General features: G+C 35.1%; 1 protein-coding gene, 1 long non-coding RNA gene and 1 other non-coding gene across 3 annotated transcripts; 2 read left to right on the top strand and 1 right to left on the bottom strand.

Moving 5' to 3' along the window:
- Positions 1-30177: 30177 nt before the first annotated feature.
- LOC121210317 (small nucleolar RNA R71) lies at positions 30178-30284 on the bottom strand. Its single transcript, XR_005905431.1, has one exon. It is a non-coding gene; the product is annotated as a small nucleolar RNA R71 (small nucleolar RNA).
- A 15858-nt stretch (positions 30285-46142) lies between these two features.
- On the top strand, positions 46143-47285 carry LOC121209951 (uncharacterized). Its single transcript, XR_005905210.1, has 2 exons — positions 46143-46668; positions 46998-47285. It is a non-coding gene; the product is annotated as an uncharacterized lncRNA (long non-coding RNA).
- A 4867-nt stretch (positions 47286-52152) lies between these two features.
- On the top strand, positions 52153-61945 carry LOC121209950 (probable mannitol dehydrogenase). Its single transcript, XM_041081989.1, has 5 exons — positions 52153-52463; positions 52674-52787; positions 60762-61275; positions 61351-61504; positions 61601-61945. Exons 1-5 carry the CDS (start codon positions 52366-52368, stop codon positions 61813-61815), a joined length of 1095 nt encoding a protein of 364 aa, XP_040937923.1. The 5' UTR covers positions 52153-52365; the 3' UTR covers positions 61816-61945.
- The last annotated feature ends 10144 nt before the right edge of the window (positions 61946-72089 follow it).

Below are 72089 nucleotides of genomic sequence, written 5' to 3'. Positions count from 1 at the left end.
CATAATCATGGTTTTACTTAATCAAACAATTTACCAAGACCTATAACAACAAAAACATGATTTTAAATATTCAAGTAGACAGAATGCAGTCAATCTGACATGAATTAATTTAAGCCATTTTAATTAGAACAAGAACAACAAAAAAACAATTATTCATATACATGATCACAACATAAACAAGAAAATTAAAGAGAAGAGAACCAGGAAGCAAATCCAGTATTTCTCTGAAGCTAAACTACTGTGCTCCTCTTCTTTTTTGCTCGTACTATTGAATCGAGGCCTCCATGAAAAATTGAATGACGCTATTCCAAGGTGGAAGATGACTCTTTTTTAAGAGGGAAATCGACAAGGGAAATGGACAAGAAAAATGGGAAAACAAATGAAAGAAAGAGAGTGAAAGAGAGAGAAATGTATGGGAATGAAAGTGTCTTGAGTTAATTGGTGAAGGGGATACTTATAGGTGGGAGTGCCTGCTAAAAATAGCAAATAATTAGCAGCCACACTTCCCTTGGCTAGCCACACATAGAGCAAAGTTGGAATGTTTCAAACTTTGCTAAATTTAGCTTGGGGCAAATCTTCAAAGGAACAAAAAGTGGAGGGGTTTGATAGGATTTTAAGGAAACTTAAAGGCTATTTTGCAATTAATTTAATCATCTAAATAAGCTGATTAGGTCAGCTTATTGGGTCATTTTTTGAGCTGTAAATTTTCTTTTTGAATCAGTATTCAATGCTTAACACACTGGGTCACTTTCTCCTTTAGGCATTATATTAATTTTTAACCCAATTTAACTTATATAAAAATTAAATATAAAGTATATAAAATGATCATCATTTGGACCGAACTTGGCTGGAAAAATATTTTATCTTGCCCTTTGTAACACCTTATATCCGTAAACCACGCCAGAGCGGAATACGAGGCATTACCTAACTTTATCTCATGCACCCAAACGTTCGTAAGTCACCCAAACTAGGTCTAATAAAAAAAATTTTTGATTTCTACTTTAAACTACTTTTTATAAGCCTATGAGCCCCAAATCAACATTGAAAATTGTTCGGGATCAGCCCGGGTCCTTAAACCATCTATAGAAAATTTGACTTTGAAACAAGGCACACACATGTGTGGAAGGGTAACACACTTGTATGGCCATTTCGACATGGTCGTGTGATGGCCCGTGTGGCTCACATGCCTAAGCAATATAGGGACACGCTCTTGTCCTCCACTCGTGTGGAAATAATTTTAAATGCACACCTACTGGGGTTTTCACACGGCTTGGCACATGCCCGTGTGCCTGGCCCGTGTCCTTCACATGGCCATGACACACCCGTGTCCTAGCCCGTGTGCAAAAACATGGACATTCTGTTTCTAACGTCAGCATCCCCAAAATATCACATGGCCAATGGACACACCCGTGTGCTGGGCCGTGTCCATCACAAGGCCGAGACACATGACCGTGTCTCTGTCGGTGTGTTTACTATCATACATACTGACTTGAAATTTTTATGTGCAGGGGACACACAGCCGGACCACACGCCCATGGGGCAGACCGTGTAGACACACGCTCGTGTGGACAATATAAGGCTATTTACCAAGCTTATTGGCTACCCTTACTTACACAACCTGCATGGTAGCAACCACAGTATGAAAATAACATCTTTGTATTTAAATCAAAATAAATATTAGCTATCATTCAAGGCTTAATAAAAAATGAAGGGTTCGCAACCCAAGCCAACACATTTGGCCAGTTTTCAATGACACAAAAATAGCAAAGTCTAAGCCCTATACATTCCATATTCAAAAATATAAATCAAACTATACCAAAAGCTTCAATTGATAGTGTGATCGATATCTCTGACTTCCGTTGATCCTTGTGCTAAATAAGCGGCACTATAAGAAAATGGAAAAGGAGAAGGAGTAAGCATAAAGCTTAGTAACTTGCACATAAATAAATATACAACATATCTTTACCATTCATCAACAAGTATCACAATACACAAGTGGCATAAGCAAAACTTACTCATCAATATTCATTTCACCTCATATAGCATATATTGAGCTCAAATTTCATACATACCATATAGGTACCTGTACCACTCACATCACGGTTATAATCTCTTAGTTAACTTTAAATCATACTTTCACCGTTGAACCATATGGAACATTATCGGATACTCATTTAGCCTCAAATATGGGGTCAGACATCGACGCCATATCCCATACATGGTCTTACACTAGTCTAGTATATCTGTGTCGATGCCATGTCCCAGACATGGTCTTACACTGACACATCTCGTAGCCTATGCATGTCCCAGACATGTCCTACACTAGCTTACGTCCCAAGGCCGATGCATGTCCTAGTCATGTCTTACACTAACGCTCGTCTCAATACCGATGCCATGTCCCAGACATGGTCTTACACTGGCTCTCATAATGTGGCCGATGCATGTCCCAAATATGTCTTACACTAGCTCACACGAGTGACCCAAATCTCATGGCATGAATATCCGATTTATTTCCTAGGTTCAAACGGGAACTCTACTATCTCTATTACCATCATGCTTTCTCAATTCCACAAGCAAGCAATTCGTGCTATATTAAATTCAAGTACAACTCAACATATACATTAACATTGTAGTTGTATTATTTACATACAACTTACCTCGGATTACAAAATGTGGCGACTAGTCGATTTAATCGATTTGCTTGGCTTTCCCCCGGCTTAAGTTCGAATTTGGTGATTCTTGATCTATAATCACAAAATGCACTTATTTAGTCACTAAATAAAATTAAGAAATCAAAAATTCATATCTTTGGTAAAATGACCATTTTGCCCCTAAATTTTGACAAAATGACCATTTTACCCCTAGGCCTGAAAATCAATTTTTATCGAATTTCTTCATATCTTAAGCCTAGCCGAACCCTTTTTACTCTTATAGCAACTCCAAATTCCCACTATTTCACATTCTTAACATCTATTTTACAACTTATACAATATAGTCCTTTTAGGTGTTTTCATGCTAACATCTTTCACAAAAGTTATTCATAACACACCCAAGACTTAATTTCTTCCACAAAAACACAGTAAACATTACAAACCCTTTCATGCCAAAGCCCTGAAATCTTGATCATTTTGCAAAATAGTACCCTCATTTGAAAGCTCATGCTTCAAGGGTATCAAAAGTACAAAAATATTCAAGAAAAGCTATTAAAATCACTTACTTGTGAAGACTTAAAGTTGCTGAAATTTTTGAAACTCAACACCCACAAAATGGCTGAAAAATTGGTGGAGAAGAAATGGGAGATAGGATGATATCATCTTTCTTTTATTTATTTCCATTTTAGTCAAATTAGCCTCTAAGCCCACCAAACTTGGACTTTTTGACCAAATTACCTCCTATGGCTGGCCATGCACAATATTAGGGTCTAATTGCCATTTAAAGACTCCCAATTTAGATTCTTTAGCTATTTTTCACTTTTAGCTATCAAAATAGGACTTTTGCATTTTATGCGATTTAGTCCTTTTTCTCAATTGAGCTCACGAACGTAAAAATTAACTCACCAAATTTTCCATGCATTCATATAATCATGCTATGACATCAAAATAATTATAAAATAATTTACTCGACTCCGAATTTGTGGTCTTTGTACCACTATTCCAACTAGGCCCTAAATCGGGCTGTTACACCCTTGGTTCACTTGATGCAAAAATTCCCCAACAATTCAAGCCTTTTAAGGTGTCTGCCGAGCCAATTTTCACCTTTTGTGTAAAACTGTCGAAAATAAACCAAATTTGTGAAAATTTATTATAAAAATAATTAAAATTCAATATGTTAATAATTTAAGTGTAAATTAATTATTTTACAATTAAAGTGTGAATTTTGACAAAATTCACTACAAAATTGTATGAATTTGAGCTCAAAAGGTGCTGAAAAAGTCTATATATTTTTGTGTTTCCAGGTATCTCCTCAATTAGACTTGATAGATATATTTTTGTCTACTAATAAAAGTTGTATTCCTGTACTACGATCCAACCACGTAATCTGATTAGTATTAGTTAAACATTTAAACAATCAATGAGCAACACGTTCTTCCATTTTGCTTTGCATGCATAAATCATATGAGGATAATTATACAAAGTATATTAATGTAATCAATGAATTTTTTTTATTAACCAAGCTGTTCGACAAAATTACAAGTGTATATTAACGAAAATACTACACTTAGCGCACCAGATCTAACAATAAGAGAAATGACTTTTACACTAAGTAAAATATTCATAATGGTTTTTCTAAAATTTTTAAGTTAAGCCGAAGGGTTTGAATCTGTTAGTAATGCCCCAGTCCTTTGAGTGGTCTGTTTGGCTCAATAATACATGCCATGTCTACCTAACAAGCTAAGGAGTGTTACATTCAAGTAGATAGCCTTCTCCACGGGTACCACAAGTCAAGCCAGATCAAGTAGGTCAAATGAACCACATTTAATAAGTTGACCTTCATGGGACGTTCTGTGCACAATGGTCACGGGATTTGATTTGTTGCCCATGACACTAGCACATCATACTTTGATCATGAATATTTGTTAAAATGATAACATTTCCAATTTTGAAATCTTGAAGAGAAAATCATAGATTGATGGAAAAATTCGAGAGAAAAGCTAGATAGAACTTTTGCAGTTTTTGGAAAAAAATCCATGCAAAATGGGGATGGCTAACCATTCCCTCCAACAAATTTTACAAAAATGAAAATTTTCCATTAAAGGCTTGTGATATTTACAACTTAGGGACCTTTAGCTTGTTTTAGTATTTACACATTAACCCTTCAAATTTTTCTAATTTTCCAATTTGGTTCATAAGTCTTAATTACTAAAAAACTCTAAATAAACCCCTTAATAATTCTAATTAATATCTAATTACCCAATAGTAACACTCTAATCCCCTACTGTACAAATTCCCCGAAACCTATCAGTCTGACTTTCTAAAATGACTCTGTTTAAGAAATCTAATCCAAAATTGAATTTTTTAGCATCAACAAAAATAAAATCGTTACACTCTTGTACCTATAAATTTTTATGCCCAGAAATGCCTCTAAATGATGCCAAACATTCTCATTTTGTAATAGGACTATGAAAATGATTGTCTAAAGATTTGAAATGCAAAAAAGATTTGGTTTTTTACAAAACCTTTACTCTTTTAAATAAAAAAATTCACGTTTTAAGCCTTATGAGCAATCGAAAACCAATTTTATGTTTTCACCATATCCAAACACCTAAATAATGTTTGTCAAAACCATTTTTTATTTTGAAAAACGAGGATCGACTTTAAAACGAACTATAGAGTTGCCACCAGTCCTTTTAGGTGTGATCGGATCACCTTGTAAAATATTTTGTTTTATTAAAATATCAATTTTGGCTTACAAAATTCAAGAAAATGGGTTTGGGAGTTGGTTACATACGAGGAAAGATTAGCACCCTCGTAACGCCCAAAATTGGCACCTAATTGATTAATTTATGCCCTAATATCTAAAATTTGAAAAGATTCTAGATTACGATCCCTTTAAAACATGTTTGGATAATCCGAATTGAATATTAAGATTTTCTTGTCCCGAAGGAATAAAATATCATATCCAGCTCGTTAGGATGCAACATTTCAAACCCTCGATACCAAGACCATCTCATGATTTTCAAAATTCATGCATTGAAATTTTAAAAGGATATTTGGCCGTTCGGTCAAACGAAAAATCAAAACCTAGCACGTTAGGGCACAATTTCTCGAATTCTCAAACAAAAAATATTGCCTTGTTTTTTAATAAATTCTTTGTTTAATAACAATGATTTCAGAATAGGAACAATATTGAAACACAACCTTTTAAGCGAACGAAGTGCGGTGGAATGCTAATATACAACGCAAAGTAATAATTTACAAGCAAAATGCTACAATATTGAATCACAAATAACTAATAAATACAATGCAAGAATTATAATGCCTGTGATGACAACAAATACATAACATACAATCTTAACATTAACAATTGATGGAATGCCACAACATGATATACTCCAAAAAATAAAGACTGAAAAATAAATGATATAAAAAAGATTAGAATAAGTAATAAAAAGAGTAAAAAATAACAAAAGGTTTGAAACAACGAAATAAAAAATAAAAGTTTAAAAAACAACTATTGTAAGCAAGATGAAAATAAATAATATATAACAAAACAAGTTTGAAATAATTACTATAAATGGAAATAATATAAAATAATTAATATGCAAAACAATTTTTAAAAAAAAGTAATATATAAAATGATTTAAAACAATTAATTTAAAGACTATTTAAACTAACATATAAAAATTTAACTTTAATAACATATAAAAAAGAAGTTTGAAATGGATAATATATAAGAAATGTGGAACAATTTAATAAAAAATAGAATACAAGATCTTAAAATAAATAATCATAAAACTATTTTTTAAAAATAAATAATGCATAAAAAATTATAATAAATAATAAATGAAAATAACTTAAACTAACTAATATATATACAAATATTTAAAGTCAATAATATATAAGCTTAATATAAATAATATACATGTAAGAAATTTAATAAGAAAATAGTTGAAATAAATAGTATATAGAAAAATTTAAAAATAAATAGCAATAATAAAACAAAAAGTGATAAATAAATAAATCGAAACAAGTTAAGGATAAATTTGAAATTAAAACGAAATTTGCAGTCTAGAAACTAAACATTAAATCAACAAGAGGATCTAGATGGAATACGTGAGCAAAGAACAGGGGCTAATTGGGTAATTATCCCAAACCTTTAAAACGTGTCGTTTAGCACAAACCTAAATGAATCAAAAACTGAAATTATGGGGTAAAATTAAAATAAATAGAAAAAAGCAGGATCACATTGCATTTAACCACAAAAATAGAAGGGTCTATTGCGCAAATATCCCTTCACCGCAAAAACACGCGGATCCTGAGGGCGGGTCGGGTCAATGCGCGAATCTGGCCTTTAAACGACGTCATTTTGGTCACTAATGGTCCATACCAAAATGACGTTGTACCACTGGCTTATAAATGCTAAAAGAAAGTTTAAAAAAACATTCCTATGAATTCTTTAAAAAAAACTCTCTAAAAAGCCCCTTGGAGCTCTGGCCAAAACACGGCCTTGCTCCGTCACCGAACCACCGTCCCCACCACCTTTCGCCACCATACACGGTGGCCGAAGGCCCCAAAAAGGACTATTTTGGTCCTTTAAACCTGAACTTAAATCTAAGCACAGAATAGCCAAAACCCTCACCCAAAATCCAAATAAAACAAATGACTCTTCAGATTCGGCTTCTTCGATCACCAAAAGAGGGTAAAAAATCCTTTTTCTTACCAGTATTTATGCTATATATATAATATTCGAATAAGTACATAAAAAACAGGTGAATACCTTAAAAAACACTTGTATTCTTTGATTTTTATTCGAAAAAAACAAAAAAAAGCTCCCCATACATATTCTATTCAGCCCTTTTTATAGCGATTCAAAGATAAATAAAAAATAAAAGAAAATACAATAGTCTTAGATTTTCTGTTATCCATTTGTTGTCAATTGCTGGATATTTTCTATGTTGTTTGTTTCCTGTTTGTTGTTATTTGTTTCTTCTTTATAAGTAAAACCACCGTAGGAGGGCTACAGACGTGGCAACTGCAGCGCCTAACAGAAAGGGAAACCTTAGGGTTTCCAGAAGATTCAATTTGCCTGGGCCATTTGGGCCAAAGGTTTATTTTACACTTGGGCTATTATTTTTTGGCTTTTTTATTTAGGCTAATCAGGTTTTGCTGTTCTTGAATTAACCTGGGCCTATTTAGGTTTTAAATTAGCTCGGGCTTTGTGTAGGGTTTGGGGTTTATTGGAGTATAAATGTAAATGGACTGGACTGTTTTATTTTGGACTTTATTTAATTTGGTTTTTTAATTTAGTTTATAATGGGCCAGGCACAATTTGCCTATTACAGCTGCCCCTCTTTGCTCATTGTCGTGTAATGGGAATGGAGCAAAGACTTTAAAAGGACCGATTTTGCCCAGTCTTGCTGAATCTTGACTTCTTGGCACTTCTTTTCTTCAAAGCCCAATTTTATTCCACTGCATCTTAAGGGGTATAAGAATTGTCACTTCAATCTACTACACTATAACTTTAGAGACTAGCTTTATAAATCTTAATCCACTCTATTGCTTCACTACAACTTCAGGGGAATAAGGTTTGTATATTTTTATCCTGCTCTACTGCAACTTCAGAGAGATAAGGATTGTGGCTTTGATCTGCTCCACTGCAACTTCAGGGAGATAAGATCTACCATCTTCAGTCTGCTTCCTTGCTAACTCGGAAAGATAAGACTACAATCATTAGCCTGCTCCCTTGCTACCTCGGGAAGATAAGGCTGGTGGCTAGGATTTGCTTCCCTGCTACCTCGGGAAGATAAGATTCGCCGTCTTCGATCTGCCCCATTACTGCTTAGGGAGATAAGATCTACAATCTTCAGTCTGCTCCCTTGCTACCTCAGGAAGTAAGACTATAATCATTAGCCTGCTTTCCCTTGCTACCTCAGGAAGATAAGGCTGGTGGCTGAAATTTGCTCCCCTGCTACCTCGGGAAGATAAGATTTGTCGTCTTCAATCTACTCCACTACTACTTAGGGAGATAAGATCTACAACCTTCAGTCTGCTCCCTTGCTACCTTAGGAAGATAAGACTATAATCATTAGCCTGCTCCCTTGCTACCTCAGGAAGATAAGGCTGGTGACTGAAATCTGCTCCCCTGCTACCTCGAAAAGATAAGATTCGCCATCTTCGATCTGCTCCACTACTACTTAGGGAGATAAGATCTACAGTCTTCAGTCTGATCCCTTGCTACCTCAGGAAGATAAGACTATAATCATTAGTCTGCTCCCTTGCTACCTCAGGAAGATAAGGCTGGTGGCTGAAATCTGCTCCCCTACTACCTTGGGAAGATAAGATTTGCCGACTTCGATCTGCTCCACTGCTATCTCAAGGAGATAAGACCTACAATCTTTAGTCTGTTTCCTTGCTACCTCAAGAAGATAAGACTATAATTATTAGTCTGCTCCCTTGCTACCTCAGGAAGATAAGGCTGGTGGTTGAAATCTGCTCCCCTACTACCTTGGGAAGATAAGATTCGCCGTCTTCGATCTGCTCCACTGCTATCTCAAGGAGATAAGACCTACAATCTTTAGTCTATTTCCTTGCTACCTCAAGAAGATAACACTACAATCTTCAACTTGCTCTCTTGCTACCTCAGAGAGTTAAGGCTGGTGGCCAAAAATTTGCTCCCCTGCTACCTCGGGGAGACAAGATTCGCCGTCTTTGATCTGCTCCAATACTATCTCAGGGAAATAAGATCTATGAATTCACTGATGTTGCTACACATCCTCTAAAGACATGATCTGTAGAATCGGTTTCATGTACCTATGCTTATGCCAAATGATTAGGATGCTATGATCGAAACGAATCAAATGCTTCTAACTAGATGTGTTATGAATGATATATAAATGCAGAAATGAGAATGATCCTTTTTTAAATGTCTGAGGTATCATCGCTCGTTGACCATTAGGGCATTATCACTGTCCTATTAAGCTACCATCTTTTTCGGCTGGTATTCATGACAGAAAACCCAAAGAAACAATCACATTCTACTCAACAAGCTTGTCGTACTGTAATTTTAGAGTCCCCTCCACTGTACCTTATGGGGCATAAAGTTTGTACCTCCCACTGCAACTTCAGGGGAATAACATTTGGTTTCCTCTATCCATCTTACTATAACTCAGAGGTATAGGATTTGTGTCATCTTCAACCAATTTGATCTGTTACACCATTCCCTGGGTGTAATGACCAGATGTATATGTCTGATATTTGCATAAATACAAAGTATCTGTAACGCCCCAATTTTCGGGAATTTTAAAAATGTTGGAAAAATTTAAAAATTCTGTGTCCTGTTTTTTTGTCGTAGGATTAAGTACGTTAGTGGGCCTCTAGAAGGCCCAAGATTAAGGTAAAACCCGGTAGTTTAATTAATTTTAATTCCATAAGAAAAAGGGGTTCTAGTTAATTGGGCTTTTAGGTATTAATTGTGTAAAATAAATCACAAGGAAGCATGTGGTAAAGTGGCTAAGTGACACCACTGGGAATGCTATAAGTGGCGTGTGGATGATTGGGAGGACCCAGGTTCAAGTCACAATGACAGCAAATAAGGGATTAATTTTTATGAATGGAAAACGTAAGTAGTGGAACTGAAGTGAAAGACTGTTAGGAAGAGTTGGAGTTGCTTAGGAGATTGAGTAGGGAGGGGATAAGGGAGAGAATTTAGGGGCTGATTGGGGAGAGCTGTGTTGGCCGAATAATGGACTCTTGAGGAGCAAGAGTTGGCCGGCCAAGGGGAGCTTTAGGGAGGCAAAATTTGGCTAGGGTTAAGGTCAGTATAAATTCGGCATTAAGGGGAAGTTGGGCCGTTTGCTGACCATTTCCCTCTTTATTTTTCTCCCCTCTCTTCATCAACCTTTTTCTTATTCTCCTTTCTCCTTCATAGTCGAACCCTTCTAACCTCTTGTTCATCTCCATCCTTCCCTTCAGACGTTTCAAAACCGTCATAGCCTTTGGCCATAAAAAGCCGAAATCCCGAAAGCTACACTTTCTTCTGTGCCGATTTTTCCTAGCAAAATTCTCTTATTTTGCTTATCATCTTTGGCCGATTCTTGCCTCCTTTAAACCTCAAGTTTTTGTCGACAAGACCACAGTAAAACCCTATTAATTCATCTTTTTCTACACAGTTGCAAAAAATCCGAAAACCCCACTTTCATAGGGACTTAGCCGAATATTGAAAACACTGAAGGCTTGACTTTGGTGATCGTTTGAGGGTAGAGCTGTAATAGCCCAAAATTTAGTCTAGTTGGAATAGAGGTTTCGAGACCACAAAATTCGAGATATAAATAATTATTTTATGATTATTTTGAGGTCTATGATATGATTGCATGATTATGTGAAAATTTCGTGAAGAAATTCTATGCATAAAGTGCTTAATTTGAAGTTAGGGACTAAATTGAATAAGTTGCAAAACTTGTATTCTAGAAGTTTCTAGTATGAAATTGCTTTGAAATATTAATTAGGAGGTCTTAAATAGAAATTTGACCAATTTCTAAGTTATGGACAAAAATTGGACATGGATGGAATTTTTGGAAAGTTTAGCAGTAAGGGCATTTTGGTCATTTAGGGGTAAAATGAATTAAAATACAAAATTAAAAGCCAATTTTGCCCATCTTCTTCACCATGGACGTGTATACCAAGGGAGACTCCATGTCTAGGGTTTTCAAGCTTTCCAAGCTCAATAGTAAGTCCGTTCTAACCCTGTTTTTCAAGTTCTTTACGTTTTTGGAGTCCCGATAACTTGATTTAGCTTATGCTAGCAATAATTCAACCTAGGGTTCATATTTGAAAAATACCCATAGGTGAAATTTGTTTATTCTGGTGTTTTATGATACAATATGAGGTTTTAAATTATGTTATACAACTTGTGCTACTCGGTTTTAAGTGAAAACGAGCGAAAGGGCTTAATCGGTAAAAATACCTAATAGTCATAAGTATATGTTAGAGTGAGAATTTGATGTTGCCATAGAAGGGAAAAATGATCAGCATGTCATAAAACATAAGAATAAGGGATCAAGTTTAATTCCCGAGCCTAGGGGAAAAAGTGTAAATATGCAAAACTTTAGGGGCAAAATTGTAATTTTTCCAAAGTTTGAGTTAAGGACTGTTTTGAATATTACATTAATTAAATAAGTAAAATATGATGTTTTAGATCCCGAAAAATGAGATTTGAACCTAGAATGAGAGAAAAATCGAAAATTGGGAAAGTTGGTAAAATGGCTGTTTTAGTATCGAGGTAAGTTCATATGTATAATAAGCATTAATTTATGCATTTTTCAATGTAAAATTGATATATTTACTCTGATTTCTGAGGTGTTGAAAGTATGTAAGTTGGTATGATAATAATACAACAATAATGCTGTAATTTATATTTGAAAGTTAAATTTAGTGAATTAATTGAATTATGTTAAATTAAATGTTTATGGTGCCTAGTTTATGAATTGATTTAAAAATATTTCTATGGTACATGAAGTGCATTGAATTATCATACATAAATGTGATTTCTATGATTATGGATATTATGAGAAATTGTAAGTTCATATGATTTTTAATAAGGCAATGTGTAATTTAATGTTATTGCCTTGATATTAAATGAGATGTAAGTTTATATGTAAGTAATACATCACTATTACTTGTATTATGATATTTTATAATAATATTGGAAATATGTTTGTGGATAATTACTTGATTGGTGAAATTGTTGGAAAAGAGAGAGAAATCCCGGTTGAACCTTCGAAAATATTGGATGATACAGATGGTTTGTAGCTAGGTCACATGTATGGTGCTGAGTGCACATCATGTGTACAAGAGAGCTACGAGACATTATGATGTAGCTAGGTCGCATGGGTTATACTATGTGTACACCATGTAGACAAGAGAGCTATGGGATATATGTAGCTAGGTCGTATGCGTGGTTCCAGGTGAAGGACACCATGTAGACAAGAGAGCTACGAGATAAACTGGCTAGGTCACATGGGTGGTACTAAGTGTTCACCATGTGTACAAGAGAGCCGAACTATATGATGGGTGGAGCTATGCGCTGAAACCACCAAGTATCGAGGATTGATCCGAAGTGTTTAACGGGAGACTCTCTATGTATTGCTTTGTGAGTTTTGTGATGAATAAGTGCAGGAACTTGGTTATGTGAATGATGTGTTCATTAAGTGACCAGGATATGGTAAGGTTATAAACAAGTAAGTTATACATGAGAATGATTTTATGGTGACCTTGTGATCATGGGCCTATACTTGTGATGTATGAAACGCGGTGAAAATGATTTGTGATATGTATGTTAAAATGAGGTTAATACAAAGAAAGTGTGAAAGAGTGAATTAGTAATAAAACTGTTTTGGACAGTAGTAGTGATGTGATTTTGAAAAATCACCAAAAATATTATAAATTGAATCCGAGACTTAATGAGATATCAAATTAAAGCTTAATGAGTCTATTTTCATATAAAAGAAACAGAGCAAGCAAAGGAGTCCTATATTTTGAGTTATTTATGTTTTTGTGAGACTGGTTCAGAATGATTACGTGATCCCCTGTTCTGACTTTGGAAAATCCAAAAAATTTGGATAAAAATAATTACAAGCTAAAACTTATATTTTATAATCCCTAATGAGTCTATTTTCAAGATAAATCAACAAGAACATTATCCGAGTTCTGTACTGTGATATAATTAATTTTTAGTGAAGAGAGGTCAGAACTGTCAGAAAGTGAAACAAGGGAAATTTTAATGAATAAACTGTAATAATTGGCTAAACCAAAAATTATGAAAATTTTATGGTGGAAACATATATGAGTCTAGTTTCAGAAAAAATTTACGGATCTTAATTTGGAGCTTTGTAGCTCGAATTATAAATAATTAAGTGATTATGACTCATGTGGACAATTTGATGTGAGAATTTATTAGTAAATTGTGAAATCGTACTTACAAGAATGCTATATACATTAAGGATGTGGAATGGAGAGGAGGAGGAGGAAAAATAAATATATTTGTAATACATGGAAACTATGGTATATGAAATATTGATATAATGAAATAAATGATATGTGTTTATAAGAAAACAGAAAGAGAATGTTATGTATCATGACATGTATATATATATATGACTAGTCTCAATGTAATGCTTGTTGGGTATGGAATTGAATTGAAATGTTTCAGGCAAACATGTTATTCTGCGCATCTGAATTGTGGTATTTGATAAAGATATGATCTAGCTTTAAATATGAATGCTTGATGATTAAGCTGAAGATATTTGATAAGATGATAATCTTGGTGTAAATGTATAAGTGGTACTATAATAAACAAGGTAAAATGAGTATGAGAGACACATGTATGATGACATACAAATGCTATGTTTGTGGTTTAATTGAGGATGTTTAATCATTAAATGAATACCATGTTATATGCTTTTGATTTTGTATAAGTGTGTAAGAGATCAAGGTTGACCAAAGCTTGGAAAATAGCCTAGGTATATTCCACACAGGCAGAGACACGACCATGTGTCTCAGCCGTGTATGGAACACGACTTTGGGACACAGGCATGTGGAGCCTTAAAGCATGAAATTTCCAAGATTTTCGTAAGTTCTCGATTTAGTCCCAAACCCTTTCTAAAGTGTGTTTTGGGCTCCGTAAACTCAAATAAGGGATTATGTGTAAGTGAATGAACGATTTGAAATATGAATGAAATTTTATGGCTCGTATTTTAGTTTAATGTTTGTATGTTTGTCTGGTAACGCCTCGTACCTTATCCCAGCGTCTGGTATGGGTAAGGGGTGTTACCACCGATTCTTTCCTCCTTTAAACCTCAGGTTTTTGTCGACAAGACCACAGTAAAACCCTATTAATTCATCTTTTTCTACACAGTTGCAAAAAAGCCGAAAACCCCACTTTCATAGGGACTTAGCCGAATATTAAAAACACTGAAGGCTTGAATTTAGTGATCGTTTGAGGGTAGAGCGGCATTGGATTTAAGTAGGCATCAATTGGAAACATTGGTCGAAGGAATCGGTGGTAAGTAGTTTCAAAACATAGTCTTTCTTTCGTATTTTAGGAAAGGCCGAAATCCCTAAATGTTAGGGAGGCTGTCAATTTGGACTTGTAGCCCTAAGGGGTTGTAATAACTGTTCTGCTTTGGTAAATGGTGTGATTTACAGGCTGTTGATCAAGGGCTTGGACAAATGGAACGATCAGATCTTTGGATTTAAGACATAGTTCGGCAACAAGGTAAGAGCAAGAAGGTTCTAAGCATGTTTGGCCGAATATGGTAAGGGGCTATTTACTCAGTATTAATTCAATATCTAGAGTAACATGTTAGTGATTTAATTGTAGGCAGTTCGTGCGTGGATCTCGACAACGAATCGTCGCAAAATAGGTGTGTAACTGACACCCTCTCATGGACTAGATCGGCAAAAGCCGAAAAGCTGAAATGCCGGAAAGTTGGTATTTTGGGAATTTGCGAGTGTGCGAATGCTCGTAAGATAGTTGGATTTGTATGTGTGGTATTCTGAAGGTAATAAACTGCAGTACGTGCGATTTCGTACATTTTGATAATGTGGGCTTAATGGGCCAAAAATCAGGTTCATGGGCCAACGGGCTCAATTTGGTAAGTATGCCGGAAGTATTCTGATAGTACGTAATGGATAGGATATGCATGAAAACCCTAGAAGTAGCTAAATCACTACAATACCCTTATGTATGGAAAATTACCATGATGCCCCTAGGTGTAAATAACGAATATGCCCCTAGGGTTAATTTTGTCAGAAAAGCATGTTGATTTAAATCTGTATGATGTATGCCATGAATGAATATTTGTTGCATGGGGACATGGGTTATATTTTGGAGGAAGCGTCCTGGTGGCTATGCCACAATTATCTGATCTGGTGGCTCTGCCACATATTTTTGTTCTGGTGGCTCTGCCACGATTATCTATATCTGGTGACTCTGTCACATTATCTGTTCTGGCAGCCATGCTGCATAATTCTGTGGCGTGTAGCGATTGGGTGGGTCGAGTAGTCTCCCCACATGGTGAAAGGTTGGTAAGGGGGTGTATGTGGTTGGTTATGTGTTGGGTTTTGCATATACATGAAATATCTGATCTGATCTGTTATGGGCCTATGGGCTTAATTTTGTATTCTGTTCTGGGCTAAGGCCAATTTATTCTGTTTCTGTGGTCTAAGATGATATGGGCTATGGTTGGGTTAATTTTACACACTGAGTTTCCCCAAACTCATCCCCTATTTTCATCCATGCAGGTAATCCCTAGCCATAGTGGGCTTGGAGTTGCGAGGGATTCGGAGTGGCCACTCGTTCTGCAATATGGATTTCTTCTTGTGATTTGGACTTCAATTTTCTTTACTTTGATGATTTGGGTTTTGTTATGTAATAAGGTCGCTTATGATTATTTTTAATTGGGTTTCGATTTATAACTTATCATGATGACCTTAAATTATATTAACTATCAAAATGGGCTAGATCTAGGGTTCGTTTTCCAAAAACATAAACTGATTTCGAAGTAACAGGATTACAAACAAGGCCTCTGCTATGATAACGTTTTACAAACTTAAATACGTTTTATTCTAAAATAGACATAATTTCAATGGTAACCTAAAAATATACGCGATATTAGAGTGTGGCAATGGCGGTGTGCATGTCTAGGATTGGATCCGAAAGAGCTTGGTATTTAAGCAGTCCGATGGACTCACCTCCTCTTTTCCGGTTTCTTACCTGGTGCACAGCTTCCATTCACTTTAACCATTGATGAATTAATCCTTTGAACATCAAGTACGATTTTCTGAACTTAGAATGGAAAAATGTTTTTAACGTTTTTGATGTGACACTCAGATCCGATCATAACGTCTAGGCCAGATTTGGGGTGTTACATTTAGTGGTATCAGAGCCAAGTTGCAACAACTCGGCTGTGGAATGGGTTTACAAAAATGAAGATTTTCAATATATATATATTCGGTTTTTAAAATCTGGACTTCTGAAGGTGGCATTCCGAATCTCCGGCCCAAGCCTGTAAGTATTCTGAATATATTCTGAATTATCTGTCTGTACTGAAACTTTACTAGAATACTCTAGATAGGATGCTACTGAAATCCTAGAAAAGCTTGCTAAAAGACTAAAACTGTAGCTAGACATCGATTATGCGAAAACCAACTCTGAATTACTGTCTGAATCATAAAAAATCTGTAATAAACATTGGAATGATATTAATGCATAAAATTCATAATCAGATAATACGATATGAGTACAAGAGCCACTCGTGGAAGAGGCCGTGGACGTGGCCGAGGAAGGGCTCGAGCGGTATCTTCATCTTCGGGACATATGCCGGCGACAGACGCACCGGTACCATCGGCAACAGAAGTAGAGTCTCATGATCGTGATGCCGGGGATGACGCCCTGTCGCAGGCTATGCTTCGATTTCTGGAAAGGGTTGCTGGGGCAAGTTCGAGCAACGGAATTCGAGGATCGATTTCTGAACGACTCCGAGCTAACGGACTGGAGATCTTTAGGGGCATATCTGGTGTAGCCCCGAATGTGGCAGAATATTGGTTGGAGGCCAGAGAACGAATTATGGATGACTTGGACTGCTCGGTGGAGCAGAAGCTGAAGGGGGTCGTATCGCTGCTGCGAGATGAGGCTTATCAGTGGTGGCTCACCGTGAGGGATGGAACCCCAACTGATAGGGTTACTTGGGAGTTGTTTAAGACAGCCTTTAAAGGAAAGTACGTCGGGGCAAGTTATGTAGATGCCCGCAGGAAGAAATTCCTGAATCTGGTCCAAGGATGTAAAACTGTTGCTGAGTATGAGGCTGAGTTTCTGAGGCTGAGCCGGTATGCTGTGGGGATAGTCGCTACGGAGTATGAGCGTAGCTTTCACTTTGAGGATGGACTCAGAGATGACCTTAAGGTGCTGATTGCTCCGCAGAGGAAGCGGGATTTCGCGGTTCTGGTGGAAAAAGCTAAGATAGCTGAGGAGGTAAAGCGTATTGAGATGCAGAACCGTGAGAAAGATCGAAACTGTTTTCGGAGGGATTCTGGACCTTCGGGTGGAGCAAATAAGAATGTCAAAAGGGCGAGAGTGGAGGAGCCAGTTCGAGCAGCTCCGGTGAATGTGGTTAGACCGCCAATTTGTGGAGACTGTGGAAAGGTACATTTGGGTGAGTGTAGGAAACGTTTCGGTGCTTGTTTTCGATGCGGATCTATGGAGCATAGAGTTAAGGACTACCCACAGAGAGCTGATCAGGCTCAGGTTGCTGTACAGAGGGTTGTTCAAACCGCGAGAGGTGGACCACAACCACCGAGAGGACGTGGACAAGGTAGGGGCGGAAATGGAAATGGAAATGGTCGAGGTCGAGGGGCACTTGGCAGGGGTACCGGAAATGCTGAAGCTCGACAGCCAGCGTTGGTGTATGCGGCTCGTCGTCGAGAGGAGGGCGACGCACCTGACGTCATAACTGGTACGTTTTTGGTTTCTAGCATGCCGTATACTGCTTTAGTGGATATTATCTACTCATTCCTATGTTGCATGTGCCATATCTGGGTCATTGGGAGTGCATTCTGAAAAGATAGTGAGTGGGGTCTCTGTGTTAAGTCCTTTGGGCCACTCGGTTAGGGTAGACAAACTGTATAGGAATGTACCCCTAGAAACTCAAGGTAGGATTTTTCCTGGAGATCTAATGAAATTGCCGTTCAAAGAGTTTGACCTCATTCTGGGAATGGACTGGCTTGTTAAGCATAGGGCGACTTTGGATTGTGCTGCAAAATGAATAGTGTTAAGGACCACGGAGGGTGAGGAGGTTATGATGATAGGTGAGCGAAGGGATTATTTGTCTAATGTGGTGTCGGCATTGAGGGCCGAAAAGTGGATTCGAAAAGGTTGTAAGGCCTATTTGGCATTCGTAAGCCAGTCGGAAGAGAAGGGATTAACAGTGGATAAGGTCAGAACCGTAAAGGAGTTTCAAGATGTTTTTTCGGAGGAGCTTCCGGGATTACCTCCAAACCGAGAAGTGGAGTTTGGAATCAACTTGTTGCCTGGAACGGCGCCAGTGTCTATCGTACCGTATAGGATGGTACCGAAGGAGTTGGTGGAGCTAAAGGCACAAATTTAAGAGTTGTTGGATAGGGGCTTTATTAGGCCAAGCATGCCTCCATGGGGAGCACCGGTGTTATTCGTAAAGAAGAAGGATGGTACAATGCAGATGTGCATTGATTATCTCCAGTTGAACAAACTGACAATTAAGAATAAGTATCCACTGCCAAGGATTGACGATCTGTTTGACCAGCTTAAGGGGGCTTCTATATTTTCTAAGATCGACCTTAGATCTGGATATCATCAGTTAAGGGTCAAGGAGACGGATATCCATAAGACAGCATTCAGGACTCGGTATGGTCATTACGAATTTCTGGTTATGCCATTTGGGCTGACGAACGCTCCTGCGACATTTATGGATCTGATGAATCAGGTGTTTCAACCATTTCTGGATCAATTCGTAGTCATCTTTATTGACGATATTCTGGTATATTCTGAAATGGAAGCAAAGCATGATGAGCATCTCCGTATAGTGCTACAAGTGTTAAGGGAGAAGGAACTTTATGCAAAGTTCAGCAAGTGTGAATTCTGGTTGAGGGAGGTAACTTTCTTAGGACATGTGGTCTATGCTGAGGGGATTAAGGTGGATCCTCGAAAAATTGAAGCAGTTTTAGAGTGGAAGCCACCTAGGTCAGTATCGGAGATATGGAGTTTCCTGGGATTGGCAGGATACTACAGAAGGTTTGTGAAAGGTTTTTCGGTGTTGGCTGCACCTCTGATTAAACTCATAAGGAAAGGGGTACCATTTGTATGGACTAAGACCCAGTAGGAAGCTTTTGAAAAGTTGAAGAAAGTTTTGACTGAAGCACCTGTGTTAATTCAGCCGGAGTCTGGGAAGGATTTTACTGTGTACAGCGACGCATCACATGTAGGTTTGGGCTGCGTGTTAATGCAGGAGGGTAAGGTGGTTGCATATGCGTCACGGCAGCTTAAGCCTCACGAGGGGAACTATCCTACTCATGATTTGGAATTAGCAGCAGTGGTTTTTTCACTTAAGATTTGGAGACATTACCTGTACGGAGAGAGATGCATTATATACACAGACCATAAGAGTCTTAAGTATTTGTTGATTCAGAAGGAGCTGAACCTTAGGCAAAGGAGATGGATTGAGTTGCTTAAGGATTATGACTGTTCAATCGAGTATCACCTAGGAAAGGCTAATGTGGTAGCCGATGCTTTGAGTCGTAGAACCGTATCTGATCTGAGAGCAATGTTTGCTCGTTTGAGTTTGTATGATGATGGTAGTTTGTTGGCTGAATTGCAAGTAAGGCCAACCTGGGTGGACCAGATTAAGGAAAAGTAGTTGGAAAATGAGTCTTTGGTCGCTCGTTTTCAACAAGTTAAGGAAGGGAAAACTTCTGAGTTCGGTTTAAATGGTGATGGAGTTCTGTGTTTCCGAGGAAGAATTTGTGTTCTGAAGGACTCTGACTTGAGGCAGACAATACTGAAAGAAGCTCATGGGGGACTATGTGCCATGCATCTTGGAGGGAATAAGTTGTATCATGACTTGCGGGAATTGTACTGGTGGCCGGGACTTAAGCGAGAAGTGACAGAGTTTGTAGGAAAATGTTTGACGTGCCAACAAATAAAAGCTGAGCATCAATTACCTTCTGGACTGTTGCAGTCGGTAAAGATACCACTTTGGAAGTGGGAGAGGGTAACCATGGACTTTGTGAGTGGGTTGCCGTTGACACCATCGAAGAAAGACTCAGTATGGGTGATTGTGGATAGGTTGACCAAATCGGCCCATTTCATACCAGTACGTACTGACTTTTCGCTTCAAAACTTAGCCAAACTATATGTGGCGGAGATTGTGCGACTTCATGGAGTCCCAGTTTCGATTATCTCTGACCGGGATCCCAGATTCACATCTCGATTTTGGCAAAAGTTGCATGAGGCATTGGGGACGCGGTTGAACTTCAGTACAGCTTTCCATCCCCAAACTAATGGTCAGTCGAAAAGGGTCATTCAGATTCTGGAGGACATGTTCAGGGGATGCGTGATTGACTTTCGAGGTAGTTGGGAGGACTACTTACCGTTGGCAGAATTTGCGTACAATAAAAGTTATCAGGTGAGTATTTGAATGGCACCGTATGAAGCACTATATGGTCGAAGGTGTCGTACACCTAGTTGTTGGACGGAGCTAGGGGAGCGACAAGTTCTTGGACCGGAATTGGTGGCTGATACTGAGGCTAAGGTCAGAATAATTAGGGACCGTTTGAAAGAAGCATCTGATAGGTAAAAATCGTATGCAGATCTGAAGTGTAAGGAGATTGAGTACTCAGTAGGGGATATGGTCTTTTTAAAGGTTTCTCCTTGGAAGAAGATATTGAGGTTTGGTAAGAAGGCAAGTTGAGTCCGCGGTTCATTGGGCCTTATCGGGTTTTGAAGAGAGTAGGCCCAGTAGCTTATCAGTTGGAATAACCTCCAGAGTTGGATAGGATTCACGATGTTTTCCACGTCTCCATGTTAAGACGTTATCGTTCTGAACCTACTTGAGGTGCAAACTGATTTGACTTTTGAGGAGGAGCCTGTGCAAATTTTGGATCAAGATGTTAAGATTCTGAGAAGGAAATCTGTCCCATTAGTAAAGGTGCTTTAGCGTAATCATGGCAGAGAGGAAGCTACTTGGGAGCCAGAGGAGGCGATGCAGCAACAATACTCTCATCTGTTCGGACCAGGTAAATTTCGAGGACGAAATTTCTTTAAGGAGGGTAGAGTTGTAACGCCCCAATTTTCGAGAATTTTAAAAATGTTGGAAAAATTTAAAAATTCTGTGTCCTGTTTGTTTGTCGTAGGATTAAGTACGTTAGTGGGCCTCTAGAAGGCCCAAGCTTAAGGTAAAACCCGGTAGTTTAATTAATTTTAATTCCATAAGAAAAAGGGGTTCTGGTTAATTGGCCTTTTAGGTATTAATTGTGTAAAATAAATCACAAGGAAGCATGTGGTAAAGTGGCTAAGTGACACCACTGGGACTGCTATAAGTGGCGTGTGGATGATTGGGAGGACCCAGGTTCAAGTCACAATGACAGCAAATAAGGGATTAATTTTTATGAATGGAAAAGGTAAGTAGTGGAACTAAAGTGAAAGACTGTTAGGAAGAGTTGGAGTTGCTCAGGAGATTGAGTAAGGAGGGGATAAGGGAGAGAATTTAGGGGCTGATTAGGGAGAGTTGTGTTGGCCGAATAATGGACTCTTGAGGAGCAAGAGTTGGCCGGCCAAGGGGAACTTTAGGGAGGCAAAATTCGGCTAGGGTTAAGGTCAGTATAAATTCGGCATTAAGGGGAAGTTGGGCCGTTTGCTGACCATTTCCCTCTTCATTTTTCTCCCCTCTCTTCATCAACCTTTTTCTTATTCTCCTTTCTCCTTCATAGTCGAACCCTTCTGACCTCTTGTTTATCTCCATCCTTCCCTTCAGACGTTTCAAAACCGTCATAGCCTGTGGCCATAAAAAGCCGAAATCCCGAAAGCTACACTTTCTTCTATGCCGATTTTTCCTAGCAAAATTCTCTTATTTTGCTTATCATCTTTGGCTGATTCTTTCCTCCTTTAAACCTCAGGTTTTTGTCGACAAGACCACAGTAAAACCCTATTAATTCATCTTTTTCTACACAGTTGCAAAAAAGCCGAAAACCCCACTTTCATAGGGACTTAGCCGAATATTAAAAACACTGAAGGCTTGAATTTAGTGATCGTTTGAGGGTAGAGCGGCATTGGATTTAAGTAGGCATCAATTGGAAACATTGGTCGAAGGAATCGGTGGTAAGTAGTTTCAAAACATAGTCTTTCTTTCGTATTTTAGGAAAGGCCGAAATCCCTAAATGTTAGGGAGGCTGTTGATTTGGACTTGTAGCCCTAAGGGGTTGTAATAACTGTTCTACTTTTGTAAATGGTGTGATTTAGAGGCTGCTGATCAAGGGCTTGGACAAGTGGAACGATCAGATCTTTGGATTTAAGACATAGTTCGGCAACAAGGTAAGAGCAAGAAGGTTTTAAGCATGTTTGGCCGAATACGGTAAGGGGCTATTTACTCAGTATTAATTCGATATCTAGAGTAATATGTTAGTGATTTAATTGTAGGCAGTTCGTGCGTAGATCTCGATAACGAATCGTCGCAAAATAGGTGTGTAACTGACACCCTCTCATAGACTAGATCGGCAAAAGCCGAAAAGCCGAAATACCAGAAAGTTGGTATTTTGGGAATTTGCGAGTGTGCGAATGCTCGTAAGATAGTTGGGTTTGTATGTTTGGTATTCTGAAGGTAATAAACTGCAGTACATGCGATTTCATACATTTTGATAATGTGGGCTTAATGGGAAAATCGGGTTCATGGGCCAACGGGCTCAATTTGGTAAGTATGCCGCTAAGTATTCTAATAGTACGTAAATGGATAGGATATGCATGAAAACCCTAGAAGTAGCTAAATCACTACAATACCCTTATGAATGGAAAATTACCATGATACCCTTAGGTGTAAATGACCAATATGCCTCTAGGGTTAATTTTGTCTGAAAAGCATGTTGATTTAAATCTGTATGATGTATGCTATGAATGAATATTTGTTGCATGGGGACATGGGTTATATTTTGGAGGAAGCGTCCTGGTGGCTATGCCACAATTATCTGATCTGGTGGCTCTGCCACATATTTTTGTTTTGGTGGCTCTGCCACGATTATCTGTATCTGGTGACTCTGTCACATTATCTGTTCTGGCAGCCATGCTGCATAATTCTGTGGCGTGTAGCGGTTGGGTGGGTCGAGTAGTCTCCCCACATGGTGAAAGGTTGGTAAGGGGGTGTATGTGGTTGGTTATGTGTTGGGTTTTGCATATACATGAAATATCTGATCTGATCTGATCTGTTATGGGCCTATGGGCTTAATTCTGTATTCTGTTCTGGGCTAAGGCCAATTTATTCTGTTTCTGTGGTTTGAGCTGATATGGGCTATGGTTGGGTTAATTTTACACACTGAGTTTCCCCAAACTTATCCCCTATTTTCATCCATGCAGGTAATCCCCAGCCATAATGGGCTTGGAGCTGCGAGGGATTCGGAGTGGCCACTCGTTCTGCAATATGGATTTCTTCTGGTGATTTGGACTTCAATTTTCTTTACTTTGATGATTTGGGTTTTGTTATGTAATAAGGCCGCTTATGATTATTTTTAATTGGTTTCGATTTATTGCTTATCATGATGACCTTAAATTATATTAACTATCAAAATGGGCTAGATCTAGGGTTCATTTTCCAAAAACATAAACTGATTTCGAAGTAACACGATTACAAACAAGGCTTCTGCTATGATAACGTTTTACGAACTTAAATACGTTTTATTCTAAAATAGACATAATTTCAATGGTAACCTAAAAATATACGCGATGTTAGAGTGTGGCAATGGCGGTGTGCATGTCTAGGATTGGATCCGAAAGAGCTTGGTATTTAAGCAGTCAGATGGACTCACCTCCTCTTTTCCGGTTTGCTACCTGGTGCACAGCTTCTATTCACTTTAACCATTGATGAATTAATCCTTTGAACATCAAGTACGATTTTCTGAACTTAGAATGGAAAAATGTTTTTAACGTTTTTGATATGGCACGTCAGATCCGGTCATAACGTCTAGGCCGGGTTTGGGGTGTTACATTATCATTTTTGTTTTCCCAAGAATGATCCCTTTTACACTTGGGTTGAGATTGCTCGTTATTTTTCGAGGTTGTAACACAAACGAAATGTCTTGTATTTTTGTTCAATCAATAAAAATTCCAAAGAGATAATCATATTTCTTCTATATTTCCAACCCTTAGGCTTGGTGTGTTCTAAATAATAGTCATGTTTCAGGTTCTTATATTATTTAGAAGCTTCCAAAGTAATATGCAAAACTCCTTTTATTAAAGTATTATTAGTCCACTAATCATTATTTCAATGCAAAATGCTTAAAAAAGATCCTAACCATGGACCGGAAGGAAATTAATTAAGAGCGCTCAAAGTCAGTAAGTTAATCAAGGATAGCAAATGCAATTAAGAAAGAAATTTATTTGGACGTATCTTGAAAAGAATAAGATAATCAAAGATAGAAAATTCAAAATGAGTAAAATGGAAAACTAGGTGCCCCAGATATTGCAGCCTGAGCTTCTCTATACAAACTTCTTGAGAACCATTTTGAGCTCAATCTGTGTTTAGGGGATCTGGAGTACTTTGTCGATGCCCCAAGACGTAGCATACTTCATCATTGTTAATTCAGGTATAACAAGACTACTGTAATGCCCACTTTGATCCAAATTTGAGTCGCCCTTTTTGGGTTTTCAACTCAAATCCCCTTTAGTCTCAAGGCGCCCTTTACGGGTTTTCGCCTTAGCCTCTCCTTTTTTTATTTCTTTTCTTTTTTTATTGATCTTTTTGATTTTTTTGATTCATTTTTTTTATTTTGGATTTGATTTTTGTAAGGCGCCCTTTACAGGTTTTCACCTTGGCCTCTCCCCTTTTAAGTAAAATATTCTTGACTGGATTTGCCATCCATTTCAGTCAATATCAACAGGCCTTCTTTACTACATAAGGTCCTTCCTAGTTTGGCATCCACTTTCCTCTGAAGTCTTTTTTGTGTAGGAAGGATCTTCTTTAATGACAAGTCCCTCTTGTGGAATTCTCTAGGATGAACCTCTTTTTCGTAAGCCCACATCATCTGACCATGACGAATATCCTTCAAATTCGACTGATCATATCGGGATTGGGTCTATTTTGACTCATCCATCTTTAGTTCTGAAAGGACTTGGAGAAAAGGAATCTCGACTTCAATGAACAAAATTCTTCCGTTCCACAAACTAATGAGAATGTGTTGCCCTGATGAAGGCCTTGGCTGACGTTCAATAAGCGTAGAGGGTAAATGGTAACTTCTTTATGCCAATCTTTACAAGTCTCGGTCGCCTTTCACTATGACCTTTGTTTTATTTTTTTATTCTTCTTTTTTATTTATTTTTTTATTTTTTTGTACTTTTGTTTTTCTTTTTAGCTGCCTTTGCTGCACTTGTGATATAGTGTCTAATCTTTGAACAGACTGCAAGCGTTTGGCATTGTGCAGTTGTATTAAACATGATCCTTTTTTACATTCCTTGTCGGCACCTGATTTTTTTGGGGGGTTGGTTTTCTTTTAGAATTTGATGACCATCGACTTTGTAACATTGGCATATGAAGCAAATTTCACCCTCTTCATGAAGTGATCGACGACTGCCAAGATAAATCAATGTATATTAGACGAGAATAACATCCATGACCCACATAGAGAAAGTCTGTGAAGAAATGAATGAGGCACATGAATCTTGTCCTTTTAAATACAGCCTAACTGACACAATCCCCTTCCATGGTGGATCAACAGTACCCGAACCTTATGATGAGCGTGGCTACCGTAAAACCACTAACATGTGTCCTTCTGACACTCGTATAGACATTTTTTTGGCGTCCACAGGTCTTAGTATCCCAGGTATCCATGATTATGATAAAACATCTTTAAATTCTTAGAATAACTCAATGACGATTCGTTTTGTCGTTGCGGTGACTCAGGCTCTGATCTTTACCTTCCGCTCACAATGTCCACTGACCCTTTGTAGAGTAGGATCTGTTTTCCATCTTGTTCTACCATCCTTAACAAATCAGGAGATACATTACAATCTCTGTCATCTTCAAAATCCTAAGATCCCCCTAAACACATATCTCACCCAAAAGGATACTCTAAGTCAGCGACAGCGTCGCTTATGTCATTGATATTTCGAGACCTGTTATAGGTACGAAGGTAGATTCCAAATAATAAATGATTGTAAGGATGATTATTTGTATGGTATGATCATGAATGAAGAATAAAAGAATATTTAAGAGACAGTCCAAAGAACAAAAGAATATATAAAGAATGAAAGAATATTTGCTCAAAAAGATGCATTTTATTGAAATAAAGATTTTGAACATAAGCCTATTTCACAAAAGGATTCTTATTGCTTCTAGGCTTAAAGCAACAAGCGTGTTTTGAATCTTACTCTAGATTAGCTCTAAAAATACAGGAATCTCTTTTACAGCCCCATTGTTCGAAACACTCCCAAGTATGCAAGGGTTTGGAAACTTTTATTCCCCAGTTCCCTCTTCGGATATGTCATTCAGATTCCTCGATATTCCTTCTAGGCTTTTGATTTGTTCAAGGCATCGTAACTCTTTTTTCCCTACTTTCAAATATCACATTTACTTCATTGTCAGAGCGATTAAGTTACGAAGAATCGTTGAACTTCACAATTTCCATTCAATGAACCTTTCGACCAACTTTTTAAATGTAGTGCAGTTTTCAATTGAGTGCCCCGTTATTCCCGTATGGTACTCGCATTGAGCATTCTCATTATACCATTTTGGGAACGGAGTTGCACGAGTTCCGAGTAGAATGGAGACACCATATGCACATCAAGAAGATTCTGATACAACTCCTTATATGACATCGAGATAGGTGTAAACTGGAGCATTTTTGTATTTGGCCTCGAGTTAGATTCCTACCTTGAAGATTCTCGATAGCTAGTGGTTACAGCCCTCGACTGGTCTATGTTGACCAATTTGGAAGGCATGCTCACGCTGTTCACTTCATTCTCTTTGTTTCTCAAGGCTGACCTTTTAGCGCTTTCTCCCGCATCTATCCTCCCACTTCTTACTGCATTTTCAATCATCTCACTGGACATTACTATATCTAAAAAGCTCAGAGTAGCACTTCCTAGCATATAGTTAATGAACAAGGCTTTCAGAGTATTGATGAAAAGCATTGTTGTCTCCTTTTCCAGAAGAGGCGACTGGACCTGTGTCGCTACCTCTCTCCATCTTTGGGCATATTGCCTGAAGCTCTCATTTTGCTTCTTTTCCAAATTCTGCAGGGTAATTCTATCGGGTGCCATGTCTGTTACATGGCTATACTACTTCACAAAAGCTTGTGCTAAGTCCTTCCATGAATTGATTTTAGCACGACTCAATTGATTGTACCATTTAGCTGCTGACCCGATCAGATAGTCTTGGAAGCAGTGGATTAATAGTTGGTCGTTATTAATATATCCTATCATCCTTCAATAGAATATTGTGATGTGAGCTTCAGGACAACTAGTCCCATTGTATTTTTCAAACTCTGGAGTCTTAAATTTTGGCAGGAGTACTAGATCGGGGACCAAACTCAGATTCTTGGCGTCAATCCCACAATAGTAGTCAACATTCTCTATTGCCTTAAATTTTTCCTCCAACCACCTATACCGATCCTGGAGTTACTTTGGCAGTTCCATCTTTGCTTTTTCCATTTCGTCTAGATTAGGAACTACAAGAGTGTTTGGATTTCCCCCCGGATTGAAGCTTGAGCCTATCGGGTAATACACTGGTGCCGAGGTACTGACCTAATATTGCAATGATCTGATAGCAATAGGTTGATAAACCATAATATATACATATTTTTACCCCATTCTTGGCATATTTATGGATGATTTTTCCTTGATTTTATTGAAAGAGCAACAAATGGACCAAAAACAAACCAAATGGGCTTAAAACAGTGTTTCACAAGGCCTAAGCACTTCTACATGGGTGATCCACACAACCGTCTGACATGGCCGTGTCGACTAAAAATCAACTCAGTAGTACACATGGCTTAAGCACCTTCACATGGGTGTGGCACACGGCCGTGTCCCTATCGAGCCCAAGTCCAGTTCTACTCAAAAAAGGTTAATTTTGGAGTATTTTGGGCATTCAAAAGTCTATATAAACACCCTAGAAGAGGATTAGGGAGACACACAGATTTAGAGGTAGAAAATACTCAAGAACAGCCATCGAATCACCTTGGAGCCAGGATTTACATCAAGACTGAAGATTTCCATCCAATTTCCTAGAAGTTCTTTGGGTTTTCTTTATGTTTTGTTGTTTTTCAAACTTTGAGATGTTTTCTATTATTATTATAAACTAAACTCCCTAAAAACCAAAGGGAGATGAACCCTATGACGAATCTTATTACTATTTGAATTATATGATAAAAACTTATTCTTATTCTTAATTGTGAATTCTAAATTCTTATTTTAATATTCCAGGGTATTAATTCAGGTTTTGATGTGCTTAATCAGTGGAGCAAAAGTCTCTATTTAAGAGTAGATCATCCATAATTAAGCGGATTTGACTGCACTTCTAGAGATAGGACGACATAAATCTACCGGATTAGAGTCAAATCTAATAAGGGAATCCATAGATCGAGTTAATGCGACAATAGGGGTTTTAATTAGAAAGAGATTTCAATTAATCAACCTAAAGTCAGTTGTTCTTAGTCTCAAGAGAGATATTAACATAAATTAGGAGTTTCTACGGATTAAGTTAAGTGGATAAATTGTCTAATTCAGAAGTAATAAGTGAAGTCTAGGTGGATTCTTCCTTGGGTATTGTCTTTTCCATCGGTTTTTCCCAAAGTATTTTCTAAACTTCATCTTTGTCGTAATCTTAGTTAATTAGATAAATAGTTTTAATTTAAAAACACACTTTAATTCTTAGGCTAGATAATAAAAAGTTAGTAATTACTAATACTTTTAGTCCTCGTGGATACGATATTTCCGGTCTCACCATAACTATACTACTGTTTGATAGGTGCGCTTGCCTTAAGTCGAATTTTTAATTAGTTACACGACCATCAAGTTTTTGGCGTCGTTGCTGGGGACTAAGATATTAGGAATGCTTAATTTTTATTACTTTAGCCATTATTTTTTTAATTCTATTTAATTTTTTTACTAAATTTTCTTTTATTTTATTCTGACAGGTTTTTATAGTTTATGATTAGAAGAAACCCGTCGAGACCATTACTTTTTGATAGTGAGATCGAAAGCACAGCTTGCAGAAACCGAAGAGAAATAAAGTGAAACCTAAGATACATAGAGGAAGAGCGAGAGGACGATATTCATACCACAACCGAGGAGACGGCTGAAAATCAGGAAAATCTGCTACCTCCTGCGATTGTTGCTGATCTAGTAAATCAGAATCCTGCTCCTCGTACTATGTATGATTATGCTAAACCTAATTTAACAGGAACTGAATCGAGTCTAGTTAGACCTGTTCTTGCTGCAAATAATTTTGAACTAAAACCTAACACGATTCAAATGATACAACAGTTTGTTCAGTTTGATGGTTTGCAGGACGAGGATCCAAACACTTATTTAGCGAATTTTCTGGAACTCTATGACACATTTAAAATCAATGGCATTTCTGATGATGCCATTCACCTTTAGTTATTCCCCTTTTCATTAAGGAATAAGGCTAAACAGTGGTTGAACTCATTACCACGAGGGTCAATCATTGCCTGGGAACAAATGACCGAAAAAGTTTTACTTAAATATTTTTCGCCGGCTAAAACGGCTAAATTGAGGAATGATATCTCTTGTTTTGTGCAGATGGATCTAGAAATTGTTTATGATGTATAGGAGAGATACAAGGACCTATTGAGAAGGTGCCCTCACCATGGGTTACCTTTATGCTTACAGGTTCAGAATTTTTACAACAATGTGAACCCCTCAATAAGGCAACTTATCGACGCAGCCGCCGATGGAACTTTAAACAACAAAACACCTGGAAAGGCTTATGAATTTATTGCAGATATGTCACTGAATAACTATCAGTGGCAAGTCATGAGAACAAAGCCGACAAAAGCAGTCGGTGTTTTCAACCTCGACGCGGTCACTATGCTATCAAACCAGGTAGAACTTTTAAATAAAAAGATTGATGGTTTATATGGTTCTACTCAGGTACATCTAGTGATGAGGTGTCATTCAAATGGAGGAATGCATAACCCAGATTATCCGCCCTTCAACCCTGGCACCGAGGAGGAACAAGTCCACTATATGGGTAATAACGCTAGACCTCAAAATAACTCGTATAGTAACACTTATAATGTAGGTTGGAAGAACGATCCCAATTTCTCGTGGGGTGGTCAAGGAAATCAAAGGCCACAACATCCTCTAGGTTTCAACAACCACCTTACTAGCAGGAAAAGAAACCAAACCTTGAAGAGATACTAACGAAATTAATAGCAGTATCTAAAGCACGTTTCCAAAACACCGAGACAGCTCTTAAAAATTAGCAAGCATCAATTCAAGGGCTCGAGAATCAAATAGGCCAGTTGGAAAAGCTGCTTTCTGAACGACCACAAGGTAGCTTGTTGAGTAATACTAAAAATAACCCAAGGAAGCAGCTTAAAGAAATTACTGTTCAAGATGAAGAAGGGTTAGTTGAACCTGAACCAAAACCGAAACACAGATTTGTGGTAAGTAAAGGTAAAGATGAGGTGGAAAACAATGAGAAAAAATTGATAAGTAGAGAATATAAACCTCGTGTACCATATCCCAATGCGACAAGGAAAGACCACACAGACAAACAATTTGGTAAATTCCTTAAATTATTAAAGAAATTACATATTAACTTACCATTTATTGAAGCTCTTTCACAGATGCCAAACACAGTTAAATTTTTAAAGGAGCTTTTAGCAAAGAAGTGGAAGTTGGATGATACATCGCATGTAGAGTTAAGCACAGTTTGCTCAGCCATTCTACAGAATAAGCTACCCAACAAATTGAAAGATCCAGGGAGTTTTACAATTCCTTGTTTAATTGGTAGTTTAGATGTTAATAATGCATCGGCTGATTTAGAGGCGAGCATTAATGTCATGCCCTATAAAATGTTTAAACAACTAAGTCTTGGGAAACCCAAACAAACTAGGATGAGCATTCAGTTACCAGATAAAACCATTAGATTTCCTAGGGGTATCATTGAAAACGTACTTGTCAAAATCGATAAATTTATATTCCCAATTGATTTTGTAGTTCTAGACATGAAGAGGATAGTAACGTGCCTTTGATTTTAGGACGACCCTTTTTAGCAACTACTAGAACTATTATTGATGTTGGTACAAGTGAACCCACACTTCGTGCGGGTGATGAAACAATCACTCTTCAAGCTTGTAATTCGAGTAACCCGTCGAATATTGAGGGTGGTTGTATAAATCATGCTACTAATACTGATCATGTGGTGCAACCTTCTTTGCAGGTAACACGTTCGAAGAGCATAAATGAGTCATGTTCAAGTAACAACAAAGGACCCAACTAGATGAATGACGGACATAGAAATAGAGAACACACGATAAACCAAAACCACGCCATGACGGACTCAATGTTTTATCAAATCAACTTATGGTTGGAGACAAAGTACTATTAGATGCAGCAAAACCTCGTAGTGCCACTTCTGAACCTAATGGAGCAATCCCTTTTACGGTATTTAACATTTTCACATACGGTACAGTCGAGGTAACTCATTCCAAATTCGGCACTTTTAAGATAAATAGTACTCGTCCAAAACCTTATTTTGATAAGATTGATAGCAGAAATGAGGAGTGTAAACTCCTCGAACTACCATGACCATGCAATGGAGAGGTAAGTCAAGCTTAAACTCTAAATAAGCGCTTCTCGGGAGGCAACCCAAGCACTAACACCACTAGCTAGTTCATTTTTGCTATTTTTAATGTTTTTGTGCAGGTACAGTGGCCCACATGGCCTGGACACACGGGCAAACTTGGCTGTGTGGAAACTGCGGTACAAAATCCCTAAATATCGAGACACACGGTCATTAACCCGATCCATACGGCCATGCGACACGGCCGTGTAACACACATGGCCTGAACACATGGGTGTGTCCTAGGCCATATGCAAACTGGAGCTAAATTTTCAAATTTAAATAAGTCAGAAAACCACACAGGTGAGGCACACAGCTGTGTGTTTGGACACACAGGCGTGTGAGACACCACACGGGTGTGGGAGAAGCGAACAACATCGCACACGGTCGTGCGATACGACTGTGATAACCACATGGCCAGGACACACAGGCGTGTCTATATGCCATGTGACGAATAGTCATAAAATTTTCACGATTAACACGAGCTCAAATCGATCACACGGTCATGCCCCTTTTTAAACCCCCTCAAACTCTAAATTTTTTTCTTCTTCATCATCCCCAAATTCTCCCCAAATCCTAGCCGCCACAAGCCTTTAAAAACCTCCCCCACCACCGTGTCTCCCCCTCCTCCGGCCATCACCTACCACCGTTTGAACCCCCTCTCTTTCTCTTCTCTTCCTTTCTTTTCTTTTTTTGTCTCTTCTTTCTTTCTTTCCTCCTTCTTTCTTTTTTTCTTCCCTCCTCTTTTCTCCCTATTTCTCTCTTAAACACCGCACGCCGCATGGCCTACTCCCCACAATCGTGCCCCCTTCTGACCAACCACTGCCACACCATCCCATCCAACCGACTACTACCCCGTCAGGTCCTTATTCTTTCTTCATTTTTTCCACTCTTTTGTTCATCATTTATTTGCTTTCTTTACTATTTATTTATTATTTGATTTCCAACTTATGCATTAGGATATGTTTAGATAATTATACTTAGTTCTCCATATTTTAATAACGTCATTTTCTTTTATTTGTTACAATATAATTGTGTTTACTTACATTTCATGTTTAGTTACAACCATAGTGTTTCTTTCATTGTTTTGATTTATCTCAGGCTATTATTTTCAATTCTTTACTTATGGGTTATGAGACAATTATTTTGTCTATTATTCTTAGTAGTTTTTAGCTAGGAACTATTTTGCTATCTTATTTTCATTCTAGTTTTAAGTTTTTTTTAGGACTATTGATCTAGGCATACCGAAACCTTTAATTACGTACTTTCTTATTTATTGCTTGATGCTCTTCCTTTTTCAGATTGATTATGACAAACACACAAGGTAAGAAAACTGCTGTACCTGCTTCGAAAAAGCGAAAGGGTCTTGGCGCAACCTCCTCAAGCGCCTCGACCGAAGTTTGTCATTCTCTGCTTCAATTCTCCTCCAGCCCACAGGATGACTTGTTCCAGCTTCTCCGAGTACAACCATTGGGAGTGGACCGATGCATTGATTGGGCCACTTTGGAGTAGGTCCAACTGACTCAACTTGTCTGCTTCCATCTTGATATCGCGCCACGGGATGGGTTCTTTGCAATCATCGAGCCCACATATTCAGAGCTAACATTGGAATTCTGCACTACTTTCCACCTACAACACGTGATAAATACACATGACGAGGCTGTACCATCAATTTTAGACTTGGTGGACTTGTTAGGCATATGAGTGTACCCAAGTTTGGAGCTGCTTTTGGCCTCTACACGGAGTAGTTCATGGCTTCAAAGAATTTCCTACAACTTTACCGTCACATATACTATTCACCATCTTGCTGTTGGACCGACCTTACGGCGATCACGGTCCCCTATGACGCAAGTCGCTCAAAGGCGACTTCTTTACCTCCAACACTACGCTACATTCATGCCATCTTGGCTCACACTTTGACTGGGAGGAGAGAGAGCACCGGAGTAGTTAGCAGCACCAACGCATACTTCTTATGGAGCATGGCGACTGGCCATGTATTTAACTTAGCATATTTCATCGCTCTCGCCTTTAGCCACCAGACGAATCGCCATTGGAGGGGCCCCATCTACCTTGGCCCTTACGTGACTCACCTCGCTCCACATTTTGGCCTCTTCGACACTCCAGAGATATCATCGACACTCACACTAGTCAGCCAAATGTCTCCTCATGAATTTCCAGCATGATCCATATGAGGATGATAGAGCAATGCCGTGGATTAACCCCCTTCAGTACCGACTCGTTCAGTCTAATGACCAAGATGAGCCAGAGGACATTACTGATGATATCCCTCCCCCTCACGAGGATCCACCATAGCCACCACCATCGAGCCATCGACATACTCCCTCCACTACGAGCTTTCGAGGAGTGTCATTCGAGGAGTTTACCGATTTCCATCAGTACTATGCTCAGAGGTGCGACAGTCTTGATGCGAGGTTTGACACTACCGATGAGACTTTACGGCAGATTCGCGAGCACCTCCATATCTCTCCTCCAGCGCCACCGGCTCACGACACCAATGGTGAGGACCTTTGAGTCCATCTATTTTATTTTTATTTTTATTTTTATCTTTATTTATTTTTGAAGACTTATGTTTTTAGATTTTGAACTATGTTTATCTTAATGGTTATTATCAAGTAAGCCTTAATTCTCTTCCACAGTGGTGTTTATTTTCTTATTAGTAACTCAGAATCATGTCTTTCATTGGTCATATCTACAAATCCAGCCTTCGCTATTCTAAGGATTCCATCCAAAAATTCAGGGCAGTTTTGCTTATCTCCCTTTCTTTTGATATTATGCTTATATTAATATATATATCTTTGTACATTGAGGACAATGTACATCTTAAATGTGGGGAGGTTATTTATGTGATTATCAGAAATCCCTGAATTTTTATCTTGTTCTCAAATAATTTTCTCATATCAGTATTAGAGTGAATTCTGATTGATTTATGATTTCTATTATGTTTTTGAAGTAAATCATAGGTAACTGTGTATTGATTGTTTAAACTTTAAGACATTAGAGAATCGAGTATGATAAGTTGAAACTTTTGAGAAATAAAATTACTAGGTTGTTTCCCTGAATTGAGGTATTATCTTGACGTTTTGAGTTTTTAAGAATTGACATCAAATACCCATAATTTTCGTGAGATTTTGAGCCTTTTAGAGCATATATCTTTCTTGCTCACTGATTTTATTGGTTATGAGTGTGTCAACACTGATTTGTTATTCTAGAACTTGCATCAATTATACATGTCGAGACCACACCCTTGATTTGATATACTAGAATGATAAAGGCACTTAGGTTTTAACCCATTTACCTCATAAAAAGTCTACCCTCATAATTAACCCTTAGTGAACCCCTTTGAGGTTAACAAACTAATTTTTTTTTTAAATTTACCCTAAATTTTAACCCCTATATCATACTTTTTAATTTGTTGAGAATTTTTCCTAATTTATTGAGTCCCTTTTTGTCGAGATTTGATTTTGTTAATTGCCTAACTATTGTCTTTCTTTCGAATCTTATAATTTTCTCTTATACAATTATTCTTATTCTTAAAAAAACTTGTTATATTCATTCAGTTACATATTGTTCTAAAGAGCTTGGATAGATTAAAGTCATTATATTGAGAGAAGAAAGCTCATTTCATTTGTTTTAGATAGTTTGACTTCTGGCAATCATTTGTAATTCAGTAATTAGCTTTATTTTTCTAAATTTGGTAATTTATTGAGTTAATCTCAATTCTAACCTTCTTTTTCAGCTTTTATCCATACCTTTAACCCAAATCCCATTACAGCCCTTTTAAAGACCTTTTGATTTGTGTATCATCTAATTTATAGTGGTGGAGATTTGATTTTCAAGCAAGTTTATGGCAATAACTTTTCATGTGTGACTATTGAATGCTTAATTGTTAAACCTTAAACACTTTGTGTGATTTGAGTGATTTGAGTGAACTTTTAGTGAGGATGTCATCCCTTGTCAAATTTGGAATTAAAGATAATTACTTAGATAAAGGGAGATGCCTATAATTTTATGATTAAAATGGTCAACCTTGATTATTTGGAACTTTAATGTTCTTTTAGTTAAATGCTTAATGTATGATTGCTTGTGGATTATTTTGAAACATTATTAATGAAAAGTATAAATTGAGAAGGATTTATTTTAATTGTGAGTTGAGGGTTTTGCTTGAAGACAAGCAAATGCTTAAGTATGGGGATATTTGATAAACCGTAATATATACATATTTTTACCCCATGCTTGGCATATTTATGGATGATTTTTCCTTGATTTCATTGAATTCGATGCTCCTAATCCTTTAAATTCTTATTTTATACTTAGGTGAGCATAGGAAGGCTAAAAGAGCAAGAAACGAACCAAAAACAGACCAAATGGGCTTAAAATAGTGTTTCACACGGCCTAAGCACTTCCACACGGGTGATCCACATGCCCGTGTGAGTCACACGGGAAAGCTACATGCCCGTGTGACATGGCTGTGTCGACTACAAATCAACTCAGTAGTACACACAGCTTAAGCACCTTTACACGGGCGTGGCACACAGCCGTGTCCCTGTCGAGCCCAAGTCTAGTTCTACTCAAAAAAGGCTAATTTTGGACTAGTTTGGGCATTCAAAAGTCTATATAAACACCCTAGAAGAGGATTAGGGTGACACACAGAGTTGGAGGCAGAAAATACTCAAGAACAGCTATCGGAATCACCTCAGAGCCAGGATCTACATCAAGACTGAAGATTTCCATCTAATTTCTTAGAAGTTCTTTGGGTTTTCTTTATGTTTTGTTGTTTTCCAAACTTTGATATGTTTTATGTTATTCTTATGAACTAAACTCCCTAAATACCTAAGGGAGATGAACCCTATGACGAATCTTATTACTATTTGAATTATATGATAAAGACTTATTCTTATTCTTAATTGTGAGTTCTAAACTCTTGTTTTAATATTCCAGGGTATTAATTCAAGTTTTGATGTGCTTAATCAGTGGAGCAAAAGTCTCTATTTAAGCGTAGATCATCTATAATTAAGTGGAGTTGAATACACTCCTAGAGATAGGACGACATAAATCTGTCAGATTAGAGTCAAATCTAATAAGGGAATCCATAGATCGAGTTAATGCGACAATAAGGGTTTTAATTAGAAAGATATTTCAATTAATCAACCTAAAGTCAGTTGTTCTTAGTCTCGAGAGAGATATTAACATAAATTAGGGAATTCTACGGATTAAATTAAGTGAATAAATTGTCTAATTCAGAAGTAATAAGTGAAGTCTATATGGATTCTTCCTTGGGTATTGTCTTCTCCATCGGTTTTCCCAAAGTATTTTCCAAACTTCATCTTTGTCGTAATCTTAGTTAATTAGATAAATAGTTTTAGTTTAAAAACACACTTTAATTCTTAGGCTAGATAATAAAAAGATAGTAATTACTAGTACTTTTGTCCCCGTGGATACGATAATTTCGATCTCACCATAACTATACTATTGTTCGATAGGTGTGCTTGCCTTAAGTCAAATTTTTAGTTAGTTACATGACCATCATAGGTACACCTTGCGGACATGTCTGAGCATTTGTCGGAGAGAAACATGGAGGACAGAGAGGATCCTCATTGCCTCCTCCAGCATTGACCCTAGGGCTTTTTCCTTTATCCATTCTCCCAGTCAGCAGTTGAGTCAACTGAGTCATCATGTTTCTTCCATCATGTCTTGTTAGACCTTAGCTAGCTGCTCTTGCATTTGCATTTGTAGCTTGTCTTGCATCTCTCTCTAAAGTTGTTCGAGTCTTTCCAACCTTTGATCCATATCTTTGGTCTTTTTCCGTGTACTGTAAAGATGCTTATTTGTTTGAATTTTGTCAGTTCCCAGGTTAACTGAAATAATTTTACCTAATTAGGGTCCTTTTGTAAAAGTTTGATGAAAATGATGCAATGCAATGCAAATACATGGGATGAATGCAAAGAAAGAGAGGCGTTGATTCTAAATTCAATTCCATTAGAACAACTTTTCTAGAAAACAAATTTCTTTACATAAAATGGATTACATATGCGGCATTGCCCTCATAGTTCAGGTAAAACATCGCTCTTTTCGTCATATCCGAATGTTATGGTCGAGTCTTGCTAATTTTTCAAAAGATGTCTCTATTCTCCTTTTTGTTTGATCTAGGTCGCGACCCACTGCTCACTTACCCTCGCAATGCTCCTTAGCTTCTTTAAGGAAGTTGACGTGACAGTTTTCGAACAATCCATGTTGGCCTAAAACCTCTGGCAAAGTTTTGTATTCCACCGTGGACTACCAGCCTTCTTTCGTCATGTCTATTTGGACCATATTCAGACAACTGTATTATAATCCACTTTATCAATAAATCCATTTTCCCATGACAAACTCTTCTATTTAGCAATCGAATATGAATCAACACCTTCTTTCTATGATGATGTAATGCAATGCAATCATGGACAAAACAAAACACGTTAGTACAGGAGAGAGAAAAAATAATATAGAACACCTAACCAGGTGACCTAGGATTTGGCGTGGCTCTACATAGGGTAGGCTCCTAGGTCTCTTTATATGTGGTTCGATTCTAAGAAAAGGGTATCTGAACTAACAGATTCCTCAATCCTTACCCATTATAGGCTCATATAGATCAAGTTTGATTCAGGGGAACACATTTCCCTATGGCCATGCGGAGATGAAAATCTCACGAAGACATAGGTACGGATGTATCCCAGAAGCAATCCACTAGCCCATACGAAGGTGAAAACCTCACGAAGACATAGCTTCTCACTTCCACATAAAAGGTGTAACCACAACGGTCATGCAATGCAATGCAAAAGTATTCTACGAGACTCAAACAACAGCAATCATGGAGATCACAAACAAATGAAACAAAATAATCATGATTTTTCAAATCAATTTTTCAATTTTCAACAAAAGGACAGAAAATAATTAATTTTACGGCTTGACTCTCTTCTTGGTCCCCAGTGGAGTCGCCAAGCTATCGAAACCATTTTTTATTTTGAAAAACGGCGATCGACTTTAAAACGAACTATGGAGCCGCCACCAATCCTTGTAGGTGTGATTAGATCACCTTGTAAAATATTTTGTTTTATTAAAATATCAATTTTGGCCTACAAAATTCAAGAAAATGGGTTCGGGAGTCAGTTACATACGAGGAAGGATTAGCACCCTCGTAACGCCCAAAATTGAGACCTAATTGATTAATTTATGTCCTAATGTCTAAAATTTGAAAAGATTCTAGAATACGATCCCTTTAAAACATGTTTGGATAATCCGAATTGAATATTAAGATTTTCTTGTCCCGAAGGAATAAAATATCATATCCAGCTCGTTAGGATACAACATTTCAAATCCTCGATACTAAGACCATCTCATGATTTTCAAAATTCATGCATTGAAATTTTAAAAGGATATTTGGTCGTTCGATCAAATGAAAAATCGAAACCCAACACATTAGGGCACGATTTCTCGAATTCCCAAACATAAAATATTACCTTATTTTTTAATAAATTCTTTGTTTAATAACAATGATTTCAGAATAGGAACAATATTGAAACACAACCTTTTAAGCGAACAAAGTGCTGTGGAATGATAATATACAATGCAAAGTAATAATTTACAAGCAAAATGTTACAATATTGAATCACAAATAACTAATAAATACAATGCAAGAATTATAATGCCCGTGATGACAATAAATACATAACATACAATCTTAACATTAACAATTGATGGAAATGACACAACATGATATACTCCAAAAAATAAAGACTGAAAAATAAATGATATAAAAAAGATTAGAATAAGTAATAAAAAGAGTAAAAAATAACAAAAGATTTAAAACAACGAAATAAAAAATAAAAGTTTAAAAAAAAACTAGGCTCCGTTTGTTTCATTGAAAATGACTTTCGGAAAATGATTTCTGGAAAATGATTAACTTTTCTGGAAAAGCTAATATTTTCTGGTGTTTAGATGAATCTATGTAAAATATTTTATGTTGTTTGGTAGATTTCTTAAAAATATTTCATAAAAGTTGTTTCAATTAAATAAACATACATTCGAGATTTTTTTTTATTTTTTCATTGTTTAATTGAATTTATTTTTATCTATAATTTTATATTTTACATTGTTTTTGCATATATTAAAAATATTATGTTAAATTCAGATTCATTACAATGTCATTTTTTAATTACATGACTACTAAGTGAGTATTTTTATTTAAAAATGCGACATCAACAAAATTGACAAAAAAAAATTAACAATCTCAACAATTGGACTTGGTTTTCAAATTTGGAAAGTAAAGGGACTAAATTCTTAAAAATAAAAGTATATAGACTAAATTACAAATCTGTGAAGTGTACATAGGCTTATGACATATTTTAACCTTTATACTATAAAACATTATCATTAATATATTTATAATTGTAATAAATATTTATTATTAAAATATTAATATTGAATATTTTTAATAATATGTGAATAATATTATTTAAAATTATTATTTTTAAAATTTATTGTTAAAATAAAATTGAAATATTAAATAATTTATTAAAATAATAAATTATATTTATTATGTCGAAACAATTTTTTTATTGGAAAGATAAAAACGGGAATCGACTTTTTTAAAAACGAAAATGTGGAGTCGCCACCAATCTCTTGGTTTAGGTGTGATTGGGCCACCTACTAAAACGTTTTGTTCCATTAAAGACAATTTTGGTCCACGTAAAATCAAAAATGGGTCCGAGAGTCGGTTACGCATGAGGAAGGGTGAGCACCCTCATTACGTCCAAAAATTGGTACCAAATTGATTCGATACTATGCTTATATCAAAGGTTTTTAAAAAAGACCTTTCAAAGTATAAGTCTTTTTAAAATGTTTGACTAGTTCAAATTAGCGGTCAAAATTCTCTCGTTTCAAAAATATGCAGCATCATATCCTGTAACGGCCCAAAATTGGGTCTAGTCGGAACAGTGGTTTCGGGACCACAAACCCGAAGAGAAAATTTTTATTTTTATTATATTTTTATAGTCTATAAATTTATGGAAATATTTCGTAAAAATTTCGTTCGAAAATTTTGACGTTTGGGCACTCAATTTAGTCAAAAGGACTAAATTGTAAAAAATGCAAAGGTTGAGTTCTTTATATATGAGGTGCCTAATTGTTATGAGTTTTAAATTTAAAGTCCTTATGTGACCATTAGTCTTTTAATAAGTTAGTGGATGGATATTTGTTTGGTATTTTTGAAATTTGGTTGAAATAAAAAGGGTAATTTTGTAAATTAATTAAAATGACCTAATAAGACAAAAATGATAAAAGCTATCATTTTTTTTTCATTCTTTCTTCTTCAACCGTGGGAAAGAACCAAAAATGGCAGCCATGGATGAGCTCCATTCGGCTAAGCTTCTATGGCTTATATAGATACGGTTTTTGTCTCCTTTTTAATGATTTTCATATTTTTGAGATCCTCGAAGCTTAAATTTTCTATTTCTACCAATTGATTGAAGAGAAATTAGAGTTTAAAAATTTACCCATTCATGATATGCTTGTGTTTTGATGATTTATAGTAGATAATGAATGTTTAATGTGTTAAATACGAGTTTTATTCGATGAATTTCGATAAAAATGTCAAAAAGGGGTTAAATTGTAAAAGTTATAAATTGGTCATAAGTGTGTGAATTAGTGAAAATTTGGAGTTGTCATAGAAGAGAAAAATGTTCAGCATGTCTTAAACCTTCTAGAAATCGAATAAAAATTATTTTACGAGCCTAGGGGTAAAAGCTTAATTTTTGAAAAGTTAGGGGGCATAATTGTAAATTTTCTAAAATTTGATATATGAATTGAATTGGTTAGTGTGTTGATAAAATGTGTTAAATAAGTGTTATTTGACATGTTAGATCAAGAAAATATGAAATTTTGGATTAAGATCGGGGAAGAACAAAGTTATGTGCTAAGTTAGGAAAGTTAGCCGTTTCGGCATTTGAGGTAAGTTGGTATGCTAATAATACTGCAATAATGTTGTAATTTATATTTGAAAGTTAAATTTAGTGAATTAATTGAATTATGTTAAATTAAATGTTTATGGTGCCAAGTTTATGAATTGATTTAAAAAGATGCCTATGGTACACGAAGTGCATTGAATTATCATACATAAATGTGATTTCTATGATTATGGATTAAGAGCAATTGTAAGTTCATATGATTTTTAATAATGCAATGTGTAATTTAATGTTATTGCCTTGATATTAAATGAGATGTAAGTTTATATGTAAGTAATATATCAATTTTACTTGTATTATGATATTTTATAATAATATTGGAAATATGTTTGTTGATAATTACTTGATTGGTGAAATTGTTGGAAAAGAGAGAGAAATCCCGGTTGAACCTTCGGAAAGATTGGATGATACTGATGGTATGTAGCTAGGTCACATGTGTGGTGCTGAGTGCACATCATATGTACAAGAGAGCTACGATACATTATGATGTAGCTAGGTCGCATGGGTGATACTATGTGTACACCATGAAGACAAGAGAACTACGGGATATATGTAGCTAGGTCGCATGCGTGGTTCCAGGTGAAGGACACCATGTAGAAAAAAGAGCTACGAGATAAACTGGCTAGGTCACATGGGTGATACTAAGTGTTCACCATGTGTACAAGAGAGCCGAACTATATGATGGGTGGAGCTATATGCTGAAACCACCAAGTATCGAGGATTGATCCGAAGTGTTCAACGGGAGACTTACTATGTACTGCTTTGTGAGTTTTGTGATGAATAAGTGCAAGAACTTGGATATGTGAATGATGTGTTCATTAAGTGACCGGGATGTGGTAAGGTTATAAACAAGTAAGTTATACATGAGGATGATTTTATGGTGACCTTGTAATCATGGGCCTATACTTGTGACGTATGAAATGTGGTGAAAATGATTTGTGATATGTATGTTAAAATGAGGTTAATACAAATAAAGTGTGAAAGAGTGAATTAGCAATAAAACTGTTTTGGACAGTAGCAGTGACGTGACTTTGAAAAATCACCAAAAATAGTAGGAATTTAATTAGAGGCTGAATAAGATATTAAATTAAATCTTAATGAGTCTATTTTCATATAAAAGAAACGGAGCAAGCAAAGGAATTCTATATTTTGAGATATTTATATTTTTGTGAGACTGGTTCAGAATGATTACGTGATCCCCTGTTCTGACTTGGTAAAATCATCATAAATTGTAAAAATAATAATTATGGGGCATGGTTTATATGCTTAGAAACCTTAATGAGTCTATTTTTTATTTGAATAATCAAAAACATTATTTGATTCTTTACAATGAGATAACTTAGTTTTTATATAGAGAGGTCAGAATTGTCAGACAGTGAAATAGATGAAACTTTAAGAAAAATCTGGTATTGATTGACAAAACCAAAAATTCTGAAAATTTTATGGTAGAAATTTATATGAGTCTAGTTTCAAGAAAAATTTACGAAACTTAATTTTGAGTTCTGTATCTTAAGAAATAATTAAATTAGTGACTATGATTCAGGAAAACAGCCTTAGCTGATCTTGTGTAAAAAGATGAAATCATGTGATTAATGATTGTATTTTCTTGAGCATATTTATTGAGGAATGGGATAATATTGTTAATTAATTGCTTATTATTATTAATATGCCAACTTACTAAGCTTTTAAGCTTACACCATTTTCCCATTTCTCTTAGTGTTGTCAGGTTAGCTCGGGATTGGAGATCGTCGGAAGTATCATCACACTACTAGTTTATCAAATTAGAATAATGGTAATTCTTATTTATTGTCAAATAAGTGGCATGTATAGATAATTAGTTATTGATATTAAGTAATATTATGATTTAGCCAAATGTATAGGCTCATTTTGCTTCATTGTATATAATCATAAGATTTGGCTCATAATGGTTAAAGTTATGTAAACCTATTTTATGTATGCATAGATAAATGTCTTGGTGTGGCCAAGTTAAGAACACAAAAAGGGCTTGGAAAATAGCCTAATGTGATACACATGGGCTTGAGACACGGCCGTGTGTCTCAGCCGTGTGAAGAACACGGCCATCACACGGGTGTGTGGTCTAGCCGTGTAAGCAAGTCAGTAGCTAGCTAATTTTTACACGGGGTTCAGACATGGGCGTGTGAAGACCACACGGTCTACTCACACGATCACGTCACATGCCACATGAGCGTGTGACCCTACTTTGGTGAAAAATTTTCTAAGTGTCTGAAAGATTTCGGTTTGTCCCCGAACCAATTTCAATGATTGTTTTGGGCCTGGTAGGCCCTTTTAAGGGACAAATTATATATGTTTGAAAATTTTTAAAATTTGATGAAATTTTATGTCTCGGTTTTAAATGATTACAAGTACTCAAGTCCGGTAATACCTCGTACCCTGTTCCGGTGTCAGATACGGGTAAGGGTTGTTACATATCCAGCATGATTGGACACGATCCCTTATACCTTCAAAAATACGATTGATTTTTGACCCTCAAAAACTCGTATGTTAAAATTATAAAAGGATATCCAAATGTTTAGTTCACCGAAAAATCATACCCAGCACGGTAGGGCACAATTTTCCGAATTCCCCAAATATTGAATATTGCCTTATTTCAAAAATTTTGACTAATAAGGAAAATTGGAAATTAGCTCAAAACACGTTTATTTGTTTTAAAACAGATGGAGTGCTTAATGTATTATAATGAAACATTTGTATAGAAAAGGATTAATAAACATGAAATAATAGGCACACATATAGTACAATAAACCACAATTAATAAATTCAATAATTATGTACAACTATTCTAAGTAAAATGCAGCCAGATTCTTAATCATGGATGGAGTACAATTAATACAATGAATAAAACAATGACTAAATGATATACCTCAACAATAAATATGGCACAATATAAAACAACTCACAAAATATTTACAAAATAAAATAGAAATTTGAAGTGGTATAAAACATTTTCAAAGTAATGATGAATTAATAAACGCATAATATATATAATATATAAGTTGACAAATTTACATAAAAACTAAAGGTATATAATTATTAAAATAGATATTATAGAATAAAAGTTTGAATCAAATTATATGAAAAATATTTTAATCACAGATTCATTTACAAATTAACAATATACATGATAGCTTAAATAATGTATAAAATATGAAAGAATAATATGATAAAATATACCGCACATAATAGATTTACAAAACATATATATATATAGATATAGTAATAATTATTTATAAAAATAACATAGAGATGCATACAAGATTAAATTAATTTTGCTTTATACGTACAGACATATATGGAAAAAACACTTAAATGAGATACTATATAATATATTAAAAGAATATGATATAAATAACTTCAAAACAATAATTTTATAAAAGAATATGAATTTTAAAACAATGATTTAACTATTAAAGTATTATATGCACATACATAAAAAAAAAAATTAAACGAGACATTCCATGATATAACCAACTTCAAAATAATTATATGAAAAAAAGCATAATTAATAAAACGAATAGAAATATAAAATGAATTCTAAAATGATAATTATTTCAAATAGAAAGCAAAATTCGGTGTGCATAAGTATGTACATATATTAACGTTTAAATAGAATTTTATATATAATGTTGAAATAATATATTACAAGCTTCAAAATAGTGAATTTTTTTAAAAACAAAATAAAATTATTAAAGCAATTTCAGTGAAAAAATGAATACCTTTTAAACCACGAATTAATAAATGGAAAACTTAATAGAACAAATTTAAAATGAAGGGGATAGTTTGTAAATAAAATAATTGATAGAATTGAAATAAGGATCGATGCGAAACACGCGTGCATGCTCAGGGACTAAAAATGGAAATAATCCAGATCTCAAAACGCAATGTGTAGGCGCAGATTGAATTGTAAACATATTCAAATTACAAGGCTAAATTCTAAAAATGAAGTAAAACCAGCCATGCACAATCGAATGCCTGTGCAAATAAAGAGGACTCAGCGCGCAATTAGCCATTTAAAGCCAAACGCGCAGATCTAGTATAAGCATGGGTCGGGTCATCGGATTATGTCGTTCAAAAGACGTTGTTTCTAAACCACCGAGATTGGTTTAAACGGTGTCGTTTCTGCCATTTTATAAACGCTTAACAATGCCTTTATTCCATCAAACCATATCAAAACCCTAGCCTATCCATCTTTTTCTCCTCAGCCGAACCCTATCCCTTTAGCACTAGCGCCGATCTGCCTTCACAAACGGCAACCGACAAATTCGGGCTTTTGATGATAATTTTCGGCCTTGTGATTCCCCTTTCAACTCCGATTTCAACGAAGCCAAGAGGAATCTGTGGCCGATTCGCAAGGTAAGATCTCGCCCTTTATTTTCTCTTTTGTTATCTTACATACAATAGCGTTATAAAATCAAAAAAGAAAACAAGATAATTCGACGGAGAACTTTAAGGAAAATGGAAAATCACCTTCAAGAATATCTTTCAAAATGCCTTTTCTAATATTTAGTGTGCGTAATATGCGTATTTCAGAGTGCGTGCGTAGTATGCGTACACTGTGCGTAAGATTACAGAGATGAAATCGACGACTTTTTATAGCCAGATTTTTTTAGAATAAATAAAAATAAAAATTACATTTATTTGTTGTATTCTGTTAGTGGTTCTTCTGGTGTATTCTTGTGCAGACTCGGCCGTACGGAGGAGTGAGGAGATGTGCGAAGGAGGTCGTGCGAGGAGCCGCTCGTGGGAGCCCAACTCTCTGGCATATTCTAGAAGCTTCTAGTGCTCTCGGCCGCTGAACTTCTTTTTTGGGTTCCGAATTTGGGCTAGGTTTAGGATATGGGTTTATGAATTTGGGTTAAAACTGTATCTGGGCTGGTATAAGTTCTTTATTTGGGCCTGAAAATTTGTAAAAGGACATTGATGATGGACTTTTATTGGTTTTTATCTTAATTTATTTTTGTTTTTGTTTATTTTATTTTTGGTTTCTCTCTAACGAGCCCGGGCGAATGGGCCAATTACATATTATATTAATAATTTATTATTTGACTAAATATAAATAATTAAACATGTATGTTTAATAATATTAAAAAATTTAATATTTTAAATATTTTTTAAAATAAAATTTATTATCAATATAATAATATTAAGTTTGATTTAAGTAAATTTTATATAAAAATAAAACTATCTATAGATGAACTTTTTTTCGGAAAATGAATTACGCTTCTCAAAAGGGAAAGTCATTTTACAGGAAAAATGACTTATTTTATCTTAACCTATAAGTCATTTTCCGTTGACCAAACTATTTTCTGTGAAACAAACATAGTAAAATACAGAAAATATTTTTCGTAAAACTTTTTACATATAAACAAACGGACCCCTATTGTAAGCAAGATGAAAATAAATAATATATAAAAAACTATTGTAAGCAAGATGAAAATAAATAATATATAAAAAAACAAGTTTGAAATAAATACTATAAATGGCAATAATATAAAATAATTTAAAATAATTAATATGCAAAACTATTTTAAAATAAAATAATATATAAAATGATTTAAAACAATTAATTTAAAGACAATTTAAACTAACATATAAAAATTTAACTTTAATAATATATATAAAAAAGAAGTTTGAAATGGATAATATATAAGAAATGTGAAACAATTTAATAAAAAATAAAATACAAGATCTTAAAATAAATAATCATAAAACTATTTTTTAAAAATAAATAATGCATAAAAATTAGAATAAATAATATATGAAAATAACTTAAACTAACTAATATATATACAAATATTTAAAGTCAATAATATATAAGCTTAATATAAATAATATACATAAAATAAATTTAATAAGAAAATAGTTGAAATAAATAATATATAGAAAGATTTAAAAATAAATAGTAATAATAAAACGAAAAAGTGATAAATAAATAAATCGAAACAAGTTAAGGATAAATTTGAAATTAAAACGAAATTTGCAGTCTAGAAACTAAACATTAAATCAACAAGAGGATCTAGATGGAATACGCGAGCAAAGAACAGGGGCTAATTGGGTAATTATCCCAAACCTTTAAAACACATCGTTTCAGTGCAAACCTAAATGAATAAGAAACTGAAATTATAGGGTAAAATTAAAACAAATAGAAAAAAAGCAAGATCACATTGCATTACACCACAAAAATAGAAGGGTCTATTGCGCAAATATCCCTTTACTGTAAAAAATGCGGATCCTGAGGCGGGTAGGGTCAATGCGCGGATCTGGCCTTTAAACGACGCCGTTTTGGTCACTAATGGTCCATACCAAAACAACGTCATACCACTTGCTTATAAATACTAAAAAAAAGTTTAAAAGAAAACATTCCTATGAATTCTTAAAAAAAAAGAATCTCTGAAAAGGCTCTGGGAGCTCTAGCCAGAACATTGCCTTGCTTCGTCACCGAACCACTGTCCCCGCCACCTTCCGCCATTGTACACGGTGGCCGGAGGCCCTAAAAAGGACTATTTTGGTCCTTTAAACCTGAACCTAAATCTAAGCACAGAACAGCCAAAACTCTCACCCAAAGTCCAAATAAAACAGATGACTCTTCGGATTCCACTTCTCCGATCACCAAAAGAGGGTAAAAAATCCTTTTTCCTACCAGTATTTATGCTATATATATATAATATTCGAATAAGTACATAAAAAATAGGTGAATACCTTAAAAAACACTTGTATTCTTTGATTTTCTTTGATTTGTATTTGGAAAAAAAGCAAAAAAAAAGTCCCCGTACATATTCCATTCAGCCCTTTTTATAGCCGATTCAAAGATAAATAAAAAATAAAAGAAAATACAATAGCCTTAGATTTTTTGTTACCCATTTGCTGTCAATTGCTGGATATTTGTTGTGTTGTTTGCTCCTTTTTTACTGTTATTTTGTTTCTTCTTTGCAGGTAAAACCACCGTACGGAGGGCTGCGAACGTGGCAACTGCAGCGCCTAGCAAAAAGGGGACCTTAGGGTTTCCAGAAGATTCAATTTGCCTGGGCCAGTTTTTATTTGGGCCAAAGGTTTATTTTACACTTGGGCTATTATTTTTTGGCTTTTGTATTTAGGCTAATCAGGTTTAGCTGATCTTGAATTAACTTGGGCCTAGTTAGGTTTTAAATTAGCTCGGCCTTTGTGTGGAGTTTGGGGTTTATTGGACTTTAAATGTAAATGGACTGGACTGTTTTATTTTGGACTTTATTTAATTTGGTTTTTTAATTTAGTTTATAACGGGCTGGACAAATTGGACCTGTTATAATGTTTTTTTTAAAAGAAAATTATTTTTAAATGTGTTTAAAACTTTAAAAATGTTACATATAGTTTTAAGAGATTTTATTGAATTGATTAAATATAATTCTTATAAAAAAAAACTTAGTAATTATAAAGAACATGTCAATGTGACATCACTTATTCACATCACATTGATTATCGGATCAAATAAGGGATATTATAGACACCAATTATAAAGAAAACAAACTCTACATTTGTAGGAACTTACCCATTTTGGTAAAGTAAATAAAAATGAGCCCTTCGCAAGCCATCATTCAATGATCTAACACACTTAAAATCATAATTAGGGCAAGTTCAATCACTTTAATTTTTAGCCTACTAATGATTGTGAAAAGAATCACTATTTTATGTTGCAATAGAAGATATATGTTGAAACTGCAGTCTCAATAAAATCCCTTTAAGATTGGAAGCTCAAGCTAAATTAGGGTTTAAAGCTTGGTAAGAGAAAGCTTAAGAATTATAGTATGGAAATTTAGCGTTTTATGTGAAAAAATACAGAGATAGAAAAAGTATCGACTGCGACTGCCATGGAATCCAAAGTCCCCTCTACTTAATTTGAGCCGTTAGTGATCAAACATTAAATGTTGGATTATTGTATTTGGCATGACCTCAATATGCATGAGTATTAAAGTTTGGTTGAATACATTGATTCGAGCGTGATCTCAACATGCATAGGCGATGACGTTTTCTTTTACCTATCAATATTCCAAGGACTGATATTAAGAGTCCGTTTGTTTATATATAAAATGTTTTACGGAAAATATTTTTTGCATTTTACTATATTTGTTTCACAGAAAATAGTTTGGTCAACAAAAAATGACTTACAGGTCAAGCTAAAATAAGCCATTGTTCCTGTAAAATGACTTACCCTTTTGAAGAGCGTAAGTCATTTTTCGTAAAAAAACTAATCTATAGATAATTTTATTTTTATATAAAAATTAACTTAAATCAAGCTTAATATTATTATATTGATAATAAATTTTATTTTTATTTTAAAAAATATTTAAAATATTATATTTTTTAATATTATTAAACATACATATTTAATTATTTATATTTAATCATATAATAAATTATTAATATAATAAATATAATTTATTATTTTAATAAATTATTTAATATTTCAATTTTATTTTAACAATAAATTTAAAAAATAATAATCTTAAATAATATTATTCACATATTATTGAAAATATTCAATCTTAATATTTTAATAATAAATATTTATTACAATTATAAATATAATAATAATAATGTTTTGTAGTATAAAGGTTAAAATATGTCATAAGTCTATGTACACTTCACAGATTTATAATTTAGTCTTTGTACTTTTATTTTTAAGAATTTAGTCCTTTTACTTTCTAAATTTGAAAACCAAGTCCAATTGTTGAGATCGTTAATTTTTTTTATCAATTTTGTTGATGTCACATTTTTAAATAAAAAATACTCACTTAATAGTCATGTAATTAAAAAATGACATTTTAATGAATCTAAATTTAACATAATATTTTTAATATATGCAAAATCAATGTAAAATATAAAATTATAGATAAAAATAAATTCAATTAAACAATGAAAAAAAATAAGAAAATCTCAAATGTATGTTTATTTAATTGAAAACAACTTTTATAAAATATTTTTAAGAAGTCTACCAAACAATAGAAAATATTTTACATAGATTCATCTAAACACCAGAAAATATTAGCTTTTCTAGAAAAGTAAATCATTTTTCAAAAATTATTTTCCGAAAGTCATTTTCAATGAAATAAACGGAGCCTAAATGTGAAATTGACCTCAAGAGGTCATGCGGTAGAGAAAAAAACCCACATTTTAGTAAATAATTAGTGTGGTTTCCACATTGCTAAAAAAAATTAGATTGATTAATTATTTGTATCAAATTATAAAATAAAAATTTAAAAGTTAAAATATAATGTTAGTTTCTATACGTTTCATACATTTATAATTCATTCCCCTAATTGTATACTTAGAATTTAGTCTTTATACTATCATTTCTAAGAATTTGGTTTTTCTATTTTTTAAATTTAAAAATTTTAGATTTAATTGTTATCATTATTAAAATTCTTCCATTAAATTCACTGATGTGACATTCTAAATTTTTTTAAAAATATACTCATTTAGTAGTCCTCTGACAAAAATGTAATTGTAATGGATTTGAATTTAAAAGAAAAATTTAATGATATTAACAATTCTTAAAATTCACGTAAATAATTAATTATAATAAAATATTTAAACTGACTAATTAGATACTAAATTATTTTAAAATTAAAATATAAAAATTAAATCTTGAGTATAATAAAAAAATTAAAATTAAAATTTGATGATTTTATATAAGCCAAGAAAATAAAGAGACGAAAGTTAAAATTTAACCATCTCATAATGTAAAAAATGGAAGAAGAAGGCCATATAAGGCTACATACATGTCAAAGGAGGAAAGTCTTTTACAACTTCCTTTTTATACGTAGATATATAGATTTTATAATATTCAAAGAAAAATGCAATATTTCAATAAAAAAATCAAATTTTATTGATAGTCTCTGCTTTTTAGTCCTCAATGAGCTCAGATGTGATGTCATGTGTCACCATACAAAAGCCTTCAAAAGAGTACCAAGCAGTGAAGCACTTGCTATTATCATTACCCGTCAAACCACCCAGGTACAGAAGCACTAGATCTTTCAAACATTTTCTCTTTGGCTTACCAACCTTGGATCTGAAATGGCAAAGTCACCCGAAGAAGAACACCCTGTCAAGGCCTTTGGCTGGGCTGCAAGGGACCCATCTGGTCATCTCTCTCCTTTCACCTTCTCCAGAAGGTTATTTTCACTGTTTAAGCTTTGTAACAGATGCATGCTTAAGTCTTAACTCGTTCTACTCTTGTTGTTCCATGAAATTTAATTTAATGTTGCCTTTTGCATTTTAATCTTTGTGAAAAATCTCTTTTATAGCAGTTACTTAGTCTAATTTCAAAGGGTTTAAAGGTGATGGTGATTTTATTTTGAGTTGTGATGAACTGGTGAGTGCAGGGTAACTGGTGAAGAAGATGTGAGGTTTAAGGTGCTGTATTGTGGGATTTGTCATTCTGACCTTCACAGTATCAAGAATGAATGGGGCTTCTCCAACTACCCCATGGTTCCTGGGTCAGTCACTCCCCTCCTACCTTTTACCATCGCTTTCTTCATCATCATCTCTTGTTATTAATCCATTCCTTTTTCTTTTTAAGTTGGTAAACTGGTGGGTAAACAATAAAACATAAAAGCAAGAAAAACTCCATATACAGGATAGCTGAGTCAATTATAACTCATAAATTATAGTATCTTAACCTAGGAACTTGTTTCACATTTAAAATATGTGGTCCACATATCACAAAATATTTATAATTATTAACTGTTGGAACGTAACTAACCCTTTAAAAATAGAATTTAAAGATTAATTATTTCGCATTTAACTCTAACCCTGCTTCTCTTGGGTATTGAAAGCATTTCAAATTAGAGAGATAAAACCCTACAAATAAATTAGTAAAGCTTGACTTGAGAATTTTGAACTTATTACTTTATTTATAAAACTTTAATTCCATTTACCCCCAATATAAAAAATAGGATAACATTTTATTGGTAGTGGAACTCTGGATCGTACCTGTTTTCTGAAACTAACCGTACCTGTCTATTTAATGACAAGGAAACACCGAAATTCCAACCCACTCAACTCTTCTTTTACCATGGAATAAATTCCATCTTTATTTTATTGTAAATTCATAGATATAATAAGTAATAAAAAATATTGATAGAATCTGTTGCGGAAAGGATCGATTCGAGAACTCCGATATGACTACAAGTAAATTGACCGGAACGAAAAATAAAGTGAACACAAGGATTTACGTGGTTCGGCTTTAATGCCTACGTCCACGGGCAGAGGCGAAAAGAAATTTCACTATAACAAGATGAAGATTACAAGTGTTTTACACTCAAGACACAACCCGAGAACCTCACAACTCTCAACCCCTATAGAAAACCCGAAAGCTAAAATCTTAGCTTTCAAAGAACAAGCTTTGCTCTCTCTTGGTTTGGGATGATGAATATGGCTAATGAACCTCTCTATTTATAAGAGAGTTCAAGGACATAATTGTCCAAAACTTTGGCAAAGATTTGTGGTTGAAAATGGACACCAACAACCATCCACTAATCCACTACCACCAACAACCCACTACCAACAACAACAATCCACTACCAATTTTAAGCCATTTCTTAACAAATCTCCACCTTGGCTTGAAATTTACCAAGCTGAACATCATAGTGAATTCCTCGAACTGGATCACCTCTTCCAAACGCCTCTCTGGCGCTAATCAATCCCGAATACCTATCAAGTCCAAGCAATGCTTGAACTTATATGCAGGGATCACCTTAGTTAACATATCTGCAGGATTCTTCTCGGTAGCAACCTTGCTGATAACAATGTCACCTTGCGTAACATGTTCCCGAACAAAATGATATCTGACATCAATGTGTTTGGTCCGTTCATGAAACATCTGATTTTTAGTCAGATGTATGGCACTCTGGCTATCGCAAAATACAACAGTGAAATCCTGTTGTAAACCCAAACTGCTTACTAGACCTTTCATCCACAATGCTTCTTTCACTGCTTCTGCTAACGCCATATATTCCGCCTCAGTCGTAGATAAGGCTACGGTAGACTGTAACACAGCTTTCCAACTAATGGCTCCTCCAGAATAAGTGAAAACATAACCCGTCAGAGATCTTCTTTTGTCCAGATCTCCAGCATAATCAGAGTCCACATAGCCCGTGACACTGCTAGTGCAGTCACTCTGATCATATACCAAGCATAAATCTGCAGAACCTCTCAAGTACCTGAGAATCCATTTCACGGCCTGCCAGTGTTCCTTGCCAGGACAACTCATGTATCTGCTGACCACACTAACTGCATGTGAAATGTCTGGACGAGTGCAAACCATTGCATACATCACGCTTCCAACTGCACTCGAGTATGGAATGTGAGACATTTGCTGCTTTTCTTCATCAGATTGTGGTGACAACTCTGCAGAGAGTTTGAAATGTGGTGCCAACGGAGTACTCACAGTTTTCGCTTTATCCATGCCGAAGCGTTGAAGAACCTTTTCAATGTAGTTCTTCTGCGACACACGAAGCTTGCCCGCCTTGCGATCTCTGTGAATATCCATGCCCAAAATTTTCTTGGCAGCACCCAGATCCTTCATCTCGAACTCACCACTCAACTGCGACTTTAACTTGTTGATTTCCGACATGTTTTTGGAAGCAATTAACATGTCATCAACATACAGCAACAAATAAATGTGCGAACCATCTGAGAGCTTCCGATGATAGACACAAGCATCATAGTCACATCTTGTGTAACCATGCTGAATCATGAAGCTATCAAACCGCTTGTACCACTGCCTTGGGGATTGTTTCAATCCATATAAAGACTTCTTTAATAGACAGACATGGTCTTCTTTACCAGGAACTGTAAAACCCTCTGGTTGACGCATGTAGATTGTTTCCTCGAGCTCACCATGCAAGAACGCCGTTTTTACGTCAAGCTGCTCAAGTTCTAGATCAGACTTGGCCACCATGGCAAGTAATACACGAATGGAAGAATGCTTTACGACTGGGGAGAAAACTTCATTGTAGTCAATCCCCTCTTTCTGAGTGAAGCCTTTAGCAACCAATCGTGCCTTGAATCTAGTTGCTTCAACCCCTAGGATGCCTTCCTTTTTCTTGAAGACCCATTTGCAACCAACTATCTTCTGGTTACTTGGCGGCTTAACCAACTCCCAAGTATGGTTCTTGTGAAGAGATTCTATCTCCTCACTCATAGCAATTGCCCACTGTGCCGACTCATCACACGTGACAGCCTCATTATAACTGGAAGGTTCTATACCAATGGACTCCGCCACACTGAGCGCGAAAGACACCAGATTAGCGTAACGCGGATTTGGTTTGATTTGTCTCTTCGTTCTTCCAGTGGCAATGCTATATGGTTTTTCTTGAGGTGACTCATCTTCATCGGAATCTTGCACCTCAACTTGATCATCCTGGACTGAAGTACCTTCCGTAGGAATTGGAGCGTCCACCTGACACTCCACCTGCTTCTCAACACCGTGATCTCCCATTCTATCTGACTCCTCCTTTTCCCGGGAATTTGTGGTGGATCGAAGCATGGATGACTCATCAAAAGTCACATCTCTGCTGATGATGAACTTGGACGAAACCGGATCAGGACACCACAACCTGTATCCTTTCACCCCTTGGCCGTATCCAAGAAATATGCATTTCTTCGCCCTCGGTTTGAGTTTTCCCTCATTTACATGAGCATACGCAGGGCAGCCAAACACTCTTAAACCAGAGTAATCAGCAGGAGAACCAGACCATACTTCCTCAGGAGTCTTCAGCTCAATAGCTGTTGACGGAGATCTGTTAACCAAATAACAAGCAGTATTAACAGCTTCAGCCCAAAATTCTTCACCGAGCCCAGCATTTGATCGCATGCAACGAGCTCGCTCCAAGAGAGTTCTATTCATGCGTTCTGCAACTCCATTTTGTTGTGGTGTTCGACGAACAGTGCGGTGTCTCACTATTCCTTCATTTTTGCAGAACTCATTGAATTCACCTGAGCAAAACTCCAAGCCATTATCCGTCCGGAATCGCTTGATCTTCTTTCCTGTTTGATTTTCGATCAAAGCTTTAAATTGCTTGAAGTTGATGAGAACCTCATACTTGCTCTTCAGAAAATACACCCAAACCTTTCTCGAGTAATCATCGATAAAGGTAAGCAGATATCTGTAACCACCTTTAGAAATTGTCGGAGAAGGCCCCCAAAGGTCAGAATGGAAGTAATCCACTGTGCCTTTTGTCTTGTGAATCCCAGTGCTGAACTTTACCCGAGTCTGCTTACCGAAGACGCAGTGCTCACAGAAATTCAACTTTCCTGTACACTGCCCAGACAATAATCCTCGTTTGCTTAGCACCGATAAGCCTCTCTCGCTCATATGCCCGAGCCGCATATGCCATAACTTCGTGGTGTCAGAATCTAGATCATCTGATGATGACACTCCCGCAACACCTGTAACCGAGGAACCATCGAGGAAGTAAAGGCCCCGCTCCAAATTACCACGTATCACAGTCAAAGCACCCGAGAATACCTTGAGAACTCCACCTTCAGCAGAGTACCGAAAGCCTTTCTTGTCCAACGTACTCAAAGAGATCAAATTTTTCTTCATTTCTGGAATGTGCCGAACATCAGTTAGAGTTCTAACAATACCGTCAAACATCTTTATACGAACTGTGCCAATCCCCATGACTTGACATGCGTGGTCATTTCCCATTAGTACTGAACCAGAATGCTTCTCGTATGTTGAGAATGCATCTTTCGAAGTACTTATATGAAATGTAGCTCCCGTATCAAGAATCCATCTCCCACCAGCGTAAGAGTCGGATACTGCAAGAACGATCTCGGCATCACTTGAAGAATCTGCATCAGCTACATTCGCACGATCATTTTGTTGCTCCTGTGATTCTGATTTCTCCTTCCTTTTCGGACAATCTACCTTCATGTGCCCGTACTTCTTACAGTAGTAGCACTGTATTCTCTTCTTGGACTGCGATCTAGGATGGCTTTTACTTGAACTTCCACCCTTTGCCTTGGATCTTCCTCGAGCAACCAAGCCTTCGCCTTCATTGTTTTCGACCACCTTACCAGTGATTTTCTTCCTCAACTCACTGGAACTTAAGGCATTTTTCACCTCCTCTAGAGTCAGGTCATCACGACCGTACATCATTGTATCAACAAAATTCTCATACGAGGGAGGCAAAGAACACAAAACAATTATTGCTTGGTCCTCATCATCGATTTTGTTATCGATATTATTCAAATCCATGATAATGGAATTGAATTTATCCAGGTGCTGGGAAACAGGTGTACCTTCCTCCATCTTCAGGGCATAGAGTCTTTGCTTGAGGTAGAGCCGGTTCGTCAATGACTTCGTCATGTACTTGCTCTCTAACCGGAGCCACAAACCGGACGCGGTTTTCTCATCCGCTACTTCTCGTAGCACTTCATCTCCTAGACATAGCAGAATAGCACTATGTGCTCTTTCTAGCATGTCATCCTTTTGCTCTTCCGAAAGCGTGCTTGGTAATTTATCTTTACCAGACAATGCTTTTAGCAATCCTTGTTGAACCAGCACTGCCCGCATCTTGATGCGCCATAAACTGAAACTATTTTTCCCGGTAAATTTCTCGACATCATACTTAGTCGATGAAACACTTGTAGCCATAATTTGGAACCTTTGAATGAATGATAATATTTTCTTCCTGATGTGAAAGATCAGACAAAGCTGCAGTCACAGGGCAATTCAGAAAATATTATCACTCCTTCAACTACGCTCTGATACCAATTTGTTGCGGAAAGGATCGATTCGAGAACTCCGATATGACTACAAGTAAATTGACCGGAACGAAAAATAAAGTGAACACAAGGATTTACGTGGTTCGGCTTTAATGCCTACGTCCACGGGCAGAGGCGAAAAGAAATTTCACTATAACAAGATGAAGATTACAAGTGTTTTACACTCAAGACACAACCCGAGAACCTCACAACTCTCAACCCCTATAGAAAACCCGAAAGCTAAAATCCTAGCTTTCAAAGAACAAGCTTTGCTCTCTCTTGGTTTGGGATGATGAATATGGCTAATGAACCTCTCTATTTATAAGAGAGTTCAAGGACATAATTGTCCAAAACTTTGGCAAAGATTTGTGGTTGAAAATGGACACCAACAACCATCCACTAATCCACTACCACCAACAACCCACTACCAACAACAACAATCCACTACCAATTTTAAGCCATTTCTTAACAGAATCAAATACAAATTCATACATAAAATGAAGAAGTAATTGCATGACTAATGCCTGTTCGTGTTATCTGGTATGACATGAAATTGGATGTCAATTAAAGTATTATTATTTAACCGACCAAATTTGGTGGCTTGATTATCATGAATCAGACTAAAAGTGGGCATAACAATTATATTTCGGCCTCATGTTATGTCAGTGGTATGAAATCCAGCCATTTGTCTCTCAATGCGTATTACTTTAGTCGTTCTATGTCCACTACGGTTTCTATCTTACTAATTCCCACCCTTTAATTGTGGTTACAAATTTGTTGATCCCGTCTAATGATGATGTGTCAAGTTTTGAACCATTTCTTAATGTATATGAACTGATTCGAAGTGAGAGCGTCATGAATTTCGGCTGCCAGTACTAACTACACTTTTACCACTTCATTTTGATGACTCAAACTTGGTTCTATTTGCTTGGAGTTGTTTTATGGAGGCAAGAAGGTCCACGTTCTTTTGTTTTCTAACATAAACTCGAGTCTAGGCCTTAAAGGTTAAATTTTTTTGTTAATTTAATTCTTATTATTTTTTAATAAAAATATTGATTAAAACATTAAATTTTAATAATAATCTATAAGTATGTCATGTTTTTTTTTAAAAAAAAATCATGAATTTTTTTATATATTTTTTGAATAATTTTAAAAAATTTAAATTATTTATTGACATTAAATATAAAATAAATATTATCATATCAATATGAAGTACACATGAATTGTCATGTGGGTTGCCATAAAAATATCATTAAATTTAATGTTTTTAGTCAACATTTCTGATTAAAATAATCAATTTAACTCTTTCTAAAAATTTAATGATTAAATTTAGATTAAAAAAAAACCAAATTAACAAATATAAAAATAAAAACCTTGAAAGCTAAATTTCACATTACGTCTTTACTTTTTAATACTATATTTAGAATTTAATTAATAGTAGTAAATTAAAGAGTTTAGTTTAGATTCAAATATTCTAATTTACATTTGAAGTAACCAATAATAGAGAATAATTGTCGTGCTTAACCAGTCATTACCTATTTTCTTATCCAAAATTGTATTAATAAAAATATAATTATATAAATACCAAATTACTTCAGCTTTTTATAACTTCTATTGAAAAAACAAATAAAATCTTTTAACTTCTTATAACTCTACTTAAAAACCAAATAAAATGAAATTTTAAACACTAAATCTTACTCAACCTTAATCTCTATCTTAGGTCAAACTTTTAAACCCTAAATATAAGCTTGAAGCCTAATTCGACTCTATATTTTTAAGGGAGAGTATTTAGTTTTTTCCGTCCATTTGGTCATTTTTCTTATTAAATCGATTTAATTCACCATAATATATGAAGATCAATCCAACTAGATTAGAGTTTAAGAACCAATATAATTAAATCGATTTACAGTCTTTTAATTAATTTAATTGAATTTAATTATTGACTTGAATAATATATTTATTTTATATATTATAAATTAAAAAATATTAAATTAAGTTGATTTTTTTATAAAATCAATTTGAAAATTCAAAAATCAATAACCGAAAAAAATAATCAACAGAACTAAACCTATAACTCAGTTTAGTCGCTTTTCTCGATTTTGAACAAAAATTGCTCTCCCCTATATATGCTAGCCCTTAAATCTTAATCAATCTCATATCCTTATATATATATATATATTTTGAAAGTTTACATTAATGTTATAATTAAAATAAAAGATACAAATACAAATCTCAAAATAGTAGAATGGAACTATTACGGCACATTTAAGTACAAAGAAGTCCAAACAAGTAGAATCAAATTATTATAGCATAAATTAATTAAGAAGTCTAGTAACTCGAATTAAAACCCACACATAACATCAACACATGGTGAGATAAGAAAACCTGCACATATAATTACACATAACTAATTTAGAAAGTTAATTTTAGTATGGGTTAACTTTATGTAATTAAGATTAAAATATTGTTAAACAAAAATAGATGGAGAGCCTAATAATTAAGAAATTTTTTTTTAAAAACAAAATGAAGAGCTCTGAAAGTAATTTCTCTCTATATTTTAAAGTCCTAGTGGAAGGAAAATAAAATTAAAAAAAAAAGATATATTTTACTTATAAAATCATTTATTTATTTAGACCATTTCTTTTTAACAGCTACATCTTCATCGAGATATAACACAAAATGCCCATAATTTGCAGGCATGAAATAGTAGGGGAAGTGACAGAAGTAGGCAGCAAAGTGGAAAAGGTTAAGGTGGGAGATAAAGTGGGTGTGGGATGCATGGTCGGAGCTTGCCACAGCTGCGACAGTTGTACAAACGACCTCGAAAATTACTGCCCTAAACTCATATTAACCTACAATGGGATTTACTACGATGGAACCATAACTTATGGAGGCTATTCAGATTCAATGGTCGCCAATGAACGATACGTTGTTCGTATCCCTGACGGCATGCCCCTGGACTCTGCAGCTCCTTTGCTTTGTGCTGGAATCACTGTTTACAGTCCTTTGAAATACTTCGGATTAGGTGAACCTGGAAAGCATATCGGCATTGTTGGCCTTGGTGGTCTTGGTCATGTTGCCGTTAAATTTGCCAAGGCTTTGGGGTCCAAAGTGACTGTAATTAGCACTTCTCCTAGTAAGAAGGCTGAAGCCTTGGAACATCTTGGTGCTGACTCTTTTTTGGTTAGCCCTGACCAAGACGAACTACAGGTAATTGTGTGCACTTACTCCTACTTTTACTAATAGAAATTTTAGAAATGATTTTACTTTTTCGGGTTGGAGAAGGCTGCCATGGGTACGTTTGATGGAATTATAGACACAGTCTCTGCTACTCATCCAATTATGCCACTGCTTGGTCTGCTAAAATCCCATGGGAAACTTATTATGGTTGGTGCACCCAGTGAGCCACTCGAGTTACCTGTATTTTCGTTGATCATAGGTAAGCAGAAAAATGCATTTAATAAACACTAGTCTTGGAGTTTGAATTCGAGTATAAAGCTGACACGTAATTTATATATTTGTGATAAAAAAACAGGAAGGAAGACAATGGCTGGAAGTGGTATCGGAGGAATGAAGGAGACACAAGAGATGATTGATTTCGCAGCGAAACACAACATAAGAGCAGATATTGAAGTTATATCCATGGATTATGTGAACAAAGCGATGGAGAGACTTGAACAGGCTGATGTCAGATACAGATTTGTAATTGACATTGGAAACACCTTGGCTGCCACCAAGCCTTCAAGTTGAAAATCACTAATCCGTTGCTTTAAAATGCTCGGATGTCGCAGTAGTTTCGTGATTGAATATCGTGTGCTTAAACAGACTTTGGTATGCTATGCTTAAAATAATCGATGAATAAAGAGTGCAGAATGCTTCATGTCTGGAGCTTTTATTTTAATACACAAATAAATGTTGAACTATCCAAATATAGACGATAGGAGTAATAGTTAATTGAATCATACCAAAATCGGTTTATTAGAGTTTACATTCCTTTCACTTAATCGGATTGGATTACATTATGATCCATTTATGAAGGCCTCTGCCTTTGCAACATCACGTGAAGAACATGTAAAAACCAAAAGTATTACAAGAAAGTAGGAATATTTGGGACTGGTGTTGCCGTTTTGTTGTGTAATAACATATAGGAAGCAGAGCTTTAAGAGGTGGGCTTCAACGTGTTCCCAATATCAATGACAAATTGATATTTGACATCTGTTTTGAGAAGGCGTTTCATGATAGTGTTCACATAATCAATTGGTGTAACTTCAATGTCTGGTTTTATGCTTTGTTTAGCTACAAAATCAATCATCTCCTGAGCCTCTTTTGTCTCTCCGATCAAACTTCCTCCTGTTATCTTTCTCCCTGCCAATTTTAATGTAAAAATCACATCAATATTATTTGAATATGCATATGGTGAAGTCGAGCCTCATTCATTCTTTTAGAGAGCATATATTCACCATAAACTCTTACCCTAGAGCAATGGAAAGGCTGGTAGCTCAAGTGGTTTCTCTGGAGCACCAACAAGTGTCACGGGCTGCAGTTCAAAGCCCGTGACCATCGCACCAAATGTATCTCATGGAGGTTTATCATTTAGATGGGGATTATTTGACTCAGAAGAATTCAAGGAGCTATTGGAGAAGCTTGTCAGATTGAAACCTCTGGTGGCCTAATGATAAAGATATGACAACATTAACTATCTTGATAAATAGAGAAACTAATCTTAGAAGATCAAGGGGAATCATATCTTATAAGATTATATTTTATTTGATTATGTAAATTGATTATGTAATATTGTAAATCCCTAGATTTAAGGGATAAGCTAATATCGTCAGTCGATGTAACTTGATCTAGACTGTCGGTTTTGGGGGAGCTCAACTATAAATATAGAGTCTCCCACTCACTTGTATTTCATTCCATTATTTCATTGTTTCTTATATTCTTTGAGAGAAAGTAATACAATTGAGAGCATTTACTTAAACACCTCTCGTACGTAGTCTTCTATGGCTTTCTGTTCGTTTGTACTTCTTTTTATTTGTGTTGCTTCCACTATATAAATTAGTGCATTGGAGGAATTATTTGTGAATCCTGAATTGTTTGGTGATTAAGCTGACTTAGGTGTGTTTGCGTCGAAAGGATTGCCCAAGGCCTCATAGAATGTGAGACAAAAGTTCTACCCCGTGACACAAGAACAAGCTTCCCGTGAGTCTTCAGCAACCCAAGCAAAGGCGGCAAGGGATGTTGAGCAGATACTGTATCGATGATGCCATCCAATGTACCATTAGCAGCCTAAACACAATAAACATATATTATATATAAATCCAATAATTCACTAAGCACATACATATCATCCATCATGCAACCAAAACTTAACAATCATGTGTATTGAAGTTTAAATCCAATCAATCAACCACAAATTCAATTCTTTTAACCCCATTCTTAGGATGTATCAAAAAAATTAATAAAATTATTAAAAAAATCACAAAATATCCCAAAAATATCAAAACTTAAAAAATAATTAAAAAAATAAAAAATCATAATCTATTTGTGAAAATCATAAAAAATATTTTAAAAATTATAAGTATGCAAAACTCCTTTCAAAATTAAAAAGTTTCAGAAAAAGTTTCGCACCTATAATTTTTAAAAATAATTTTTTTAGAATTTTCAAAAATAAATTGATATTTTTATATTCATAATTTTCTAAGTAATATTTTTTGGATTTGACGGTTTTTTGCATTTTTAATGATATTTTTTAATTTTGTTATATATTTTTTTATAAATTTAAGTGAATTTTTTTATTGACATGTGGCAACACGTTATTAGTTTGTCTATTTTTTTAATTGAAAATTTAGATTGGGGTAATTGAGATTACAAGATTAAAATACTGGGTCAAATTGACAGCAAAAATAAATATAAAGACCAAACTGATATTGATAGTAATAATTTAACCAGATTTATTAAGCTTTTATTTTCTTTAAAGTCATGTAAATCTGCCCCACTAGATTTTTGTAAGAAAACCTCCAAATTTAAAATTTATAAAATTCCACGGTATCCATAAATTTTTAAAAATACCTTTGATAGAAAATTATTTAAGATTGATGGCTTAACATAAATTTCTATAATATAATAAAAGTATGAATTTGAGAAAAAATTTAAATCCACGAATCGTTTTATTAAATCGATTTAATTTAAAATAATTAATTAAGATTTATTTTTTTAAATATAATAATATAATGTCTTTATAATATTTCAAATTCTTGATAAAAGTAAGTTTGATTCTCGGAATTTTCCACTCAATAAAATTATTTCATTGTAATTTATTAATTGATTATGATTCTATATAAATGTAAGTAAACTATCTATATTGAATATAAAGTGACTAATTGAATTGGTATCACGAGTCAACTCAACACTAATTCAGTTGTGTAATTATTAAAGTACCCTTATTTTAAAGGGTAATTAATATTATTATAAGGGTATTTTCATATTTTTCATAATTTTATATAAAGTTTAAATAAAACAACTAAAAAATATTATTTGGAAATCGAATATAAAACCAAAAAATTTAAATAAAAAACCTTTACAACTTTAGTGATAATCATCTATGGATATATTTTTATAAATATATCTTTTAATATAAAATATTTTCATTTACTCACATTGTGAGTGTGATAAAATCTAATATTTATAATAATATTACTTGAAATAATATATACAAACCCTTATTTTCAATATTAACAACTCAAAATGGGAAAAATAAATAAATGGATTTTGAGGGATTTAGTACCAATAAAGGTCAATTTCCGGAATTATCTATGGTAATGGGTCGTTTCAAAAAATAATAACGGAAATGGACCGAAAACCCAAAAACGAGCTGATGTGGATGGGTTTTCAGGGGAAAACCTAGAAAAACGCTTCCACGTCAGCGCTTTTTTTCTTGTGTCAGGCAAAAGTGCGTTGACATGGACGCGCTTTAGTAAAAAGTGCTGATGAGGACGCGCTTTTGGCTGTGTAATCCCCAGTGGATTATTTGCAAATTATGGCCTAGGTTTAGGTTTTTTAGATTTGATTAGGGTTTATGAAAAATTAAATTAGGGTATTATGTTTTTAATTGTTTAGGGTTTTTCAGCTTGATTAGGGTTTAGGAAAAATTAAATTAGGGTATTAGGTTTTTAATTGTTTAGGTTTTTGGGGTTTGATTAGGGTTTAGGAAAATTTAAATTAGGGTATTATTTTTTTAATTGTTTAGGGTTTTTGGGTTTGATTAGGGATTAGAAAAAATTAAATTAGGGTATTAGGTTTTTAATTGTTTAAGGTTTAATTTTTTTAATTGCTAAGCATTGTTCAAGGAAAAATAATTTTGACAATATGGGTTTTGAAAAAATAAATTTACCATGATGTGTTCTGAAAAAATTATTTTGACAAGATGATTTTTTTTTTGAAAAAATGCTCTAAGTAGGATACACAGCCAGTAATATATTTGTACAAAAATATTCAAAATAAATTCTATTTTATTAAATGAAATAATATAAAAACAATTTGTACAAAAATATTAAAAATTAAATCAATGCATGTGCCGGTTGGAATCAATGCCACATGGGAGTAGTCGATAGTTATACTCTGGATTCCTTTTTAGCTCAGCTTCCAGCCAGGGTTGTGGTTGTTCAGGATCAATTTCTAGTTGTGGGTGTTGGGAAGATGACCCACCTTGATAGAATAAAAGATCACGGAGGTGTTTGCATCACTTATGGCGAATGAGCGTAACCTGCTTGAATCCCATAAGGCAATGGGGATTGGAAATGAGTTAAGCTCATCGACGGTGCCTCGTGCAATCCCTCCTACGATGATGGCCTATATATCATCAGTTGAGTCAGAGTCATCGGGAAATGAGATGCACTAGGCCATATATTCCAACCTGGTATATGAGCGGAAAAAGGATATACATAAGGGTTAGGATACGCACCTTGCATAATCTAAAAAGGCTATGGTTAGGGCATCGTCACTTGTTCTGTTGAGGCTAGTGATTGTGTGGGCATTGTTGATGGGCCCACCTCGCCATCCCTTGTCATTTACTCTTCTGAGAGTAAATATGGCTTGTCATGAATCCTAAATCAATATATAATCTGGATCACATGCTAACTCCTACCATGAATCCTAAACCATGACATGTAATCTGGATCACACGCTAACTCCGGAACGATAATCGGTTCACGAGTAGGTATATTATCATATCGATTTTCCTACATTTCAATATATTCTTAGTGGAAGAGCGGCCAATGTGTATTTGGTCGTCGTAAATCAATTTTGTGCTCATCATCGAGCATCTTAGATGTCACGGGAATCGGTTGTTGCCATCTGAATTGTTGTAACACTCTATCCATCTGATGTATCTCGACAATAGCGTAGCTAACGAATGGGACCCTAACGTGCCAGATGTTCAGATTTTGTAGGAATTCATTCAAAATTACTGCTTGAATTGTCGAATCCTCGTATGGTGTCCATTGAAACTATATGAACGTGATAAAAATATTAGTTATATAAATAATACGAAATACAAAATCAACTATGTTATGTAATGAAATAAGTACTTACATGTGCTTCTGACTGTTGGTCTAATAAAAGCCATATATCTTTAAGAGCGGTAGGTATTCACCCGTAACTCGACAAATGGTTCCACCTATTTAAATAAAATTTTAGCATAACATTTTATTTTAAATCTTTTTAATAATTGTAAAATCTAATATAAATTTTACCTTATTATGAGTGGGAATGTATACAGGTGCTCCACTCGAGGATATAAAAATGGAAAACGAAACCGAGCCCATGATTGTAGCAGTGAGAGGCAATATTTAATTTTGATTTTATTTGGTTGCATTGCCCGACACGTCTTCTGATATAATGTCGCCAACACGGCAGACTCCCAACTGAGTTCGCTAGCTGCTATAAAATCGATGAGTGTCAGTAGTCACCTCAGATGTACGAGGTTTTGTGACTTGTCTAATATCAGATAACCTCAGATGTACAAATCATCCCTCGACACCAAGACTATCTCTCGTAACAAGCCGATATCGATCCAACCTCCGTAAATAATATCCGGAATCGCACCCAAAAGATCGTAACATATGGCTCCCGAATCAGTAGATTGAGCGGACCCGGTGAGTATGGACCTATTCACCGGTAACTCCAACTATAATTGCACGTCCTCTAAAGTGATGGTATACTCCCACATGGAAAATAGAATGTGTGATCTCGTGTCTCCACCTCTCCACAAACGTGCTGATGAGTTTCAGTTCCAACTTGCACCCCCAACCTATATTGGCCACGTGCTAAAAACCTGCTTCCCTCAAGTAATTTTCAATCAATGGTGATGGAAGACTAGGTAGATTATGAATAAAACATTGTAACACTTGATCTACCGGCTATTATTAAAAAAATTATAAAAAATATTAATTAAATTATAAAATTTAAATAAAAAATTTAAATAATATTAAAAAAACGAAATTAACACTTACCATTTGCATTTGGTCGACAGATATATGTTTATCATCAAGAAGAATTAATGGAACGGGCCATTGTTAACATGATCAAATTTCTTAGAAATTATAAAAAAATAATATTAATTCAGACAAAAATAAAAATTTTAGAGAGCTTTGAGAACTTTTTTGAGAAATTTAGATAGAGATTTGGAAGAATAATAAAATTGGTGTGAAAAAATAGGTTGAGGGGATTTTATACTTTTTTTTCCTGTCCGTTGAGCCCAATGGTCAAATTTTTAAACGGCTGTTGGAGGTGACCATTGGGGATTACACGGCCAAAAGTGCATCCTCGTCAGCGCTTTTTACTGAAGCGCGTCCACGTTAGTGCGCTTTTGCTTGACACAAGGAAAAGAAACGCTGACGTGGAAGCGTTTTCTGGGTTTTCGATCCATTCCCATTATTATTTTTTGAAATGGCCCATTTCTGTAATTAATTTTGAAAATGAGCCTTTATTGTTAATAAACCCAATTTTGAGGCCATGACTAGGTTGTTTTTATGGATTTTTTGTATTTCACCCTTGGCTAAAAAGAAGGCAGAGAAGATGAAGAAGGAAAGGGAGAGAGAGGGAAAGAGAGATGAAATTTTATTAATGTTAATGTTAATGTTAATTTTATTTTTTATTAAATTAAAAAATGATACATGATATAATTTGATTGATTCAAAAGTGTTTTTTTTTAACGGGAGTTAATGGTTGGTAGTAGCATAATAAAAAATTAAGTATTAAAATGAGAAAAATTGCATAGTTTAGGTACTTATTTTTTAAAACTAATTTCAATGTCCACTACAAGAAAACAAACTTTTAGCGGCAAGCGCCGCAAAAACTATTAGCGGCTCTTTTAAACGCTGTAAAAACTATTAGCGGCGTTTTTCTAAGCGCAGCAAAAAACGCCGCTATAGGAAACACCGCTAAATTTTGCAGCGTTTATCTGAAAAAAACGCCACAAAAGATCAAGACTTTTAGCGGCGTTTGTGAGAGAAACGCCGCTAAAAGCCATGGCTTTTAACGACATTTTTGTCACAAACGCCGCTAATTTTGGCAGATTTGAAATGTATATCTTTCACCAATATCCAACCCTTCCTGCATTAAATCCAACCAAAAACAGCAAATATAGCATGAAATCTAACCAAAAACAGCAAATGTAGCATAAAAAATACAACCAAAAACATTAAATCTAAATGATACTTCAAATTCAACGAAAGATCTATGATGTAAATTAATAAATTAAGTATAACTCAAAATATTCTTACAATAATGTTAAATGTGACAATGTTAAAAACATTCTTACAAGGAGAAAACTAATGTCTAAGATGGCTGCTTTTGCGACTGCTAAAACATCTGCATCATTGCTGAAGCTATAGTTGGAGCTCATCGTACTTTCTGCTCTGCTCTACTGCCATCACTGCTGCCTCTGCCTCCCTCGCTGCTACCGCTGCCTCCCTCGCTGCTGCCTCTGCTCTAAGTTGTTGCTGGAGTTCTTCATATTTTCTTTGAACCTTGGCAATTTGCTCAATTGTGCTCGCTTGCATCTGAGCTATCGGGTCTCTTAACCTCTGAACTTTAGCTTGAGCTTGACTCCCAGAAGGTATGTATTGTTGGGAGCCGGATCTAAAATATTGGGTCGGGGTAACACCAGATCCTTGAAATCGAACCTGCCGTACCTTTCAGGACCCAAAACTTCAGTGATAATTTTGTTATCAATATTCTCAAGATTAACAGAACTATCAATCGAAGCAATCACTTCGTACTCCGCCTTCTTCTCCTTTAGTTTCTCCTAATAAATCAATCAAAGAATTAGAAATGAAATATATAATAAAAAGGAATGCAACTTAACTTAACATTGTTTAAAACTACTAACGACGAATTAACGACGAATTAAAACATTATAATTAAACATTATAAATATTTATAATAAATAAAATTTTATTAAGTAAATATACCATAATTTCTCCAGCTTTGGATGTCATAGGAGATCCATCTTTCTTCCTATGCGTAATCTCAAAAAGCTGAAGGCGTCCAAATTTTTGACTTGACGAGACTTCCTACAATATAGTAGTAAAAATATTATTTAATAGTAGAAAGTCATTAATATTTGACAGAATTAATAAATTCATAATACCTCGGCCTCAGCTACAGAAGCAAAACTTCTCGATCCTGTCGTGTGCACTAAATTTTTGTTTTTGCCTGCTGCTTGTTCCAACTCGCTCACGGTTCTACATAATGAAATTATTATTACGTATATAGTTAACACTATATATAAGAGTTTGGAAATATGTAATACCTCTCCTTTCTTTGAATTCTAGAATCTAACCACATCTTCCTATTGGTACCTCAGCATTCCCGGTAGGACATTTCTCAATTTTTCCTCGAGGCTTATGTCTTTCTTAAAATATAGTTTTTTCAAAGTGCTTTTATAGTCTCTCCATTTTTTACCCAATGCTTTCTTCATATAGTCATCGGAGACCTCTAAAGCAAATCTCTCCTAAAAAAACACAAGTTTAGAATGTAAATATAAATGACAGTTAAACTGAAGTATTATAAATTACTTTAACGTTTTGTTACCTTAATATTATCAAGAGCCTGATTTTTGTTGCTATTAGGCATGTGATGCCATGATTCATAGTTGATGGGCAACATATTGACATTTCATGCTATAATGCCCGAATAGCCTGCTAAAAGTCGAGCTTCAGATCCAACAGGCTGACCATGACTGTTTCTACTTACTTTGACATGCTCGACAGGATTTAATTCGTATAAATCTTTAAGTAGCGTACATCTTTGACCTCTACGCGTCCCACCACTTTCAGCTAAAAAATGATATCTTATTATATTAAAATTGAAAAATAAATCAATAATAAAAGTCAACACACATGTAAAATAAACTTAACATTACTTCGAAATTCTGCAGGCTCGTCAAGTGTCTCCGCACATTCGAAGATCCAACAACTGTCTGCTATTCACTATTTTCTTCTTCCGAATTTGGAGTATTCTGGACAATACTTAAATCTCGTAATCTTCTTCTATGCATTTTTCCTGCAATACACATAAAATAGTTGAAATTTTAGTAACAAATTACAACAATAATAGTACATATAAAATAGTTAAATTATATAACATGACCAAGATTAAAATTATAGTATTACATATAATTAAAAAATCGTAAAATCTTACTACATCATTATTCGTAAATATCTTCATCTACATCATGTCGGACCCATTGATGTTGTGTACTAGTACTAGAGATATTTTCATCTAAGTTTTGTTCTGGAAAAGGCAATGTTTCTGATCTTTCGACGATGTCATCTCTACTTCCATTACCCATGTCAAATAAGTCTCTAGGGGTGTTCCGGAGTACAACATACCAACCCTTATCAATTGAATCTTTCGAATAAAAAACTTGTTTCACTTGAGAAGAAAATACATATGGCTCGTCCATCAATTATTGTCCAGTGTGAATCAAGCAAGAGAAATTAACCATTGTAAAACCAAATTGATCTTTTTTAATTCCGCGAGCAGTATTAACATCAGCCCAATCACACCGAAATAAGAAAAATTTCCATCTGCCATAGTAATCCAACTTAAAAATGTCGGCAAGAAGTCTGTAATACTCTACATTACCCTCAACCGGATTACTGTCCCTAGCACTAGCATAACTTGTAATTGAAGAATTAACAACAATTCCACAATTTTGAGTTCTCCTCATTCTCTCGCGATATTTTGTATGAAATCTATATCCATTGATGAGGAAGACACTATATCTTTTTATTACTCTATTCGGACCTTGGGAAAGCCATTTAACTTCGTCATTGACGTCCTTCCTACTCCAAACCTATTGAATCGAAAGTAAATTGAGAAATTATAAATGTATTATACATTCTTATTTGATTAACTAAATTTCGTGATTATATGTAACTTATTAACTTCAGTTACATACCGTTTGGCTTAACCATTCATGAAAAGATTCTGTGAATAACTTATTAATCTCTCGTTGTTGTAATCTTCAAGAGCGTACGCGAGATCTCAAAATTTATTTGTACTCATTATGTTAAAAACAAGTTTAATTGGTTAGAAAATAAACAAATCAAAACGACGAATATGTGAGGAAATTTTAGAACTTACTTGCGTAACGGTTCAATTGAATCGTGGTGAAAAAGTACATATCGATGTGCTTGTATCCGCGATATATCATCTAATTCTGCAGTTTCAACTTTGCCGAACGGTTCTCCATAACTTTGGAATAAATAAGTTTCGGCCAAGTTATGATCATTGAGCCCAGCATTTCTACTTGGTCTATTAAATCGTGTTTCAACATCTTCTAAATATCTAGAACAGAAGGTCATGCACTCCTCTGCCAAGTAGCCTTCAGCAGTTGATCTTTCTGGCTAATGCTTATTGCGGAATAAGACTTCAATTTGCTTAGGAACCTAAACACGATATACAATATTTATCAAAAGTTGTAACTAAATGTATAGAGGTGAATGAATGAATAC

The sequence above is a fragment of the Gossypium hirsutum genome, chromosome A11 (assembly GCF_007990345.1).
Source record: "Gossypium hirsutum isolate 1008001.06 chromosome A11, Gossypium_hirsutum_v2.1, whole genome shotgun sequence".
NCBI classification, from domain to species: domain Eukaryota; kingdom Viridiplantae; phylum Streptophyta; class Magnoliopsida; order Malvales; family Malvaceae; genus Gossypium; species Gossypium hirsutum.
This window is presented reverse-complemented; position numbering and strand designations above follow the sequence as displayed.

Coding starts and splice junctions, on each gene's coding strand:
- LOC121209950 (XM_041081989.1), top strand. CDS start 52,366: ATGGCAAAGTCACCCGAAGAAGAACACCCTGTCAAGGCCTTTGGCTGG. Junction 52,464..52,673: donor CCTTTCACCTTCTCCAGAAG/GTTATTTTCACT, acceptor TGGTGAGTGCAG/GGTAACTGGTGAAGAAGATG. Junction 52,788..60,761: donor AACTACCCCATGGTTCCTGG/GTCAGTCACTCC, acceptor CATAATTTGCAG/GCATGAAATAGTAGGGGAAG.